Genomic DNA, 54507 nt, shown 5'->3' with positions numbered 1-54507 from the left:
CTTGAAGGAAAGAGTTGGCTTGCCTAATATCCTATAAATTGGGCACTCCAGATACTTTGTCCTCCTATGAGAAAATGGCATTGAAATCTCCATAAATTACCCAGGGCAAGTTCATCACACCTATGCATCCCCTGAGCTTCTCACAGAAAGCTTGCTTGCGAGATCTCACATTGGGCCCATAAACAGAAGTGCATCTCCAGCAATGGTTATCCTTTTTCGAACAAAAATCTACCGTCAGAATGAAATCACTCGCTTGAGCTAAACTCTCAAGGGTATGAAGGTGAATTGGTCAATATTATGCCTACCAATCTCACGCCAGGTTGCCAGAGAGATATCTTCAAGCTTAGATTCTTACAAACAACAAACATCCATGAAATGCAATTTAAAAGTCCTTAACCAAAAAGCGCTTTGCCGATCTATCTAGACCCCTAACATTCCAAGTGAATATATTCATTTAAAATCAAATTAGTCCTCACGGACCTCTAAAGAGGTCTCTGTCTAGCGGACTTCAGAAGAATTCTTCGTCTTCCCACTAATAAGGGTGACTTTCGATTTCTCTAACAAGCAAATATGCTTGACACAATCATTTACATGCGAATCAAAATTAGCAAAAGTAATACCACATGCATTATAATAGCTTAAGATTTGCGCATTCGACCAATCAGAAATGAGTAATGGCTTGGAAGACGTACCTTCGGACGTATCCCCCTGTGCCACTTTCTTTTTGGTCGACCTCGGTGGTTTCACCACAAAACCGGATCCTCATTCCACTTAGAGGATGGCTTCTTCGGCCTTTCACTTCGCTTTGCCAACTTTTGCTGCCCCAACTGCACCAAGGAACTATCCTCCTATAGACCCAGCATAAAGACCTTGAGATTCCTCTCAAACTCAGCCACTGAGTCATCGAAATCAAAATCATCATCGGGTGAATCACCATCTTTCCCTTCCTCTTATCCTCCATTCTTCCCTGGACTTGCTTTGATGTCCAGAGACCTTTGGGCATTATTCGGAAGTAGAGCCCAAACTCCTGCTATAAACTTCCAAGTAAATCCCACAAGCGGGACAATATCAAGTCTAACACTAGCATCACAAAAGTTCACATTAATAGAATCAACAACCAAAGGCCCCTCTAAACTTCCCAATTTGGCAGGTTAGAGAGCCCATCCTCTAGATTATCATCTAAACTAGTAGGCCCAACCTCTAAAATAGCATCAATCAAAGGCCCAACATCTTTAACATTCTTCTTTTCAAGACCTGACCCAACCTCTAAAGTGAAGTCAACTAGTTTTTTGGCCGTAAACTGGCCCACTTCACATAGAATCAAAGGATATGCAAAATCATCAAACTCGCTTGAAGCCAACCCATTTAAATTAGTTAGACTTGCACCCAGTATTGGTCTAGCTTCAAAAGCAACCAGATCCTCAATGTCAACACCACTCACATGTGTCTTCCCCCAATTAATGCCTTCTCCTAATGCGAACCAACCATCGACATGCCATTCTCGGACCTACTAACCTCAACCAACAAAACCTCGCATCTGTTCCTTTTTTTTTGGGTTTGCGCAGAACAAACCCTCCAACATTCGACGCTGCTACACCTCGAGCAATCTACCCGAGAACCCATATCACCCCTTAGACCATTGGTCCATCCCCGAGAGCTTGTGTAAACATCACACCCTCTTCTCAATGGTTCTTTGCCGCTGTGGGAGCAAAGCTCTACCACCTTCAGCGTTGAAACCTTGCCAACTTGGGAGCCAAACTCAACCACATTACTACGCGCATCAGAAGATAAACCTTGACCATCATGGGAGTGATGCTCAACCACAGCCGGAGCCTCTCCTGAAGGTTTTCCCTTGCCGCACTTTTCATTCGATCCTCGGCAAAGAGTAGATCTCCTTTCCACCTGAACACCATTATCGCACCTCACCAGCGATGCCCGTAGCCTTCTATCACTCTCGCGGGATTCAAGGTCCCCAGAGCCCAACACATTAGCGTTGGCTAAATTTGTTGTTACATGATCTTTTCCTTTCTCCTCACTGGAAACTTCATGCGTAAAATGGCGAACATGATCACCCATCCACTCCCCCTCTGCCTTGAAGTATGGTAGCATGTAGCACCCCAACTCCCACAAGAATGTAGGAAAACCCCCCAATCCACAGTAAGCAACACGTTGTACATCCTCATCCCTAAGCTGATGTTGAGTTTGATTGGCAACGAGGCACCTAGCTGGTGTCGCACTAGTGCATTGATAAACTTTTTATGTGGGATGGGCGCCTGTGATAATGAGATTAACTCCCCCATAAGTTTAATCACCTCCACGATGACGCTCTAGCACCACTTGTGTAATGAAAGATTTCATATCAAAATCCACTATCCCGCCCCCGTCACTTTGTCGTCCGCTCCCAGTTCAGCCGTCCAAGGAGCTGTCTTCAATATGCACTCCCTATCCTTGGTCGAGATCTTCATTGTATCCATCTTACAAACCTCTTTAACCTCTGCTATGCTTGCCAGCGGCACTAGAAAAGTGTAGTCATTCACCGATGTGATGGAGTTGGCAATCGAATAGTTAACAATAGAGGAAATAACCTCAAGCATGCTTTTCTCATTCACGAAGCCGGATATGACTGGCATCACCGTCACCTTCACTAACTCCACTCGAATATTTAAAATCTCTGAAGATAGCGAAAGTGACAATGGAGCTCGACCGGTAGGAACCTTCCTCTGCATAACCGGCGCTAACCCTGGTTCAATCCTCTCCACTTGCACTTGATGATTGGCACTGGATTTTTCAAGATGGTTCATCCTTTTAGAGCGAACTTGCAATCATTGCTGATGAGGACTTTGGCGAGGCTGAACAGGACATCTCGTCGCCACATGACCGACACAAGAACATCTCAGACAAACTACTTGTTTTCGTAAGAGCTAAGGACTTCAAAAGGCTAATTTAATACTGTCTTAGACAAGAGTTTAGAAAGAGCTTCGGATTTCTTTTGATTCAAACCCTTGTTCCGCTCTCGCTCCTTTTCCTCCATAAAATTTAACTATCAAAATAAGGTTTCAACCCTTCCTTTCATTTCCTTTACTTTCCCTCCCCTTCCCTTCCTTTATTTTCCTTTCTACTTTTGGATCTATAAAGACTATGTTAACGAGATAGAGTAAAAAAAACTTTATTTTTTAAAACTTTTGAGTGTATTAGCATATAAAAATAATTTGAGAGATATATAAATAAATATTATTTTTATAAAAAAATATAAGTGATTACATATTTTTGGCTCCTATATAAATAGTTAAGGCGTAAATAAGTTCACATTTTATCAACGACTAAGTAGTCTATTGGTAGCTTAGTCTTCACATCTTTCACACGTGGTGAAAATTCCAAACATGAGTTAGGGCGCATTTTTGGGAGTGTGAGTAAATTGTTGTGTGTAGGTGGTCTATGTGTGCGTGGGTCCTACCCTCACTTCTTATGCTAAGGCTTACATTTAGCAGTTAACCACTTATCTTAGCCAAAAAAAAAAACATTCACATTATTAAAAAAAAATATTCATGCAAAAAAACCCTCCGAAATAGAAGTCAGATGGAACCAAAACAAATATTTACTTATAATATTCATGAAAAAAATCTCCGAAATAAAAATAGGTTGCCCATTTATTCAATTATAATATTTACAGGGGTATAATTGAAAAAGAGCTTATTATATTTATATTTCTTTAAAAAAAAAAAAAAGGATAAATAACTCTTTCCCATCTCATCGGCCTCGTCCGGGGTTCGTCATTTTCTCTGAATGGAGTTTATCGTCTAGGGTTTCTATTTCTCTCTTTTTGGATCTCAATCTCGATCTACATCCAAAGCTTCAATCTTCTCTAGCTGTATAGTTCTTCAATCGAGATGTTGGGGCGGAGGTCCTACAAGACGAAGCCATGCATACTCTTCCAGAGGGGCCGGTGTCATCGCCAGAACTGCACCTTTGCCCATGGAGAGGCTGAGCTCCGCCGCGCCCCTGGCCCTCCCTTCAATGGTGAGCTTCATGAAGACCACTGTGGTTCTTTAAGTTTTTTCTTCCGATTTCTTGAGTTTATAATCTCTTTCTGCTTTGGATGTTGTGCTTGATGGTTTGGAGCTTTTGTTCTTCCGGGGAAATGTGTCTTTTTTATGGCTTTCTGAACTTCGTTTGAGGTTTTTGTGAAGTATATTTGTAGCAAATGCTTGATTAATCACCAGTACATCTTGGACCTTGTTTAATGTTAATTGTTGTTTGAAGCTTGGAATCTTAGCAGTTTAAAGTTGAATTAATTTGGTCTTGTATTTGTTAACTCTACTTTCCAGGATACTATCTCTCATGGCACTTTCTGTAGCTAAATTTTGATTTCGTGTTTTGCATTGTCTTTGCAATTGAAGGATTATGCTCTCTTTTTTAATGGTTCCCATGGAGTTTATGACGTGATGGTTCTCTCATATTTAATTAAGTTGTTCAAATGTCAAAGTGTTTCTCGTAACGGAATTACGTACACACTTTCTTCTACATAGTTAAAAATGTGTTATTCAATTGCTATTTAGGGAAAATAAATGTTGTGCTAGAAAAATAGGCAAATATATATTGTAGATATTTAGTTGAAGTGGCCAACTTTGAACTTGGAAATTATTTAGGAGAGGAAAGGTCTTTTGCTGCCATAGATTTTATCATGCTAATCGAAACTCTTGATGTGCCATTGCCATTGGTTTGCAAAGTTTGACAATTCAACTTTATTAAATTTATTGCAAGTCTTTTATTTATCATTTCACAAATTGGATCAGCTGTTCCTACTCTTTTTTTTTCATTTACAATACTTCATAAAACACCGTATGTTCAAATCCTCCTTTCTTGTAATTAATATCATTTGAACAACCATTATCTGCAGATGTGACTTCCTTCCTTTTTTCTGATTAAATTCTGGTATGCTGAAGTTTCCTTCTGAAAATTTGTCGCACAATTCCTCATTCATGTGATGACTTTCTTATAGATGAAATCATCAAAGTTCATATTTGCAGCAACATGATTAATATATGCGTGGTATCCCTGTGCACTCCATCAACGGGAAGTTGTTTATGTGTTAAATTTCTCAATTATTCTGCACTTGAAGTATACCATGCTGGTGTTTCGTAACTTGTCTTATCGGTCTTTCACATGACCTAGTTATGGAAATTATTCCTTTTTCATGAGGCTTTGTGGAACTGCAGACATTAGGTTTGCTTCCTCATCATGTGCTTTTCATATGATAATCTCTGAATTATTAGCTGGTCATGAGCACTCAAATGTCAACTGTAGTATTATGTCTGTCAAGTTGAATGTGGTGCAGACAACATCTTCTATATCTTCCATGGGCCTTATTATTGATTGTGACCAAGGGCTTTCAAAGATGGAAAATTATTCATGGTTTTTCTGGAAGAATCTTTATGGCAGATCAGGATGGGTTCAGTGAATTGTAGGTTCCTCAGTATTTCAATGCTTATTGAGGATAAATCTGTGAAGCTTTTGGTATACTTTTTCATCTGCTCCAGAGGCATCATAGTCCATCGTCTCTAATATCCACTCTTTTGATGTTCCATGGATGCTCTCAATGACATATGATTATGGGTAATTCTTTTATATTATTTCCACATGCACACTTGTGTGCTCTTTTGATATTGGCAAGGAGGCTCTACTTGTGATTATAGACTTTCTCGTATAACTCTGGGTAAGGGTGAGTTGGTAAGTTTAATGTGTTTTGCAGACTTGATGGTGCTTTGGATGAAACAGAGAAGAAGATGCTTTTAACTCCTGTTTGAAATGTTCTTTTTTCTGATTTGAAGGTAGACGAGACTATAAAGGTGGTGACTTGAGAGATAAACTTGACCGAAGGCATTCTCCCCAGGGAAGATATTCTCCTGGGAGAGATAGAAGAGGGCATCATCTATTGCATAGTAAGAAACCACTCCTACATGATCGGGGTAAGCATTATTTTTTATCAATATGTATTCCTTTTCCTTCATTCAGTAACTCTAGAATTAATCTCACTTTCCTCTTTAATTTCTCATGTATTTCTGAACTTTATGGATTTTCATGTGATCTTAGTGATGACATATGTAATGTACAATTTGCAGGTCTAAGCCTTTCAAGGTCTCCTGCCAGAAGGAGGTGAGTTCTGATTCCGCATGCCAGATTACATTTTCTGCAGCATTGCACTATGATTTTACTCTTTTTTTTTTTAATGATTTTTCTTATTTCTGCCTTATCGTGTAGCGTCAATTCATTTATTATCTTCATTCAATTGTATTACAAATGATTACTTTATTTCAATTGATTTAGATGATTATAAACCAAAATTGCCCTCAATTTCTTATAAGAATGCCAGTTACCTTGTAATAATCACTATTCATGTTATGTTGTCCATGTAATGGTTGACTTGCCTTTTCTCTTTTAGCTGCAAGTTAACCTCATTTGATCGTTTCACTGTATGCTCATATTACTATTTAAATCTTGTGTGTGTGGACACTTATGTTTCTTCGGGGTGCATATCTCATTGGTGCTCCCCAAAGTTTCCTATTAAGTTCTTTTTCCCGCAATCTTTAAACACTGACTGAGGTTAATTTACTTTACTGTTTACTGTCAATATTTACCAAAACTAACCTCTTCTTCTGTTAACTTCTGTGAAATCCAAATTAGTTCTTAGAAGATTTCAAGCTTTGCCAAATGCATCATTTGAAGGGAAGCACATGCTATGCTGTCCCAAATTTTTTTTTTTTTTTAAATGCAAAGGAGAAATTTTCCAATGTGTTATGCCTAAATCATGGAGGTCAAACAGGTTTTCATTGCTTTGTATCCACCGTTATGTGGAAGCATTGCCTCTGTTGAAGTTCCACATGTGAGGAGTTTGGCTATAGTTCTTGGTTGGAAACACTTCAAATATTCCATCTCATATTATTTCTTACCATAGTCAACTATCTTTTTTAAGTTTGGTTATAATGGAATAAGTTGTTTTGTTTGATGCGGGTGTAGGATGAGGCAACATTCTGATGGACAAAGTGATCATTCTGAAAGCTTCAAGAGATCCATTGGTGATGATGAACAAATGAAAGAAGATGCGAATTCTTCATATGACAAGAATGATGTCCTTGAAGATGAGGTATGAATTGTGAAATACGTAGGTTTTATACTCAATAAAACTTGACAACTTTTATACATGCTTCTGTTCTGGCCAGCTTATGCACTCTTATGCTTGCAGTTGAGGCAGATTGAGGACGCTATTGAAAAGCTTGATGAAGACAAAACTCATCTAGAGGTTAATATTTCATTTAGTCCAGGTTTTACTCATGTAATAGTACATCTTAATCAGCATGTTATTGCCGGTCTTCTCTTGTGTGTGTAGTCCATGTTTATTAGATTGATTTCCTTCATTTATTTAAATTTATTCATTGAATGCTACCATCACTTTGCAACTTTTGTTGCTTTTTTTTTCGTGATTAATTGTTCGTTACATGCTTTAGTTGTCTTACATGTGTATATATACCAAAACTCATTCTGCCATTAATGACTATTCAAGTGTATATGCAAATCATATACAGAAATAAATAATTTGTTGGTTTTTTTCTGGCACCATCTTCTTTCATTAATATTGGGATGTCTTGGCTTCTTGTAATACATAATGGACTGATGAGGTCTTGAGGTTGCACTGGATGTAGGCAAATAGTTAATAGACATAATTGTCTAGGTTGTTGTTGTTTGGGTTAAGAGTGGTGTGTGCTTATTGTAATTCATCTGAGTGCTCTCTATATAGGTAAATCTAGTATGATAAGGTGATATGTTTCTTGCTATGGTAATTCATATTGTATACACACTTAGGCACATTAATGATTTTTTGTATGTGATTCCAATCTATAGCACGTAATTATGGATCAAAATTCCTACTTTCTGTCATTTTCCCTTTTATTAATTAATTTATTTATTTATTTTTAACTGTGCTTTAGTTATCAGAAGCTTTATGCAAATGGTGATCTAACTCAAACCATCCTTAAATAGTTGGTTTAAGTTTGGTTAGTTGCATTTGCAATACTTGTTATGCCTTCAGAAACTATTTGTGCTAGCAGCCTTTCTCTGCTTATTCACAGCTGATTTTGGAAAATCTCAATCTACTCCTGTCTGTCCATTCACTGACAAATAATATTTTGTCATATCTGTTCCAGAGAGTGTTGGAAGATAAGGGTGATGAAGCAGACAAACTTATGAGAAGAATCGAGGATCTTGAGAGACAATTGAATAAAGAAGAGGAAAATTGTAAAAGGTTCCTGTTTTTCTTTATAAATCAAGCTTCATTTCATGCCCAGCTTAAAATGTCAGATTGTTTCTTGAGTTCTTGATTAACTTCATAGTTTACACTATGGTTTTCAGTTCTTATGTGAGGATTTTCTTTGTAGGATTACATCAAAGATTAAAAAGTTCACCAAAGTTTATGGACGATACTTGAAGATACAGGAGGAGTTGAAAAGGCAGGACTTTGTTTGATCTTTATTTGATCTTGAAAATGCTTCCTTGTTTTCTTCTCTTCAAATGGTTGACCTTGGCATTGACTCTCAAGTCCTTGTCTATTTTACTCTTGACATACAGGGCAGAAGTTCGTTTCCAAAGATTTGGTGATCAGGTTGGGTTAGATGTTTCAAAGCCTAGTGTCACTGAAGATTCTAGTTTAAATATTGGAAGTGATGGGGAGGCAAACCGTGACAATAATATAAACTCCAAGAATGTTGAGCTGCCAAACCATGCTTCCACATCGAAGAAGAGATCTCGTCTCCATCCTCCATATGGTGATGAAGCAAAACTAGGTAACCTGCCTGAATAGGTCAAGATTTCCTGGTGTGTTGATGCAATCTGGAACTACATGTTGATCTCTTTGAACTGGCCTCACATGTTTGGTTAAGCTGATTACAACTGTTCTTGCATGCTCAAGTGACCAAGCTGAAAGTTAACCCATTTTTGCCTTATGTTAGTACTAAATGGTTCTTTCTTGAGAAAAATGCCACAATTGGTTCAATTGAATGAAACTGTGAAATATGCAGGTTTTTTTTTTCTTTCAATTTGTTGGTTGAGGGGCATAGACATCGGAATGTTACAATTTTGGCAGTGTCCCACTCAGGCAAGTAAGATGCCTACAAGAGAGCATAGCTAAAGAGATTGGGTGAATTGTGCCAAAGATATTCTTGCCTCTGCTTGGGACCTGACCCACAACTTTGTGCCTCCAATATAATGCAGAGACTGATGACCTCATAAGTTGTAGGGCTTCTTTAGGAAAAGTTTTACCCAAGAAGGCCGCTATAACTCCAAAACCATGCATTTATATTCATTCTTATCCTGTAACTTAAATCAAATTCATTGTTGTAACTGTTCTAATTATACTTAATTTAGCATATGCTGATATATTCAAAATTAGGTCCTCAGGTATTTTTGTTTTAGCTTCAGTAATCCTTTCATGGCTTTGCTTGTGAATTTCTACCTTTAGTTTCAAAATTATGATTTCTTTATTTGTCAAATGTATCTTGTCTTTGTACTTTCAACTTCAATCTTGTGTCTGATTAAGGTTTACAATGTTATGGGAAAAGTTATTAAAGGCTTGCTTGAGGCGTGTGCACCTCAGGTGCAAGGTGCCTTAGGCTCTAGCCTAGATGCCTTGGAGCCTTGAAAGCAGGCGACATTAAAGAATTATCCCCAGTAAAGAGCTGGATAAGTATGAGACATTAGATGATTATCAAATTAAATTTCAACCCTTAAAATAAAAGGGTTTTTTAGGTTACTTGCTCAGTGTCCACTGTCTAGTGTTTTAGCCTTTAGATGATTTGCATGGCTGTGCTCTCATTTCTCTCTCTACATATTTTGTCTAAGTTTGAACTTTAAACTTTGATTTTCTTTATTTTGTGAAATTTTAGTACGTATTATTTTAAATTTTTTTTGTGCCTTGCTTTTGTAAGGGCATGCTTATGCCTTGCACCTTGCGCCCAGGTGATTTGACCCTGTAGTGCTTTGATACGCCTTTCGCTTTTAGTAACTATGTGCTGATATGTACATGGTATCTTTAATCTTGTGCCTTCCTTGAATTACAGGGCTCCGTACTTTGTCTTAGTCATGTTTTTACAACTTAATGCCTGATGGTGCTGGGATCTTGTACTATTCTGTTGCAGGGAGTTCCCGAAAGAGAGAGAGGTTTTCAACTGGGGCTTCAAGGTCAGAAAAACATGCTATAACAGAAGGAACCGGCCTACATTCAGAACATAATAGCAAGGAAACAGATTTGGTGAAAGGTAAAGTAACCACAAAAGTCATCTACAATTCCGTGACCGATGACAGTAAGCAAAATCGAGGGAAAAACAGCCCTAGCATTTATTCTCTTGATAAGGTATGGTGATCTCTTTATCTTCTTCATTTATTTGCCCTAGTGAGTTGAAATTCTTGTTGAAATCACATACTTGTTTCAACTAGCAGCGGAAGGGTTCTGATGTTATGCATACAATGCCACCAACTAGTATGGCTGCTCATGCAGTGGATGAACTCACTGAGGCCATTGAAATTGAGGGTAGACCTGAGGCCCTGGAAGCTAATGCAGTTAAACAAAGTGGAATTTTGGATAACAAACTCACGGCATCGTATATTCCTCCAATACCTCTTTTTACTAAAAACGCTTACAAACAGGTAACAAAGTCAATCCTCTCTTCAACATAATATGTTCCTTTCTATTGCCCACATTCCTAGTGGTTAGTCTGCAAACTCTGTTCTCTTTGATTTTGTGATATTTGGTTATCATTCTTGTTCAGATTTATCTGGAAGAAGTACCGATAATAGTCATCATCTTTCCTGTGCCATCTCAGCTTTGTCCGGTTTTTGAGTTTATTTGCATATCACTATAAATTATCATCCAACTTTTCTGTAATAAAATCAATTAGTTGGGCTTGAGAAAAAGGACTTCATTTAGGTCAGATGCAGGCACATGTCCTAAAATCCAATTTCTCAGCCTTCAACGGTTAACTTAAAGAAATTTTGAGTCTATTTTGCTCTAAAATTAGGTTTTTTTTATCATCAATTATGTTCTGTTACATTAATTTGGTTTTCATCACTTTGCATGATCTTTTCAGTTTGAAGGTGATGACGAAGAAGTTGATGTTGAAAAGGTTGACTCTGGAATGGTCGACGAAAATATCAACAGTGATGTTGAAATCTGAGCAAACTCCAAGTGACCTCTCGTCTGACAAATTTCAGAATACCATCAGTTTGTGAATTTTGCTAAATGTGGAAGGGACTGGTCCGAGTATTTGTACTAACATGCTCTTTTCTAAATTGCCATTTGTTTCAATCCCTTTCTGTTTTTTTTTTCTTAGTTAGTCTTTCAGTCCCCAAATGTACAGGCCTTTTGTCTGATCCCATGGTTTTAGTGATTTGATAACATTAACAGTAGGACCGGTCTGCTAATGTCTTTTGTTTTTTCTGGTAGTAGTGCACCTTTATTAGATATGAGCCTACTTAAAATCAATGTTGTCAAACCCGGACCGGCCCGGCCGGTTCGACCGGAAAAACCGGGAATCGGCCATGAGGCCGGTCCGGCTACCTCCTTTGACTCGGTGTTGATATAACCCGGCCAAAAACCGGTGACCCGGCCGGTCAACCCGGAAATTGGTTAACCCGGCCGGATCTACGGGGTTAAAAAAATAAAATTAAAAAAAAAAATGCTATGATGAGAAAAGTGAGAAAGAGTGTTGGCGAGTGACGGCGAGCATGAGAAGAAATGAGGGAACTGGAGAAGACGAAGGAGAATGGAGATGAGAAGAAATGAAGAGAGTGATTTTTTTTCGTTTTGTGAGTCCCGAGAGAGAGAGAGAGAAGGGGGGGTATTTTCATTTCTTTGGTGAGTCCCGAGAGAGGAGCGGTGAGAGTTTTTTTTTTTAATATATTTTATTTTATTTCAAATATTGTATATAAATCTAAAACTTATATTAAATTTAATTGTATTTTAAATATTTTTAAAATAAAAAAAAAATATGTAAAATAAAAATTTTAAATATTATGTTTAATTAATTGTGTTTTTTAATTATTAAAATATAAGTTATATTTTTTATATTATTAATTATTATAATATATATTTTTAATATTTTATTATTGATCCCGGTTTAATCCCGGTTCAACCCGGTCGAACCCATCAACCCCTGACCCTTGGACTTGGCCGGGTCGATACCCGGGCCGGGTCTGGCTACCTTGCTTAAAATGGTTCAAGTTATATATGATTTGGGAAAAGTTTTTAACTGGGTGGTTGACTGGCAAATAAGCTGCATTTTGTAACTGCAGTTTTTTCTCTTTTATTTGGCCATATTTATTTATTTAAATCAATAATTAACTTTAATATTTTATAATAGTAATTTATATTTATTTCAAAATTTAAAAAAATTAATTTCAGCTTTTTGTAATAATTAAATCAGGCTAATTCATATAGAAGTTTCGCTTCTAAGAAGTTTTCATAAAAGCATTCTGTAGACCCACCACCTTCTTATACACAATTAATCACTTTTATAATTTCATAATCCCTAAAAACTACCATTTAGCTTATAATCTATTTGATGCAACTACAAATGCCTTGTTATGTGCTTTGAATAGAAAACCAAACCGGACATCACAAACTATATCAAGACCTTGATATGATGTTATATAAACCCAGCAGTCAGATCTGATCAACTTCATACAATCCTAACAAGTTCCAGTTTGATAGTTTTAATTTATTTATCAAATAAATTAAAGGGCCGTTTGGTTCGCGGTAATGTGAAAACATTACTGCCTGTTATGTGATCATCTTTTCAGATTACCATGTTTGGATTGGTCAAGGTGATAATATTGATAGTAATATGTGATTACCAATATTGAAAGATTACAAAAAAAAACTTGATAATCCCATTACCACTAAAATATGTGGCTATGTTGGATTACCAAATGGGTGGTAATATGAAATATTTATTGGACAAATATACCCTTTATTTAAAACTAATAATTTTCAAACTTTATTCGTTAAATAAAAAAATTAAATTTAAATAACATTATTTTGGGAATATGTTTAACTTCAAAAAAATTATTTATTTTTATTCAAAATTTTATTTATTTTAAATTTAAACTTGCACAAAAATGAGTAGACACAGATATTTTGGAAAATTTAGAACATTACCAAGTTGATTACTATATAATATGAATTTCCAACCAAACATAGTTATCATAAATTACCACCACATTCCTGGGCATATAACATTCCCGATCTCATTATCACGGTAATCTCATTACGCGGTAATATATCATTACCACAAACCAAACAACTCCTAAAGTAACAACCCATGGTCCCAAAACAATCAAAGAACCATAAATTCATTCCTTGATTAGAAGATATAAGTCAAAATTACAACTTGCACATATGAATTAAGGTCTTGACCAAAGTTAATATATAACATTTACATGGGACACTGATTGCACAACCTGACCTCCCATTTCTTCTGTCCAAATGATACATACTGGTATAGAAAGAGGATACAAAATTTTAAGGGCGAGCACAACCCAAACTTATTGCTGTAGGTATACATACACTCATCAAGAAAAATAAATATTTACAAAAAAGAATTGGACACAAATCAGAAGACTACTAAATGTTCCTCAACATTAAGCTTGACGAAACAAAAAGCCTGATTTAAACAAGAGATCTCAATCGAGTCAATAATGTTTGCATGCTTTCAAGCTTCTGATTTAGTTGTTTAATTTCGGCCAGTTTTGAGTTGTCAATTTGGCTTAATTCTGAAATAAGCACAGAGCATTTGGCCTGGGATTCTGAAATTTCGGCTTCTAAGGACTCAAGAGTTGATTCCAAGCTTTGTTTAGGGCTCTCACCGATGGCATTTGAAGGAGTGAAGCTGACACTCCCAATGCTACTACGTCTACTAAGCTTGCCTGGCGAAAAAACTCTATCTAAACTCCCACTACCTGCAAAGTAAATTTTTCACAATAAAACCTGGATAAATATTGCCTAGTGTATCTGATATATGTTTTGAGTTGATATAAAAGATCTGCATTATTTAGAAAAAAACACAGATTACAAAGCAATATTTTGATGCATTCACATGGAATTATAGCAGCAGTAGAGCCTGATATTTGAGCCATGAGAAGCCCATCAAACTGATGATCATAATTATATGAAGTATATAAGATTTTACCAAGATTACTGAGTTGATCTAGAGTGGCCAGGCCAATAGATTCCTCAAGCTTCAGCAAACGCAAAAAACCTGCAGTAATCCTACCCATGGAATCAACTTCAGACTTGCAAAGAAGAACAAGGTGCTCCAATTCCTCTTTTGTCACAACTGCCTCGATCTGCATATCAAACCCATTTGAGGAAACACAAATCTTGCACCTCATTAAAGGACAAAAGATGTTCAGTGAAATTTATCTTACTGGCTTCCTGACTATGAACCTTATGTTCTCTATGACCCAACTGGTCTCTTCGTGGTTTTCTTCATCAGATATAACTAGGCATGCTTCAACATCTACGCCTTCACCACCAGTAGTTTCCACACCCATTGCATGTTTATTAGCATGATAATTTTCTTTCATGTCTGCTTTTTGAGTACCGTTCTTAGAACAAGGTTTTAATGCCTGCAGACCCTCAATGCCTATCTGGAAGAGTATCGACAAAAGAACAAGCAGAAGTCAGAACTGATTTATTACAAATACTATATGAATCTTCTCTGGCTGTTCATCAGAGTGAACAGTACTAGTTAAAATAACATACTCTCAGCAGAATAGGAAACAGTTCTCCAAGCATATTTGTTTGTATCCGAAGCAATTTTGCTTACAAAGCAAAGAGCACCAGAAAGAATCTATTGAGCATATATCAGAAACAATGCACTAGACTGCTATCAGATTACTATGAAGCACAACGGTTACTCAATGCTGAAAAGGGGAGTCAACTCAAAATACTAAGCCAGATGTTTCAGAAACTCCCACATAATAAATAGTCCCAATAAAAACTAAGGCAGCAAAAGAATAAAATAAAGAGCAGATTTTGGTTACACCAATTTAACACATAAACACTAACAAATGGTATGAACCAACTTTCATGACCCATGGTTTTATTTTATTCTAATTTCCTTAAGCAACTTTATCTAGATAGAAGCTGTTTTGACCTCCCAAGTCATGTAAATGAACCAACTTTTCAGTGATGGTTGCTTCTTTGATTCTTGACCAAGACAAGGTAGTATCCCCAGCAAAAGCTGATCTTGATACTATTTATCTAGAAACAAAATGGATGCAAGTCAACCCCAATTGAAACCCCAGCAGTGCATAAGAACTGAAAGAAGATAAAGAGCTTGGCTTGTACTTAGCCAGTAGAATACAATAAAAAAATTTAGACCTTATTGCTATTAGTATGGTATATGTTTTAGACTTTTATACTAGAATAAAGATCAGATCAAATTTTAGATCTATGCCAAGATCAGATCAAATTTTGATCTACACCTGTCCATAACTAATATCCTAAAACTTGCTTCCTTTACCTTTCTACCTTCAACCAATAATATGGAAGGCATACATGCCAGAATGATTACGGACATGGCATGTGACCAAGAATCAACATTGATGCTATCAATTTTAGGGGCTGGCTTGATCTTAGTTTTTCTATGGCAATGCACTGTTAAACATGAATTAGTATATCCTCAACCCACAACCACATGGTTATCAAGGGGCTGTCTTAGGCTTAGAATTTCAAAAGCTCAAATAAATCCATACATGGATTCCAAAAGAAAAACTATCTGCTTACAGGTAATATCAAATCATATATATTAACCCCAACTCAAGTGGAGCAAAATTTGAACAGTCAATGTCTTGTAGACATCTACTATATAATTATTGAAGTGGATTTGAATATGTTTTTGCAAACCTGAGCCCCTTACTACCTACGGTAATGTTTTTGTTGGAATCCTCTTATAGTACAAACTAGGATTTGCATGTGAGTCTGATTTTATCAAAATTCAAAGAAATAAAATCTCCCGCAGAGATGAGCAATAAAGGAAAACTACCATGCAGCATTCAAGAAGACCCACTTATCATTTAATTCTGCAAAACTTCAATCAGAAAGAACAAATAGAATCCCTGAAGACTAATGGTTTCTTATTAAGGTCTACTCCACAAAGGAATGGGGTTCCCATAATTAATGTTGCTCATAAATAGCAACGATTATAATTTAATTCTTCTGAAATTATTTAAGTTACTCAAATTTGCCCAATAAACTGATATGAACACTTGAATATTCAGCTAGACCCTTGATTTCCCCAAATACTATGACTAAAAGAATATAAATGACACCAAAACATTGGAAACTCACCATAATTGACTCTACAGGATACTTTCGTGTTTTGCACAACCTTCCTCCATTCATATTGGACATTTGGCTGTTCTTAGCTTTAACTTTCAAACTTTTAAATGTTGTATGCCAACACTTTTCTTCTCTACTGAAATCATTTCCATTGACGGGCAACAACCCATCTCTCATTTCCCCAGTACCTTCAAGAGCAAATAACCAATCTTTTAATTCAAAAGATACATCAACATCATCAGGCATCCCCAACTTTAACATCCCAGAACCTTCAAAGCTTCCATCTGAAAAGATAGAGAATATTAGTGTAAATTTACAAATGAAGAGAAAATAATAAAGCAGGATAAAAATAGGGACATCTCTTTAACAAATACACAGATTTTGTTTATTTTGAGTGAGAAATTATAGGTACAAAGAAACACTGCAACCAAACATTTTTAGGTCTGAATATTTTGCAAAATATATGACTTGGAACTATTCCAAGTAAGATCATGACACTGACTTTCTATGGTCAAACTGTCACATATCATATTCGTGTCTGCAGCTCCCTTGCTCTTCAATGTTCACTTATACTCCACCATCTTAAGAACTCTCACAATAAATTGTCTAGTTAAAATAAGGACAAGTGGACTTATTGTCCTTACCCTCCAATTATAAACTCCTGTCATTCAAACCTTGCAACAGTCCGATCCTTTATCAAGAGGAGATCATTCTGAACCCTCCTAGCTTAAATTTCAAAGCAATGCAGTCATCCAGACAGTCTTACTAATATTGGCCAATTCCTCCGCTGTCATAATATCATGTCATTATAACTTATATTGCCCTAAACTGCAAGAAATCCAAGAAAAAGAACCTCATGTATATTTTAACATGCTTATGGCACTGAACACTAGGTATCTGGATTTCTTTTATCTTCCACCAAAGCCAATTAATTTTAATTGAATTCAACAGAAGCTAAGCTTCTGTTACAACTGAACCTCAACACAATATTTGCGTCTTCTTAAGAAATTTTATCTTGTAGTAGACATGCTCACCATACAGTACTGGTGTCTGTCAACAGAGTTTGAACTCACATAATATCCAAGCTCTGACAGGACTTGTTCAGCTCAGTCATGCAAATCTTGCACTCAGTCATGAATACCTTAGCATTTACAATGCTCACTGAGTCTTGGTGGTCACTAAATCTAAAGTGCATATTAACCATGCACACACAAACACAACCCAAAAAAAAAAAAAATGGTGAAACCTAATTTCACAGTTTCAGCTGACTTGCGAGCTCCACTACCCTATCAAGAAGCTCTCTGGAACAAGCCAAATGGGGCAATCAAAGTTTTGATAATGCAAAAGAGTTTCCCTGATTCCTTAACCACAGTTCTTTGTTTACAATACTCCCACAACTCTCCACTACTTAGCAAATGTGAAAGTAAATTGAGAATTTCTACATCTTGTAAGACCTTCAGGCAGCATCATAATTGTCTGTTCCTAATAGTGTTTTTAGCTTTTATGGATTAGAGAAAATATTCAAGTCTTTCATCTTTGTTGCACATGCTTAGCTAAAGATGACACTATTGAGTTCATGTCATGCTGTGAGCATAAAGCAAGCAATCTTAGCCATTGAAGAACAGCAATCCGATCAATTTTAGCAAAATTAAATTTTGAAAGTTACAAACAGACGGCTTTTTGAGACTAAGAAAAGAAAATAATCTCCTGTAATTTTAATCACTATTGCCAGTAAGTGTGTGATTATTTTCCTTATGAAGAGCCAAAACTGTTTAACAAACAAAATAAATTTGGTTATGAGGCATAATTCATATTCAAAAGGCCTAGCATGTGTACCAGAATATAGCGGAATTGAGTTAAAAATAAATACAAGTGAAAGATATAGAGTTCATACTATCTTCTGTTTCAGCTTCCATGAGTGATGACGTTCTAAAAAGCTTTGCAAGTGGTCCAGAAGATAATTTTTTTAAGCCTTTGGAAAGTCCATCTCCAGGACCACCATCTGGCCCAAGTATGCCAAATTGATGAAGCAAAGACTCCGTGTAATTCATTCCACCACCAAGGCGTACCCCGGCAATCTTTGCAGAGATATTTAAACTATGGCACTCCACATCCTGCACATTGTATGGCATCACATGCACCGTGGTTATATCAAGAAATGGATCTGGCCCCAGCTTGTTCTTCCTTGGGTTATCAATCCAAAAGATGGCTCTCATTTGAGGATGCCCATTTTCAGCAGCCGCCAGATTCTGCACACCAAATGCATCTGTGCCATTTATATGAAAAGACAACCTCTCACCATCTACACAGTCAATGTGAACATATTCCCAGCGTAAAGTGGTTGAAACTGCAAAAGCACCACCCAAGGTACGGTGTGAAACTTTTAGAAAGAGATCACCTCCGGCAAAATGAACTAGTGGCACCTCTTGACCAATCGTTGAAGAAGACTCCAAAAATCTAAGATGTAGCTTATTTACAGACAAACTTACTGCTGTATCACTGGGAATCTTTTTCATTAACTTCTGACCTATGGACTCCTTGATTTTATGTCTGTTAGTTTTACTTTTGCCAGCTTTTCTTATTTTTTCAGTAACTCTACCAAAGTAGTCATAGATATCCAGAACAAAGAAAAGCTGCTCGACCGAAGCATTAGAAGAAAACTGCTGGCAAGCAACACCAATCCGGACAATACCTTCTGGAGGGGGCACATCTAACAAAGGATTTCCATCAGCAGTGACCATAGCTGCCTCAAAGCAGATCTCTTGCAGTTCAATACATCGCCACAATCCCGCAGACCAGTCCATTGAGGATTTTTGCATTTCTAAACCAGAGGAAGTTTCAAGTGAAAGACTAAGATGTGAAGCTTGAGTGGTCCATTTCCTCTGACTGGCATCAATGGGTTGATATTCCCATAGACTAAAACAAGCAGGATCTTTCTCAAGATTTAGTAATTTGCATTTAATTGATGGGGATTGTGCAAAATAGAGATCCTCAACATGAAGTCTTGCTCCATAAAATTGAGATGATGAATAGTTGTTTCCGCTCCCCACAAGATCAGCATTTTTCCCAGCATCAATAGGAACAAAGAGATCAAACTCTTTTAGATTGAATATGAATGAGTTGACTGAGAAGTCAGGTAAAACAGCACCAGGGTTGACCACAATTCCATCAGCTAAGAATGAGGAGATCCTGAAACAAGATTCCTCCTGAAGACTAATCTGAACAAAAGAGAATGATTAAAGAAATATATATTAAGGTAGAAAATGATACAGGTAAAATCGCTGGTCAATGGAACTATGATGGAAGTTTATGAGAAGTACCATAAGGGGTTGGCAGTCAATGACTGTCTGTGAAGCAAAAGATGGAGGAGCAGGTGAAGGTTTTATTTGAAGAGAGTGGAGGCAAATCAAAGGAACACCCATGTTAAGTTGCCATAGTTCCTCTCCTAGAGGATAGATTGGAGGACAAAAATTCTCACCTGCAGCAAATGTGATGGAAAGGATCAGGATTGAATAAAATCAAGACCTTGAAAAGCAAAATGCAAAGATTATGGAACCATAAAGGTCAGCAAAGATTATGGAAAGAACCAAATTCTGGGACTTGCAAAGATTCCACAGGAACAGCTTGCATTGATGGCTGTATTAAGGTGCATGGAGGATGTGAAAATGTGTCCCTGCATAAAAGCAAAATGGTTAAAAATGTTCACTGAAAATTGTATATAAGCAGAATATTATATCATAACAAACATGATAAAGAAGAAAAAAAAAAAGGCCACATAGGCAAGCATTTTACACATCATATATTTTCGCACTTCAAAATGGTTTCATATGCTCAGACTTAATAAAACCTAATAGTAACTTCAGAAGCTTGAGACTAACTCATCGTCAATGACAATTTTTTGGACCCATATGCAATCTGATTATAAAAATTGTATTAAGAATAATTTGATTAAACCCTATCCACGGCCAACCTCACAGATTAAGGTTCATTCATCTTTATCCCATACCTTCTGCTCCATATGGGAAGTGTTTTCACATGTTTCAATATCATACTATAAAAATCAAGGGGAATTTTACCTCAGAAAGAGCCCACCAACCATGATGCGGGACAAGTTCTTTGCATCTTCTCCATCAGAGGCACTTGACTATAAAATACAAAAATTAAGACAACAATGAAATAAAAAATGACACCGCAAAAGAAGCATAACATATTTAAAACATGACTTGAAAATGGAAAGAAAGAACACACAATGATGGGATAAATATCTACAACAAAATTTCATGTCAAGAATGATGGGAACTCATTGACATAAAAAATTTAGGGCACGCTTGGTTGCCTCTAACTTGTTCAAATTCTGCATTTCATTCGTCATCTACGTTGTGATTAGGAACATATTTAATTCTCCCCTTTGATTTATAAAATCACCAAATATCCAAAATTTTCATTATGAATTCCTTTTCTACTAGATAATAAGTTAGAATTTGAAAATCTCAATTTTGATATATACACCCCCTAGAAAACTCATATCACCTAACTATATTATAAAGAATAATTATGTCTGTTCACATACAACTCATCATATCCTACCATTATCTAGTCCACTTCAAACATACAATAGGATAACAAAATGCTATCCGATGGCTTATCTAGTGCGCATCAAACAAAGGATATAAACTTATGATGCCCATATCCTTTCCTACTCCTATCCAATCATTATATCCTATATGTTCTTAACCTATGTTGTTCACCAAACATGCCCTTAAAATATAAACTTATCATTCTAAATAAAAATGTAGTATAAACTTAACTAATGTTTTATCCACTATTTAAAGATGATAAATAATTAATTCGACTTAAGAGCATAAATTTAAGAATCACAAATTTTAGGAGCCTGTGCCATATGAGAATTTTTCAAAACCAAATTTCCAAATCCTTTGAATCAAACATGTGCAAATCTACCCAACCAAACATAGATTGATGCTATTACGAATTTTGAAATCCCCTGTAACTTCAATTACATGTACCTTCAAACACAAATTGTCCCTAAATATCTCCATCCAAATGCCACCTTAATATGGTGAAAATTATCATGAGGATAATGCTCAAACTAAGAAAGTTCTATAACCATCAGAGGTGGTGACAGAAATATGTCGTCCTTTCAATAACAGTAGACTGATAACAGGAGGAAAATGCAAACTAAACAACCACAAGTTTGCACACTAAAGAGAAGAAATTACCCGAGAAAAGAAAAGTGATTGCATCAAAAGTTCAAGCCGGAAATCTGGAAATGAGATTTAAATAATTAGTGAAAGCGCCGCAGCAAAAAAAACCTGTATTGAAGAAGTCTATATTCACAAATAATGATTAGTAAGGAATCTTGAAAGAAAACTAGTTTTCCACAGGCAAACCTACCAGCATCTTTGATGCAGAAAAAAATGTGGTCTATAATAATAGAAACAACAGAACGTCCCGCGGCTTCTGTGGAGCACTGAACAGAAGAGTAAACTAGATGAAGAACACAACCTAGAGGAAGAGTATAAGAACCCGACATTTTCTACATTTAAAAATGAAAGAAAGTAATACAAAGATGTCATAAAAGTGGTGAGACCTTTGGATCAACATCTCCCCTGTTTAGGCAAACATACAGTCCTGTCAAGAACCGAAGAAGAGCACGCAAACCTGGCCATAAATTTAAAAATTAAATCAAGTAGATACACAGTGAAACATGACAAATTATAGTATTCAAGAGTTGCAACAACCATTACCTGGCTCACTTAAAGCAGGGCAGACAGCCTCTGTCACATGTAATCGAACCTCAAGTCCTAGTGGAGCATTATATTCTGTCCTTTGCACTGTGATCTGGAAAAGAGAAAATTGATATGTTCAAAATCAAAACCACGGTAGTTAGTGAAATCGAAAATGGGGATTATGATAAGATCTTACATAAGCTTGTCCAGATATTCCCTCCAGAAATCTTTCACCCCCAAAAAAGAGTCGTTTTGCACCATCATCATCATGCTTGGTCCTTCCATTGTTTGAGAAGCCCAAGCAAGCATCTGTGAACATATCAGGATGAGGTAACAGATCAACTGATAATGAACCCCATTCAAGTTTCTGCATCAAAGAGAGAAGCAACATTATTCTCTAAATTGCATAGCTTATAATCTAAGAAAGAATTTATCGCTGAAAACAAGCCACAGAACCAGTTATCTTGTACAAGAATAAAGACCTTAAAGACATAGATGAACTTTTTATTATTGGAGAAGTCCCTTGCTTCTTTGAGGTTGACAACCTGTTAATACAAAATCGATTTAATTAACTGACATCAGAACATGAACAAATTACAGGGAGACATTCTACTATGCACAACACCAAGTAATACCTGCCAGCTCTCATTAGTAGTGTATAATAACAGATTTCGCATTGTAATTGATGCTAAAGGTGGCGCCCTGCACAGAAGATTCAGAGAACAAATGTGCACATTAACTTTTAAAAGTTCAAAACAAATCTAACCTTATACCACTAAAATTTGATCAAGAAAGGTTTGAATGTAAGTAGTAAGTTAAAAACATTCAAAGAAATAAAAAGCATGTAGAAGAAATAGAAGTTATCAGTGTTCAAGCTACAATGACCATGACCATGGCCGCATCGGCTTTTTAAAAAGGAGTAATATACACATATCTGGTTTATGAATTTAATTTCCTCAAATCAGTCTTTATTTGTGTAGCTTATTTTCTTAACATCTGGCAATTTAGCTGTTGTTAGCTACTAAGTTGTCATTACGCATGTCAGTCCATATGGACCGGACAAGGGCAAGATCGTTATATATAAAATAATAATAATAAATAATCTTTCAGATTTTATTAACCAAACAAAATCCTTTGCTTTGATGTATAGTTTTTCTTTCTCTGATAAAATCCAAAAAGAAAATTATTTTTTCCAGGTTTATCTTTACCCAGTCCACAACCTGCAATGCCAGCTCAGAAGTTATGACAATTTGACAGAAAAATGAACAAAAGATTCAGATTGCAATAAATCTGAAAGAACATTGTTGAATTCACAAAATAAAAACTTCAAGAGCTAGTACAAAACTGAGGGCAAAATACAAAAGGTTCAAAAGTCAAAAGGTAATGTTTCCCACTTTTTAGTATTTCTTGTCATCTTAAAACCATGTCTTGGCAATTTTTTGCACTCAATGTAAAAATTAGTCCATCAGATGAACTAATTACATCCACATCTTGCAGAACGAAGGTACAATTTTCTATAATAATATACTCGGGTAAAGTTGGCACTTACCAATAGGGCATTCAATACAAAACAAAAAAGCAAAACTCTACGACTTAAAATGGATGCAAGATAGGACAAGAGACAATACCAAATAGCACCTCCCTGACGCCCAGCACCTCCCCTTGTTTCAAGCATAAGATTGACAATGCCAACTTCTATAGTCATTCCATCTGCAATCTAAGGAAATTTCTCCTCATCAGTTTTTATGGATTAATGGATAGCCAAATCTATATGCTATTACAGGAAGTTGATGGCTTAGGTTTAAATTGCGGTTGCTTTTTAGCGACCAAACAATACATCCATTCAAAGATTATGCAGTATTTAGAGTACAAATAGCAATTCCCTCTCAAGGTAAGAGAGGTGTAACTCCTTTGTGTATACATATATAGGTGTTCATATGCATATGCACACTAAATCAGCCTTTGTCAAGCACTTGTCAATAATCTATAAATAGGAACTTCAGGGTAGCAAAACAAAAGCAGAAAAAGTAAGAGAATTCCCAATGCTTTCAAGTTGTATTACTTCTTTTCCTATTCTCATCTTCTAATCTAACACCTTCATTTTGCACTTTCAACAATTTGGCAGGTTCTATTAATAAAATGTATTATATAGAAAACTCCAGTTAGGCATTAGGCATTCTATCATTTAGATAAATTCTCAAGTAGTCAATCACAGACAAGCAAGGAGATTGCTATCAGAGTGAAAATTTCCTAGAAACATCATGTATTGTTTTCCTTGATCACTTCTTTCCCCATACTGTTGAATTCTACCACAATAAGCTTATCCATTTTCCTTAAGGACTAAGTGCAGCCACGTACAGAAAACAAAAAGGGATTAAACCAAGCCGGAACATGAGTCTCTACCTTATCGGCAAATCCATATCCGCTCCCCTTCGATGAACTCGTTGAGGATTGGGCACTATAAAGTACAAGCAAACAAGAATCAATAGCCAGGCAACACAGTCACAACACCTTCGACATGACAGAACCCTCAATCACCTGCTCGAGCTCCTAGAATTCTCAGAATCCACATTCTCCTCGAGAACGAGATCAAGCTTATCAATTTGCACCACAATTGGCTCCACTTGCACGTAAGATACTGAAGGCAGCTGACAAGAAACCATCCCAAATTAAATCAAAGAACCAATTAACCTCAACATCACAAAACCAAAATTTCAGACATCAAATACCGTGATCTCCAGCTTCCCAACCCTCGCAGTAGCGACATTCAAAGCCGGCGGCAATCCAAGACTCGCGTGCAAAACATCCCCATTAATATCTGAAACAAGAATTCAGCACAAAAACTCCATCAAATCCAAATCCCCGTACCCAAACTCCAACAATTCGACAACAAATTCAAAGAGAACAACAGACCTAAATTTGAAAGCTGGGCGGTGCGGCCCTGGAGCTTGAACTGGTCGCGAGAGAAGGATTTTAGCCAATACTTGAGCGTATACTCCAGTGCCCTAGCGATGATCGACTCCATGAAAACCCAGGGGAGGGGGGCTGAAGATCTGGAGAAGGAGAGAGGAATTCAGATCTCGGGGGCGAGAAGAGAGGAGGAGGAGGAAAAAGGCCGCTGTTTTGGATGAAAAGGGGGGCAATGCTTTTCCACCGGGAATCTGAAGCTGCGTGTCGGATCACACGTGCCAAAGGAAAGGAAGAAAGCGCCGTCGGTGCACGTGCCAGAGAGGGTGGATTGGATGCAGTGGTGGCTTTTGATTTTTTTTTTTAAATAAAAAATATTTATTTTTTTTATTTTTTTAATTAAATAATTTTTATTATAAAAAACATAAATTAACACCCACTTGTTAGGCCAGTGAACCAGTGGTTGTTACAATATAGTAATATTACAATGGCACTGTAATATTGCTCCAAATCCAAATCCTGTTTACTAAATTTTGATGACTTCCAGTGAAAAATGATATATTTCTTCCTTTCAGAGTAGAGGTCTTTTAAATCGCCTATGATGCGCCCAGCAAATCATTAAACCATCATAATTGATATATCTTCATTCATATCACTTTCGTTAATATATATATATATATATATATGAGTAATGCTATATCAAGCGAACCAGTCACACGAACCAGCCACACAACTGATGTGGCTGGTGGTGACGTGGCTGGTTCTCTCTCCTCATTATTATTATTTTTAATTTAAAAAGAATAAGAACGACTTTAGTTATCTCTATCACGTGGCTCTCTCTTTCTCTCTCCTGTCTTGTTCTCTCTCCTCATTATTGATGGTTTCACACTCAATCGTTTCCATTTCCCTCCTTTGTCTTCTTCCTGTGTTCTGTCTTGGGTTTCAATTTCCCTCTGTGCTTTTCAATCCTTCATTTTCTCAAGTAGTGGTATGCTGGTTTGATAGTAAGATGAACAAGAGTTTCCTTCGATTATCTGGTTACTAAGCATGTACATAATGACTCACTGATGGTTTTAAGCTAAGGCATTGACTGAATCTATTGATTGATGGCAAGGCTTATAAATTGGTATTTTGTTTGATTTTATTGCATATCTGGAACTGTGACACTGTCTTAATGCTCAAAGTTTACAGGCAGACAAAAGATACAGAACTTCAGCACAGCAAATATCGTTAGTCTGAATGCCATGAAATCATCTGAAATTTCTCCTTGTACACCCAATCTTGTATTTTCTTGTAATAATATCAATACAAAGGCCATCCCCTTAATTTATTTTTTTTTAAATACATGTAAATATATGAATGTTGAACAAACCCATGCAAAGGAGCAGTAGCAGCAACATCACATCTTGGAGAAGTTGGGCTTGCGTTTTTGGAGCTTGGAGAGCACAGCTTCCTCCAGTTCCTGCGACCTCAACATCCCGACATTCCACGTGGCCACGTAGTCTAACCCATTCTCAACCGCCATGTCTTTGCTCTTCATTATCACCGCCTTCGTCCCCATCAACGTCAGTGCCGGCTTCGCAGCTAGCTCTGAACACCACCACCCACAAATCTCTTTCATCTTCTCTATTTTTTTTCTATTAAAAATTGAAAATTTAAGAATTCAAATCATGATGCACGTAAATGACAAGATTACCCTTGGCCAATGCCCTCATCCATCTTTGTCGGGTCGGCGAAAACCCTGGAAACGAGCCACATCGCCTTTGCCTCGCCGGTGGAAACCTTTCGCCCCGTGAGCGCGAGATCCATGGCGTTGCCGAAGCCGACGATCTTGGGAAGCCGCTGCAGTGTTCCGAGATCCGCAACCAGTCCCACATCCACCTCTTTGACCGCAAAGTGAGCTGGTGATGTGGTAGCTGGGAACCGAGAGAAGGGAGAACGAGACAGGAGAAAGAGAGAGAGACTGGGAACCGAGAGGGGAGTGCCCGCTTTGATCGGGGGCACAGCAGAGAAGGAAGGGGCGACGCGGTCAGGATCGGTGGTGTAGGATAGTCGCCGGTGGAGCAGGAGAGTCGTCGGTGGAGCTGGTGATATGGTAGCTGGGAACCGAGAGGGGAGAACGAGGCAGGAGAGAGAAAGAGAGAGCCACGTGATAGAGATAACTAAAGTCGTTCTTATTCTTTTTAAATTAAAAATAATAATAATGAGGAGAGAGAACCAGCCACGTCACCACCAGCCACATCAGTTGTGTGGCTGGTTCGCTTGATATATATAAATTGATGTGAATCCTTCAATCCATGACTAATACCTGAATATTCATTTTACTCTCTGAATTTTTTTAAAAGAAATATCTTTGATCTTTCAGTTTTTTATTTTCTTTGAAAAGATTGTTCTTTTACCATATAACTCATTTATTTCAATATTCAATAAGCTAAATTACACTATTGTCATCAAATAAACTTGTTTAGAAATATTATGAAATTTTGTAATCTACACATTAAAAAAGTAATAACTCTTTCCCTTAACAAGTAAAAGATTGAAGCTGATAAAAAAATCAACTCTCACATTAAAAAAAAAAAGATTTATTAACCTTTCATCATAAAAAAAAATATGTTGATCATAATGTAAAACTTTATTTATTAATAAAATGAAAAATATTCACAAAAATATTGTATTTTGTAGCATACACGCATAATAAGTACTTCAAAGACAATACTTTTAAATAACAAATATGTGAGCTATACATAAGCAAGCAATTATAGCATTTGTAGGGGTATATTTGAAATAATGAAAATTTCATAGGCTGTAAGACAAAATGAGTGGTAACAAGAAACAAAAGGTCAAAATTCAAATGATGCCTGTTATAACATTCATGCTTGTTTGATTAGACATGCAAAGATTGCCAAACAAGAGAGAAGCAAAAAGGCCCACCATTTTCTGTGTCAGATCTATTCTGTCAACAGTGTTTCCAGAAAATGAAATTTGATTGCAACACAATGAAAATTCAGCAATGAATGATTTCCTAATTTCATATAAAGTAATCCTGAATTTTTAGTTGGCATCATAACATCAATGAACTTCAATTCATTCATAAATTTCCAACTGAAAAGAAAAAAAATCAAAATAAATAACTGAGAACAAGATTAGCACTTTGTTGTAGGGCAGGGACATGATCATGAAGAAATAGAATGTGTTTAATGTCATAATATTGACAACAAAGGACAAGACCAAATGGGAAGGATCATGAGGATGTCTGAAGGCTAGTCCTATTTTTAATCAGAGGAGCATGCTCCTCAAGTAAACATTTATATTTTAATTTAAAGAATCAAAATATTTTAATAACTCACAGAAAGCAGATCTCCATTCAAGGAGAGAATAAAAAGCTAGGGTTCCTCTTCTGAGCATTTGGGGCACCTGCATTTGAACCCATAATCAGCTAATTGTGCTTGTCTTTCTTCGTATGGTAGGTCTTCATCGATATATGAAATAGTCACCTGAACATGGTTTTCCGACATAATTTATCTTTGGGTTCAAATAGAATGAGCAAAATCAGATAAAGAAAGTCATGGCATTTGATTATCAGCTCAAATTTGATTAAGATGGTGTATCATATGATTTTATGTCTTACCTCCTCGCCCAAAGAGATCGGTCTGCATGCAAGTATAACAGCTTGGCCATCTCTATCCTGTTATAGCAGTAACAATTGTGTGAGATGATGATGATGATTAATTAATGACTAATTAAAAAAAGGATGCCACAAAGCCCCAAGACTCCCACCAATTCAGGGTTTGGAAGCTCGATCAAGCGAAGCAAATCTTAAACATCACAACCTTTCCAAATATATACAAATGGTTTCTCGAAAAATTTCCTAACAATTGATGAATTTACACTCCTTGGCTGATTATTTGCTTGCAACTCCATCCATGTTCATTCTTCATCAAGTCATTGCCAAAAATGCATTCATTACCTTTACTTTGAAGTAGAAAATAGTCTACTGATTCTTCACCTGTTTTTGTAATTTATCTATGTTGATATTTACAGTCTTCTAAATCACAATCCCATAACATACCCTATTGTCAAAGGTTTGAAGTTTTCATTCATATTAGAGTCTGAAGGCCTTCATCAACAGCATCCAGCAATAACTTCATACTGAACTCCAGTTCCAATAGCCATACTCTATTATTTGTCCCTGATTTACTTAAAATGTGCTGGCATACCAAGGTACTGGTGGAGATGAATTCCTTTCTCCCTTGTTTACAATAAGTGGACTCTTGTTTTGCAATTGTTTTGCTATCCAAACCAAACCAATGTATGCAACATAAAACCAAGTTTCTAGTAACTAAATGTCCATTCAACTCTATGATGAACTTTATTTGTTTAGATGTAGTCAGGTGGTCAGAATTCAATAAACGCCACATCCATCTCCAGCCTCCCACCTTTACACTTTTATCAGATTCAATAGCATATTCCTTCTCAATTGGCAAAGTAGGTGGTCTTTATCTATCAATATAAGCCATTTAGAGAACCCTATATTTTGGCACTTAAGGAAATCTGACTAGCAACACCCATGCAAGCATTTGTTAGTTTAAACCCTTATTAATATCCTGAAATGAAGTTATCTTCATTCACTATAATAACATATGATAAAAATGCCAAACAGAGGGAAAAGATAATATTCAGGTTTATCTCTTAGTTAAACTTAAAGACAATTTGCATGCATGTGTCAATATCTTACCTCATCTCTTTTAAACGCTTTGGCGCTCGGTGCACATGAATGGTTCATACAACTCTGGAGAGGAAAGAAAGCAGTACCTGAGACATTGAGCTTAAACTATCACCTGCTCAATCCATATTACAGGTAAAGCAAATGTACTTGGTAATCTAAAGATGTAGATTTATTTAAGGGCAATAGTTCCAAATATTATTTGAAATGTGCATTGTACCTTGGCAGCAAACTGAGTATTCATCACCAAGAGAATCTAGAAAGGGCCGAGTATGTATCTCCGCTTCTTCCTGAAGCTCATAAAATCTTTTATAATCAATGCATGTTAATCAAAGTATAGGTTTTGAGTTAAAGGTCAAAATTTAGACCTTTTCAGGAGATGGAAATTCATCAATGTATATGAAGTAGTCTTCAACTGGTGATGCGACAACCAAATCACTGCAAATAGCAATAAATTGACCAGATCATTTTCATCCAAACAAAGTAAGAGAAAGAAGACAAATGCAATGCCACATGTTTCAAGATAGATGCTACTCACAGGTTATTTAACTCAAACATGCCTATAATATGTCCATAAACCTCAAGTGAGAATACTTGGCACAGTCAAGGAGACATCACAGCTTGTCTTATGAAGTAAAACAATTAAAAACTTGCAATTACTATAAATTTAAATAAGAAAGGATACAGGGTGCACATTCATTGTCAAAGATTGCATCCTTAAGAAGCTGCAATGACTACAATGGAACCAAATGTCATGAAGATGAGTTCATGGTATAGGTACCTATTAGCTACCGAAGCAAGTTCAAGGTATAGAAACATATGCAACCATCAGCTGTACTAACAGGAATTGCCAAATGGAGCTTGCTAAAAAAAGGCAAGCAATGAAAAGAAGTATCTATTTGCTTTCTAGAAGAAAGACACAAACAACAAACTAGTAGTTGTTACTCTTTCTTCATAGGTGTCTCCCATTGTGACCAAAGATCCACATTCTAAACTTGAACACACAACTTTATTGAAGAAAATAAAACAGAAACCTATTAACTTTTGACCAAATGATTTTTGCATTAGTTTCAAGAATAACCTAATGTATGAGGTTTTTTACAACAATTAAGATATGATCTATGTCATAAACATAGTTGAGGTGCAATGATAGTCAAGTGGCAAGAGTCCAGAACAGACAACAACTAGAAACATAGGTTGAGTTAAATTGGCAGTGGAAACTCTCCATTAACAGAGAGCCTAAGGGCCTGGTGAAAAGAAGTGGAGTGAAATATTAGTTGGAAGCTGCAAAGCTAGAAATAGATAATTTAGTAGCACAAATAAGAGTCAAAATTCAAAATGCTTACAGTAAATGCCAGGTCCCTTATTTGCGCTCTGAATGATGCCTCATTACATGGGTCAACATCATCTGGCAAAGCTATGCAGTCCCACCACCTATAAAAGTATCATATATGAATTTTCAGTCTGAATAACCGAAAGGTCCATCTGTATAAAATGATTTTCCAGGGTTATTTCCCGAATAAATATCCAACATGACTCATGAGGATCTCTTCCATCTTTCTTGTACTGATGGAAGCCAACCCAATTTAATTGTTTTGGGGTTTTTATATTGTTAGAAACAAAAAGGAATGTTATTCTGTCACGACATGAACAAACAGCTGAAACAGACAAAAGAAGTCTGCCGTGGAACCATTAGGACAAAACTCAATCAATTTGGAAAATGAGGTTTATTTATCAGTTCTCCACACAATAGGAGAAAACAGAATGAACAAAGGCAATAGAATATGTTTATTGATTGGTATAAGGTTATTTCTAGGCAAACCATGGGAACCATAACTGAACAATTGGATCACTTATAAAAGAGAACTTCCCACCATGCACCTCCCAACTCCCCAAAACCAACCACCACAATAGCACAAAAAGTGGATAACTTGCCAATAATTTAAAGAGTTTATCCTATCAAACTTAATACAAAGACCCAGATGGATCTGGAACACTTTGTAAAAAGACAAAAATTGCATTTTGGTTTGGTCTTTCATCATTTTTGAGCTGTCATTTAGAACTTTGAATTAGCTCCAAAATCAGTAAATTAATCTCCTGTGCCATATAGTAGAACATAGAATTCAATGTTAACAAATAGGAGTCATGAATTTGCACATCCAAAACTACCACCCAACATTTCCTCAACATGAGCAAGATGGTTTTGGACCCAGTAGTCTCCCCAGGATATGATGTAAAATCTAGTATTTGCAACAATTTTTGCAAGAGTAAAATGTTATTGGAGTAAACCGGATAGTCCTTTGAAAACCAAAAAAAAAAAAAAAAACAAACAAACAAAATAGAACAGTAAATCCACCTTTTCTTAAAACCCATTGATATTGGTTTCCAAGCCTCCAAGAGCATCAAAAACCTGGAGTCATCAGTTTCACCTAACTTATTATGTAGCTTACAGTCTTCAAAATGAAGTTGTTTCAGCTTTCTGTACTTCAAGATGGTAAAAGAAATCATCTACAAAGTAGGAAAACATATAAAATGTTAGAAACACAACTTAACGACTGACACCTATACCAATAAATGGATGAACTTCTAGACAGAAAAGTGTGTACCATACACAATGATAACCCATGGTATTAAAAGCTTCCAAATGGTATATATATGCACTTTTTATAGTCCAAGAAAGTCTTGCAAAATGAATTTAACGTTTTCTGTATCAAGGAGTACTCTTCAAACATACCTTGGCTGCTAGGATGAAGATATCATTTGTTCCTGATATGGTAACAGAAATATTTTCAGTACAAAACAATAATATAATAAGCATAGCTCTAAGCTGAGGATAATAATTGAAGAATAAAGACACATGACAACAAGTAGTGAATTGCATATTTTTTAGGACTTACCATTAGCATGTTCCAAAAATTTTACCATCGCCGCCGGTGAGGATGCTGAGCTCTGCCCAGTGCATAGCAGAGAATGAACAGACTCCCAATCAGAGTCAGCACATAATTTGCTAAGAAAAGATGGCAAACAAACAGTTAGAAATATTAAACAGGTTTGCAGCAATAGTCACCGAGCAGTACTTAGGAGAATAGTCATCTAAAGATGCTTTCTGCTTTCAGATCTCCATCTACTACACGCATTTATACCAATTACAGTTAACAAATGTGTTCCAGTGAGGGAAATGCACCGCAAAAATGGTAAAGAGGTATACTTTGTGAAGCAATTACCGCATGTTACCTGCAATAGTGTTCTTCTTCACATCCACCAGGACACTTAATAACAGGAGGCAACCCAAAATTCTTTGTGTAAGGTAAAGAAAGATCACCATTAATTAATGATTTTAGCATCTCTTCAGAAAGAGTGTGAGTCTTCAAATTTGATGAACTTGAACCCAGATCATTGTAGTTCTCCATGATGTCATTCTCTTCATCCTCCGAAAATTCAGCGCACCCTTCTTCTGAAGCACAAGAAAAGGCCTTGTAGGTACAATCTCTTTTACTAGATAAACCACAACTTTGCAAATATAGCTTCCTGCCAATCTGAAGCTCTATAGAACCAATAAAGCGAAAGCATTTGCTGCATACAAGACAGTCAACCTACAGCATCACAAAGTGGAAGAAGCACGTAAATCACCAGCTTCATGAAACATAAGTAAAAGATAGGAAATTAGTATTTCAAATATAAAAAGAAAATGATGATAATTTGACAAGAATGACCTTATTAGAACTATGTTGTGCTGCAACAAGCATTTGATCCTTCAAAATTAGTTCACCTTCTTTGAATTCCTTATTTGCATATACACCTGCAATTTCAAGTTATGTGGTGCATAATGTCACGGGCTTGTTATTTTGTTCAAGGTTCTATGTGACCCTTTAAGATGCACTACCAAAATGAAATACTCAGAATGAGAAGCACATCATGTCATATGCAAACAAACATGTCACGAAGTTAAATCTTGTAAGCTGATAAGTTGGACTAAATGCAAGATAGTTGATGCGAGCTTCCCTTGTAACAAACTTACAGTGATAGATAACTAAAATATGCAAATATTGCCTTTCTTCCTTTGCCCGAATTGTCCTAACTTCCTCTAATGATCTTATCAATACAAACTCGCCATTATTTCTTTGTTGTTTGGTGACAATTAACTAGGTAGTTTTTTAAAACTATTAAAACTAGGTATTTTCACTTTTACTCTTTCTCCATAAGTAGGCTATTTATTTCACATTTAAATTAAAGCAATATTCTTTCACATATTTGACAGCTTAATCACTTCATGTTAATGACAGCTAGCTAGAGGATGCAGTCGTCCTGTGATTTTATTAAGATCAGCTCAGTTAGATGTTTGTTCTTTTTGTTATCCCTTCAAAGATAAGAAAAGCACTCAACTAATTGCATTCTATCAGGTATCAGCAGTTAGCTCACACTCTTTGAGCATTTTTTTACTGTATAAGTTTTTTTTCTTACTGTTTATGTAAAAATAATAAGGAAATGTTGAAAATTATCTTATAGAATACAGTTTTACAAAAATCCGTTTGGAATGCAACAGTTAGGACTGTTACCAAACTTAGCATGAGCAAGCCAGGCCTGGTCGATCTCAGCTAGATCAACTTTAGCCAAGCTCAGGCCAGGATCAAGTAACCCAATACAAGCTCTGCTTGAGCCCAAATTAGTTTTTCTAGGGTTCAAAAAATATATAAAATGCTATTCTCATTTGAGATTTGATTCTAGGATTACTCCAATATCAACTTAAACTTTCAAAGAAAGCCTCTAACTACCACAGCCAGCTTAATTTTACAACATAAAAAAAAAAGGGATGCAGTACATGCAATTAGGAATGTGCATTCAGTTCAGTTATTCAATTAACCAAACTGAACCAAATTCTTTTTTAAATTCAGTTTGGCTTTCAAAAGGGTTTTTGGTTATTTACTATTTAGGTTCAATTTTTAGTTATCAGATTTTGAAACTTCCATCAATCTAAACTAAATTCTGTATAATATTAACATAATATCATATCATATCATATTATATTATATGTAAATAAATCATAAAATACAAAAAAAGAATAAATTAAATTTGAAATTTAGACTGTTGGGTTTGGTTTCATTTTATCAAAAAGAAACAAATGGTTACTTCAGTTTTTATAAAATTCAGTTCCATTTTCATTTTAAAAAACCAGTTAATTCAATTATTTGATAATTCAGTTTTCAGTTCCCCAATTAATTGAATGCACAACCTTACACATAGTGCTTTTATTGAGTGTAAGAGACATCAATCAAACTATTACAAGCCATGTTCATCAACCAACCCATACTCAAAGCTCACTTCAAATTTAATATTGAGCTGAAAATTCTAGCTCAAACTCAATTAGGTTACTTAATAATTGAGCTAACCACAAGTATCACACCGGACAAACTTGAGCAACTCACAAGATGCTCAATATTTACCAGTCACCAACCCTAGGGAAAGTAGATTTCATAATTTCAAGAACATCTAAACACACAACTAACATCTTGGATGAAAAAAATGTCATATCTAAAAAAAAAAAACCTTCCTTTATGTGTACTGATAGGTCAGACAGCTAGTAGAAGCGATTATACATGCTTTATCATGTAACCTAAGAAGATAACAGAGTGAAATTGATATATTCCAGGATATTAAGTAAAAGGTTATTCTGAAACATAATAATAGTTAAAAATAAAATAAAATAAAGCAAACTTTTACATCGTATGTGTTTTCAGCTCCTAAAAACTTCACATAAAAAGGTCATGATTATGATTTATTATTAATATGTTTTGTTTCCTACATATTACTTTTACGCTCAAAAGAAACCATTCTATTATTAGTGTAGAAAAGTCTGAGGTCAGGTGCGCAACAACGAATGCGAGCGTGTTTTAATTTGTGGCATTATGTAGGAAATCTCTTTTCCATAGGTATTTCAGTTGATATACAAGAATATTTCCTAGAGACAGTATATAACGATTCCAAATCTCTAAAATTAAATCAATATCAGAGAATTGACAACAGCATTACTGACAATGCATTTATACTGACAAAAAAAACAGAGTTCATGAAGAAACCACCTTTCCCAACTTCTTTGTCATATTTCAATTTTAAACCATGGCATTCTCTCAGCCTGATAAGTTCATCATGGAAATCCTGTAACAGGAAATAAATGACCAAAACTTAGTTAAGATAAGGATTTGTCCAGGTTCCACTCGAACCATCTAAATTTTATGAATCAATTTCCCTTGTAATGTTTGAGGGATATATTAATTGCAGTACTTCAGTAATATAAGAAATACAACAAACCACAGAGTGCATATAAACAAAATCAACTGAATATGCATTTATCTTCACCATATCCATTGTTTATATTGTTTTCCAATGACAAAATGCTTTAACTAGTGATATTCATTTTTTATAGATTGTAGTAAGAGCGTGGCAAGCGACACTTTCATTAATGAGAGACCTGAGTTCTGCGTCAGTAGGAACTTATTTAACTAGCATTCAGGCCATAAATGAAAAACAGTAATATAATGATATGCAGAAGAGATGTTCAAATGGACAATTTAGACCAATAAACTAGATGGATCATGCAATCAGGTTGTTGAATTTAATTACAATAGATTCCAGAACCATTCCTGGACCCCAGATATTGTACGTTAAAAATTCATTATATCTGATGAGCTAGTCTCAAATTCAAACCAACAGTGAATTATATGAAAATCTTCATTAAAGGAAACAAACTTCTGATACCTGAGGCAAAAGCACTCATATGCCATACCCAAAACCTACATAAACCCATTTCTTTCCACCAGTGGCTTCCTGTTGTAGTTTGTGCAACATAAACATTGTAATCTCATTTTATACTGTTTCTAGATCCTGTTGAATCATGTAGAGTGAAGTGCGCAAGCAACCTGTGTTTGGACAAAGGATGAGGTACTTGGATTGCATAACAACTTTGAAATTCAATCCAAGTAACGGAATGAATAGAGAAAATACAAGGATGATGGCAAAAAAAGTCTGCTGAATTGAAATTCAGCAGGCAATCTCCTAGATAATATTCTTGAAATTTTTATACTAGATCAGATTTTAGTCTTGCCAAGACTTGGTTTGTATGTGTATGCTTGCACAATGCCATCCAAGAAGTAAGAAGCAATCACATAATCCCATCACCATCAACCTCTACCGAATCAAAATTAAATCCCAAGAATAAGATTTCCCACAATAGCCTGCAGGTGGTTGAATACACATAATCAGGGTATGAAAGAATAAGATTTCCCTCATTTGTTTGCCCTTTTTTTGCTCTAGTATTTCTCAAGCCAAACACACACAAAAGGAATGAGAAAGCAAACAAAGCTCAAAATCAGATTCAGCTGTTCAAAACCTAGCTCACAAATAGCAACTTTCCACAGAAAAACCTTCTCCAATTCCACAAAATTTATGCTCCATCAACCAAAACCTTCAATTGCTAATCTCATTATAAGCTACCATGCATGATGCATCCAATCTTTTTTACTCACATTGTGATGAATTGAATACCTAAGAAAACATCAAGAACCGTGGAGATTGAAGTGAAACTTACCTGAATGGATTGTGAAGAGGGAGAAGCCAGAAGCGCAGCGATCTGAGACGAAAGCTCTCTGTCCAAAGGGCAAGGACTGCTGCTGCTATCCATTGCGAGCGAGCGAGCGAGCGAGCGAGAGAGAGAGAGAGAGAGAGAGAAGAGAGAGAAAGTAGGGTTTTAAAAGGGTTTATTTGGGGCTTTCTTGCGGCTGAACAAGAATGTTGCAGGCGGAGCTCATTTGTAAGAAATAGTTATTTTCTTATACTTTCTATTTGGTTTTAAAATGGGATAAATTAATAATAATCATTGATGTCATCCAAACACACCCAAAGCTTTGAAAAATTATTTAATTATTAATCATTGATTACACATTCCTTCCCTCTTGTTTGGATATTTTTTTGGACATGTAATCATTGAAGGCTAGGGGTATTCATTACCTTCCCCAAAGGTATAAGTCATTCCCCCCATATTGGGGGAATACCCATTAATGAGATTGGAAATTACATTTTTGTCCATTTCAAAATAAAATATTATTTGTATATCCCAACTTAAAACCTAACCATCTTTAATTAACTTAAATAATTAACTCAATAGACTTAATTAATTAAACTTAATTAATTCAGTTAATAAAATAATTAATTAACTTAATTAATAAATAATAAATTTTGTTAACTTCATTAATTAATTAATTAACTTAATTAATTCAATTAAGAAAACAATTGATTAACTTAATTATTTAAATAATTAATTAAGTTAATGAACTTAATTAATTCAATTAATAAAATAATTGATTAACTTAATTAATAAAATTAATTAATTAAGTTAATCAATTCAGTTAATAAAATAATTGATTAATTTAATTAATAAAATAATTAATTGTATTAACTTAATTAACTTAATTAATTCAATTAATAAAATAATTGATTAACTTAATTAATAAAATCATTAATTAACATAATTAATTAAGTTAAAAAATAATTAATTAACTTAATTTAACATAATTAATTATGTTAATAAAATAATTAATTGTATTAATTTAATTAACTTAATTAATTCAGTTAATAAAATAATTGATTAACTTAATCAATAAAATCATTAATTAACATAATTAATTAAGTTAAAAAATAATTAATTAACTTAATTAATTATTATAATTAATTAATAAATAAAATTAATTAAGTTAATAAAATAATTAATTATCTTAAATAAATAAATAAATAACCTAATTAATTAAGTTAATAAAATAATTAATTATCTTAAATAAATAATTAATTAATCAATTAACCTAATTAATTAAGTTAATAATTCTTAATTGTCATTAAACATATATACATAATTGTTTTTTTTAAGAAGGGTATAAAAGTAATTGTCTCATATATCCTTTACTTACTTTTTACATTCCCAATGCATAACCTCTCTAACCAAACACGGTTTTTCATTCATATCCCTCCCATTACCCCGCATTCCCTATTCCTCTTCATTACCCCCATTCCTGATCTCTATTCCTATTCAGTCGATCCAAAACGACCCCAAGGGGTCGTTTGGATCTGGGAACTGAGAATGGAAAGAGGGAATGAAAAAGAGAATAGTGTGAATGAGAATAGGAGGAAAGAGGAGGATAATGATAAAAGTATTTGGTTGGAAGAATGAAAATTAGGAATAGAAAAAAAATAAGATAGAGAAATATAGTATAATTATACATATGCCCTTTTACATAAAAAGATGACATTTTATAAAACAATAGTTTAAATTTAATAGTAAATAATTATTATAATTATCATTAAATATTTCTAATGTATTTATAACTTAAAATAAATTTGTTATTTTAAATATAAATAATTAGCATGATTTATTATTATCAAGTATTTATAATATATTTACTTATTTATTTTAATTAATTAAAATGAAATATTACAACTAATTAATATAACGTAACACATGTTTGTTATATTAATTAATAAATAAATAACGTTTTTATTGTTATTTAATATTTTTAATATGTTATTTATGCCTTTTAATTGTAATTAACTATTTCAACTAATTAGTATAATTTAACAATTGTTTATTTATTAAATAAATAAATAAATAAATAATATCATTTATTATTATAAAGGAAGGGTATAAAAATCATTTCATTACTAAGGAGTCCAAAACCCCCCAATTTTGGGTGGATTGGAAATGCCCCACATGTTTGCATCTCATTCTCATGCCAACTCACTATTCACTTTTTTCTTTATTGCCAAACATGGGTTTAAGCATCATGGGTGCATGTCATTCCCACTCCCAAGGCATGAATCCATAAGCCAAACTCCCCCTTAATACTTACATGGCAACACTAGCATGGTGCAGTAGTAAAGTACTTTATGGTGCTTTCTCTACTACAAAAGTATTTTATTACTATTTATTAGGAGTATAGAATATTGTTTATTTATTATTTCCTATATATAGTGTAAAACACTACAAAAGTACTATTTTATCACTATTTATGGGGACTATATAATACTATTCATTCATTGTGTTAGTGCAACCGCACTATTTAATTGGCATGATTTGACACCAAGGCAAAATAACGTGGCAACCATGGTGACAAGGCATAATTGATGACGTGGAAAGCATTGTGACATGGCAAGAAGACTTGGCATGCAAGGCAAAACATCTTGAAGATCTTGGTGGAGTTATCTTTAGTATGTCTATAACTTGGAGGAAAAATATCGTGAATATCTTGGTGGAGTTATTCTTGGTAACATGTTACAACTTGAAGACAAGATCATATCAAGACCATATTTAGGTGATTTGATTGAAGACTAAATATGGATGAAGCTTAATTGAAGAAATATCTATTGAAGATATGATTTGAAGAATCCTTGATGAAGATTGATTGAAGTCTTAAGGGCAAGATTTGGGGACCAAACTTGGGTGAATTGAAGATCAAGGTTGGAGAATCTTTGAAGACCAAACTTGGAAGGTTGAAGACTAAGTTTGGCAAGTTCCATGAAGATGCACAAGGACGTGCGCCCCTTGCGAGGGGATTGCGTGATGAGGAACTAAGGAGGTAGGCTAGTTGCCGGCAGTCGGGATTGGGAGATTTGGCTGCATCGACTCGGACTAAGAATGACCAGGAGGTTGATGGGTCTTGAGGTCGTCCGCAACGTAACCAGAGCTCAGTCAAGTTAGCAGTCAGGGCCATGTTGCAACTTATGTTATAACAGGAATTGCAACAACTAATTTTGGAAGTTTTTTTAAATTAGTAGCCGCGGAGATTCTAAAAGAGGTATGTGCTATATTTGGGACGTTGAGGCGTCTATATAAGCTACCTTGCTCATAGATTGTAAGTGTGACCAGAGCTAGAGAGAGTGGGTGCACAAGACAATCTAAAGAGGCTAGTAATCTTTGTTTGTGAGGGTTGAGTGATAAGTGTTTGTACTCATGTATTTTCACCTCTTTTAGTGGATTGTTTATCTCTGGGCTTGGCCCCCAGATGTAGGCGAGTGGACGCCGAACTAGGTTACCAATGTCGTGTGTCTTCTTCTTGTTTGGTTTGTGTATGTTTGTATGAATGTTTGAATGTTTCCTAAAACCCACAAACCACACCGGTGGAACTAACACATTGTTTATTGAATCTAGTGTGGTTGTCTATTTTTTTGACACCCCTTGAGAGGGGGGGGGGTTGGGTTCTTGCCAATTGCCATGTGGGGGACTATATAAAATACTATTCATTCATTGTTTATTGAATCTAGTATGGTTGTCTATTCCTTTGACACCTCTTAAAGGCTTGCTTAGATGGAGTGAGAGGTGGGTTCATAAAGTAATGGAAATGAAGGGAAGGGAAGGGTTGAATACATACTTTGCTTGTTGGGGAGGGGAAACAAAGTACGGGTTGTCACTATTTTTGTGTTTGGTTTGGAAGTAAAGAAAAGTAAGGTTATGTCTTATTATTACCAAAATGCCCAAATATTGCTCCAATTCAAACACAAAAAGCATAAGCATTTGGATTTTTTTAATTATGTTTTTGCACAACTAATCAAAATTTTTGGTTTGGATCTTTGTTATTCCAACATAAAATTTTATCAAAATTTAAAAAAAAATCGACAAATGTAATAAAATTACTATAGCACCCAAATACATAATAAAATTTCTGTAGCACCAAAAAACTCCACAAATGAGTATAACAAATTTCATAAAACCACCAAAATACATAATATTTCATCTAAATAAATCACACATAATACACATAGTTTTCTCAAATTAAACAACATATGCATTGCTCCAACATTGTAACATAAAATTGTTCATCAAAATAAACCACAACGTTGTTCCATTGCATGACACATTGCTTCAACATCTAAATAAACCATAACACATTGCTCTCAAATTAAGCAGCATACACATTGCTCCAACATCTAAATAAACCATAACACATTGCTCTCAAATTAAGCAACATATACATTGCTCCAACATCTAAATAAACCATCCACATTGTTTCCTTGCATGAAATCAAATCACATTGTTCATCAAAATAAAGTCAAGTCAATATTGATTTGGCAAGATAGATCAAAATACAAAATGTTCTTCAAAATCATTCAATGTTGAACCACCATTTATGACAATCATCCACCAATCCCTACAAAAATAGGAAGAATGAAATTATGATTTTAGTAACTATATCTTACATTAATACACCAAAAATTATTTCATGTTGGTATGTAATACTAACCTTCCATTTTAATTTTGTGGTTCATGATCATGACCCATTGACCTCAACAATAAACTCTTTTGATGGTGACTCGGGCATTTAATCAAAGCTTCCAACAATGGCACATCTTTTGCAAGTAATAGATAAGCATTGGTTAGAATTGATTGTGAGAGTCCTAAATCGGAAAGCATGCTCCATACATCATAATCTTTGTATGGATATGGGTTTGATAAACATTCCCTTATAATATTTGTGCTCGAATGAGATGCTTCAACTATCGTGGTGGTTGATTGAACAACAGAAGCGGCGACTAATTCAACGGCTACTCCCAATTTGCTAAGATTCTCATTAATATCGGAAGCTTTGACTTTCTTAGACTTAAAAGAACTTTGACCTTGAAAGCACGATTGTTGATTTGTAGGCATCGGTGAGGCTTCATCTTCAATCACATTGGGTTGCACATCCACATTTTCATTTTCATCCAAATTTTCCAAATTCGCCATATTTTGTGTAACCATAAAGTCAATTTCATCAATTGTATCTTGCTCATTTTGTGTAGGTATCGATGAGGCTTGATTCTGCGCTCTTTTCCGTCTCATTTTCGATGCAGTTTCAACTTGTTTCCTAGTTGCTCTATCCTTTCCATATAGTTGAACGAGCTTCTCATAATTTCAAACACTTTTGATCATCCACTCATCGGCCTCTAGTTTGCTCTGTATATATAAAACAATATTAGGAACATAACATCCATGAATATAATTTTGTATCTCACGAACTTAAAAAATTAGAAAAAAAATTTAACCTCAGTTAGGTGCTGCCATACTTCAGGTTTTGCATCCCAAGTTTTTGTAGTTGGATACCAAGCGAATCCACTCATTCCATTCTTGAATATGTCATAACATTGAGTAATTTTTTTTATATATTTTTCATGCGGTTTTGTGCTTTTTCCTTGTCAATTAGCTTATCTAAAAATTTATTCTTCAATTCAATCACTATATTCTCTAATGAATGTGTTGTAAATGTTCCTTCTACTCTATTCCACACTATATGTTGATGCAAGTAAGCCTCGATCAAAGCATCATCCATAGTAGCATTCCATACCAATGTGGTATTTCCATCATGAGTTGCTTTTCTCTTTGACATATTTTAGTAACTACATGAACAACACAAAAAAAAATGAGTACTTGAAAACATCATTACATAAAATTAGTACTTAAAAAATGAACTACATCATTAATAAGCACAAATAAATCACTAACAAGTGTTTGGAACCAAGCAAAATTAGTACTTCAAAAGTGTACTACATGCGAAATTGTTCATTACATAAAATGGTTGATCATATAACAAGTACATCACATCATTACATAAATTGTTCCCACGAATACATATTACAAAAAACCGTACATCACATAATAGTATAAGACACTTAATATATGTCACTCAACATAATTAACCCACATATTGGCCGCTATAGCATCCCTAATAATCTCTCCTTCAGTGGATTCTTCATTATTTTCCACAAGATGATGATTTTCTTCATGTAGTTCACGCTCGAGTTCATTATCAACTTGTGCAAGTATTACATCATCTGGGTCTACACCCATTAGGTAATTATGCAAAATAAAACAAGCAAAAATAATCTCCTTCTGTGTTTCTAACCCATAATGGGGCTCTGTCGAGCTTCCTATTATAGGGAAACGTTTTTTGACGACACCAAATGCTCGTTCAATAGCATTCCTTAAAGATGCATGGTGGAGATTGAACAATTCACGTGCATTTTGTGGTGGATTCCTTGAATATTCCTTCAAGTGATATCTCCCCCCTATATATGGTGTAATAAGCCCATTCCTCAACATAAACCCAGCATCAACAAGGTAATATTTACCTATTGCATAAAATAAATTTCGCTATTATTTTGTGTGTATATATGTTTATGAAATGTTATATAGTATTACAATGTATTAACAATTACCTTCCGGGATTATAAAAGGAGCGGCCATAGTTAATACATTTTTCATAATTCGTGAATCAAACGTTGTGCCTTCCCACCCAGGTAACACATAAGTAAATTTTAAATCAAATGTGTATGAGGCAAATACGTTTTGTGTTGGATATTCTTTTCTTCCACGATACCTAGGAGCGTCGACACTAGAAACTTTTACACGGATATGTGTTCCATCAATGGCACAAACACAATCCTGCCAATAAATTTTTTTATCCACTTCAAACATACACATTGTTGTAATAAATTTATAAATTTGTAATTTGCAATTTAATGAACGCATTATTACCTTGAAATATAGATAGAATCTATTGGTGTTGAATATTTCAGAAGGGATGCGTGAGCCATCTAGTTGTATTAGATATTTATCCTCTAATTCCATGATATCTTGTAAGACATTATGGAAATGCCGAAAGATCGTTTCACGAGAACATCAGAAGAAAAAAGCTAGCTCAAGGTGGGAGACATTGTGTCCTAATAAGTATAGTGTATTGGCAACTTTCTCATCGACTGATACACATAAAGTTGGCCTAAGACCACCCTCTTTGACTAACATATCAAATAATCCAAAAAAAGCTGTAGGGTTCATTCTTATCATGTTGTAACATAAGTCGCTTGAAAGCAAATGTGGCATTAACTCATTTATTGCTTAGTCTCCGTGAAGCATAACTTCACGGGTGATTTGACTGGACATATGTTCAAGATCATTGATTTAGCACATGATCCAACTAATCACAGTGATAACTACCTGAGCTGCTGCTAAGTGATGCAATCGTTGCAGTTTTTAAAAGTAATTTTCCAATAAAAATTTAACTAATAGAATTTTTGCCAACCGTTCTCTTTCATCTGCCATCTATACATAAATTGTTCAATATTTTCAAAAACATAAGAAAATATGCTATCTATTAAATTAAACATGTTCTTAAAGATTTAAACAAAAATAACACATTCTCCAAAGATAATTAACAAGAAAGTATAGTCATTAACATATACCAGGTAAAACTTCTCATATATTACATGCTTGAGTCAAATATTAATCATAATCACATATAATTTATCTATTACAAAATCTAAAATGATATCGAACAAAAACTTGCCAAAAAAATAATAATAATTAAGAGAATCAAACCTGAAGTAATTAACTCTCAAGCTCTTGATGCTTGAAGATCAACTGTAATTTCAATGAGAATCCTAAAAGCAAGCAAAAGTGCATAAATTTGAATAAAAAAACCAAACTTTATCATATATTATATCCAACAAATAAATGCATTCTCATTGAATAAAAAAAACCAAACTTTATCATGTATTATATCCAACAAATAAATGCATTCCCATTCAATAAAAAAAAACCAAACTTTATCATACATGGTCATTATATCCAACAAATAAATGCATTCCCATTCAATAAAAAAACCAAACTTCATTTCCTCCAGGATGTTCTAGCCCTTGCTTCCATCTTTGTGCTATGTACTCTTTCTATATTGCATAATAAATGTAAATTATCCATTTGTCTATCCAACATTTATTATATTAATCATGTTCCATTATGGCATCTAAAACTAGTTCATTGTAGTTCATGTTAGCCAATCATCCAGATGTTGTTCCATTATCTTGCTTCTAAAAAAAATATAGCATGTTGTCGATGTTTATTTAATTAATGTATTTAAGTTCTGCTTAACGCCAATTAACATAAACTGGTCAAATTAATTATCTCAAAATCTACACAACCAAATACATGAAAAAGAAGAAGAAAAACTATATTATTTGCAACAAATAGAGATCTTATTTAATAAACACCAATCATTTGAAGTACTGAATCCAAGCATTCAAACTCAAACCTTCATACAAACAAGTTGACTGCTATGCAAACAAAAGCTCAATGCCCAAAATGAGAGGCTGAGAAAATCACCTCTTGTTGCGAATGGTGAGGTTGGCGGCTGAGAAAGATCGGCAGCTGAGCAATGGAAGCTTATATAATAGTGGCTCAAACCTAATAAAAAGGGCAAAGTTTGTAATTATAGAAACCTTAGAAGGGTAAAATCATCCAAAAAATAGTTAACCCTCCCCAACCCATCATTTTGGTGGGTTGATGAATGGAGGGAAATGGGAGGTTTTCAACCCTTCTAAACCCTCCCCCCAAGCATGGCTTCAAAGAACCCTTACTTTATGAACCCTTTCAAACTCTCCCACTCAAGCACATCCTAAATTTTGTGAAGGGGGGGGGGACTCTCACTTTATTTTATCCATGATTTCCATATCAACACTTATTCAAATTTGTAACCCTTCATCGTCATCATCATCATCTTCTACCATAACATCTTCTTGCTCCTCTTCCTCTGTATTAGCTTCTTCATCATCTTTTGCCTCCTCTACCTCCTCTTCATCTATAAGAACTTTTCCTTTTCTTTTCCTATCAAGTTTTAAGTTTCTTGGTCCTATATAAAATACATTATACATTATATAAAAATATTAGAATTCCATATTTTAAATAATGAATGCTTATGCATTTAGAGAGTGAGTTATTTACCTCATTTTCTTTTGTTATTCAATCCAAGCCCTCAATCATCTTCGAAACATTCATTCATATCCATCCATGAATTGTCTTGGGGTAAACAAGCTTCCTCTACTTTGGTGATCCACTCATCATCCGACTCCATATCACTCAAACAAATTGGATCATATGTCTTACCTTTTTTTCTCCCTTTTTTCTTGTCTTAATTCAAGTTGAATTTTGTACTTAACAAACACAAGAGCATTTAATTTTTGTTGCTCCAAACGGTTTCTCTTTTTGAAATGCACATGCTCAAATGTACTCCAATTTTTTTCACATCTTGTGGCGCAACATGTAAGGCTTAGAACCCGAATGGCAAGATTTTGAAGCTCTTTGCATTCTTCCCCATAACTTTCCCACCATAAAGCTAGATTACAATTCATCTAAAATAGGTAGTTAGATTTTTTTTTTGGCAGAACTAAAACTAAAAAAAAAATTTCACAATTCATCTACAAAATTAAAACATATTACCAGGTTGCTTCTTTTCTCTTGTTAAAATAGCCATGCTCATGCCAAATAATCACTCTGCTTTCTTAAATTTTTCTAATTGTTGATCAATTTTGATTCTAGTTGCAAGATCGTGATACATTTTCTCTATTGTCTTGTACAATCCCATTTTCACTTCCATGTCCGCATTGAAAGAATCACTATATTGGAATCTATAAAATTATAAAATTCAATGCAATGCAAGTAAAAATTGGCCAAAATTGAAAATGAAAATTAACAAAAATATTTTGTAAATTTACTTGGGATTGAGAAAATAGCCTGCGGCATGAAGTGGCCTATGGAGTTGCAAATCTCATCTTGTGTCAATAATATGCCAAATGCGTTCATATCATGCCTTTTGACAATTGAAATTTTGAGCAATTTGTTCTTTTGCTCTATCCATGGCTTCATATACTTAACCCATTGCGGGTTTTGCATCACCATCCACAAGTCTTAAAACTTTAATGAGAGGACTTGCCCACTTCAAACAATACTTAATAGATTTCCAAAACTTGCCATCCAATAACAAGATCGCCTCTACTTTCTTGCCTCCATCTTAGAAGAATAAGAACATCTAGACCACTCTTCTGATGCAACATTGCCCTAAGAGCAAGTTTAGAGTCATCAATACTTTTTAAAGTGAGAAATGATGTAACAAATCTTGTAACCCTCAGCTTCTTCACTTCTTTCTTCTTGGAGTACTTTCTAAACATGTTAAGAACCCAAACATGTTGATAGATGTAAACACACACTTCCTTTGTTTTTCATAGCATCTCTAAAAATTGGCGATCACCCATGTCATGCAAAATCAGATTAATGCAATGTGCAGCACAAGTAGACCAAAATAATTTTGTCATATTCTGCATTGATAAATCACCAGCAGCCATATAAGCTGAAGCACTATTGGTCACCACATGGACAACATTTTCCTCCCCAATTTCCTCCACAATTGAATCAAGCAACTCAAACAACTTCTGAGCATCTTTTACTACATCTGAGGTATCAATAGATTTAAGGAAAACAGTTCCACTCGAGCTATTAACCAAAACATTAGTGAGAGATCTATTTTTCCAATCATTCCATCCATCGGACATCAAAGTACATCCTGTCGTTTTCTACTCCTTTTTATAATTCTCCTTCATTGAGTTCACACTATCAACTTCTTTTTTCAAAAATGAAACTCTAGCTTCATGATAGGGAGGAAGTTTTAACCCTCTCCCATAATCACTAACCATCTCCGTCATTGAAGAAAATAGTGGAATTTTTACCAAGTAAAGGGCAAAGCATGTCTATACAAAAATCTGCAAATGCTTTGGACAACCAGTTCACTTTTTTTAACCATTGAATTTATAGTTTATTGCTTGACTCCCTTCTCTTTGATGATAAAGGCATTCATAGCTTTTTTTCCTTTTCCTCCTACACATTGAACATCTTCTCCCACTTGTTCTTGAAAGCATTCATTCCCATCTAAAATTTTTTGGTTTTCCATTTCATTTAAAATCTTGGTAAAATTTTCTTTCACATTATCATGAGTGCCGGCTAAGTGATGTTTCATTTGAATTATCCCTCCCCACTTTTCAAGTCTACAATAATTACATTTCATATGCATTCTATTGTCGCGAATTCGAGAGCAATGTTCCCAAGTCGGATCAATTTTCTTAGTTTAAGATCCTTTTTTAAACGTGGAAGACATTTTCAAGTATTAAGCAAACCTATATATATTTAAAAAAAACACATTAGTTATTTCAAAAATAGTTCAGATTTAAAAAATAATGAAATAATCACATAAATATTAAATTATGTTAAAGATTAGTTTTTTAATTAAAAAAGATTTCTTCTATAACAAGATTTTTAAGATAACAAATTAATTTGATATTAGAATTTTAAAAGAAAACAATTTATTTTAATTAATGTTTGAATTTGTTTTTTGATAACAAATTTAAAGATTAATTAAATAAAAACTAATTTAAAGAAATTTTAAAATAACAAAATGGTTGACTATATATATTAATAAATAATTAAAAATAAAGAAGAATGGCAAGAAAGATGAATAGATGATGAAAAATACCTTCTGTTGAGGATGTTGGAATAAAACCACAAAATTTCTCCATGTCCTCTCTCTTTCTTCTATGCTTCTTCCTCTTTTTAAATTTTGGTATCTGGATCGTCGGTGTGGTACCTTGTCTTGATTTTTGACCTCGTGTCTTTTTAGATTCTTGTGCATGCATTAAGGGTATAATGGTCATTTTGCACTAGTGACATCCTTACATGATTGCACTATAGGCTGTGTGTGAGAACCAGTCGAAAACCAGGGGGCAAAACGGTCTTTTGGACTCTTTCTTTCTATTTTCCATTATTAAGGGCATTTTGGTCATTTCCCCTTTTGTTTTAAAAAAAATTGAAATTGAATGAGAGGATAAAAGCAACTTGGCCCTTATCTTTTATCTCATCCCTTTCTTTTCTTCTTTGCTTTCCTTCGGCCGATCACCTTGTTTTGAAAAAAAAATTCGTCGACTAGCTTTTTCGGCGAATCGACGTTCCTACTCTCTTCCTCTCATTCTCTTGAGCTTGGTAAGACTTTGATCCAAGGTTTTTTCATTGTATTTTCCTCGTATTTCATCGCTTTTGAAATCTTTGAAACCCTAAACATAAACCTTGATTTGAGTTGTTTTTGGGGTTAAATCGATGCCCTCGATCTTGTAATTCATTTGTGTGTATGTTTGTGAAGAAATTTCATGATTTGGTGTTGTAAATCAGCAAGAAATCACTGTTTTAGGGCCGGTTTTACTGTAGCAAGTTCGGGTTACCGTAACACTTTCTTGGTATTGTAGCACTTAAAATTTTTGGTCTTTTCTTGTGCTTCTTTGGTCCAAATTGAAGCCCAGGACATTAGAAATTCATTGGTAACCTAAAAATCAAGTTTTGAGTCAACCCTAGGATCAATTTAGGGTTGTTTGATAGAATTCAAACTTAGGTTTCTTGTTTGGCTTTTATATTAATTTTTGTTATGTTTTGTTGTGCTTTGGCAAGGAGGTGAAGCGTTGGCTTGAGGCAAGGATCGAGTAGAGGATTAGCGTTGGGGGAGTGGTATCATCAAAGTTGTAAGTGGGATTAATTATGCATAATTCTCCTAGTAAGGGTTGGGAGGGTGAGTCATGAGATAGTGAAGTGTTCACTTTTCCCTCCAATGAGTGCTTCCTATCTCCGTATTCCCTAAGTGTTATGCAACAATATTTGGTGTGAGGCGTGAGATTGAGAGATTTCTCCGCTGAGACGTCGTAGAAAGTTAGGGATCTTTCGCCTAGAAGTAGGGTTAGATCTATCTTTAGGAATCGGTTGCACTCCTAGGTATCCCTAGAATTTATTGCGGTCATATGTGGTGTAAGGTGTTGAGATTGAGCGATTTCTCTGCCGAAACCTCGTAAAGGACTAGTATTGGTTGCCTAGAGGCAGAGACCGATTGTTCTTGGATTACTTTGATTCATCTAACTCAGTTTAGAAACATTTAGTAAGTCTTGCGTTTCTTGTTAGATCCTATGGGGAGCATTGCCCGGGTAACTCATCTTTATTGATTGAGATCTCCCTTGTTTTCTACTTTCCCTTTTCTTTCTTATTCATATTCTTGCAATTAAGTTCATTTCATCACAATTCTTGATTTCGACTAGAACTGAAAAGTGGTTACTACTAAAATTTTTCTTTTCTGTGGATTCGACTACCCAACTCATCGGGTATTTTATTACTTTGACACTCGTGCACTTGTGGAACACGCATGCAATTTGGTGTGTCAACCACAAAAATGTAGCCCTTGTGGCAAAGAAATCAAAGACAATGTATTGAAGCAGTCAATGTTGTGCAATATTCACTTCGAGCTTGATTTCCTTGCTTTATCAAAATGGAATGAATATTTTGATTTTGATTTATCAAGTCTTGACATTTGTTATAAGCTTGATTATGGGCACTATTAAGACCACCGATATAAGTTTTCAATCTATCCTTCTCATTCCAATTTGTAAAACCTTCAATGACAAATGAGTCTGCACTTTCTTGCTTTATGATATCTAGTTTAAAAGATAACAATATAAACAGAATGCAGCATATTTAGCTATGCTATACTCTAACCAACTACTATACTCATCAAACCAACTCAGATTAAACCAACACATATTCATCTGGATACGTGCTTGGCAAGGTCCCTTCTGTAAGTATGCTCTTCATACTTTATCTTGATCGTTAAGATGATAAATTGAAATTAGAGGATGAAGTCATGGATCCGCAGGTAGATTTTTAAAATCAACTTCAACATGAGCTTTCTTTGAACATTGTTGAGTTATTTGAGGTTCATCATTATTTTCAGGAGTTGAACTTGAATCTCTAGACAATGATTTCCTTTTGAAGTATTTTCCTATTCACTAACATTAGAAAAAAATAACAAAAGTTTAAAAATAATCAATGTGATGGTTCAACTCATTAGTCTATTAGTAAACTATGAAAATGACATACAATTGGCCTACTTAATTAATTATGCATACACCAATAAAATTGACAGTATTAATTACTTATTTGAAAACAAAGGTCTAATAGACCTAGGGTTTGTAACACTATTACCTTCTTTTCTATAGATAAATCATGCATTCCTCGGTTCTTCCTTACTTTAATGATGATCAAGAAAAAGTAACTTTCATGACTATCAAATCAAAGCCTTCCAATGAACTCTATCAGCAGATAAATTTGGACACAAAAATATTACAGTAAAAATAAGTAAAGAGTTCAAAAAAGATTCAACATTCACTCCTGGAAATGCATGTGTTCATCCATTATAGGTCCATAGTCCATAGCCATAAGATTATAGAGAAATAGGAATTATAGGATGGAATCATCACTACTACATAACTGCACTTACGCAGTAGTTATAAAATTGTTACAATAGGCTTTTATTGTAGCTGTTTTGTAGCGATTTCATATTGCTGCAGATAATTTTCTGTGTAAGTATTACATTTGACTTAATCCGTTGCAACAACTAGTGCATATTAGGATAGATATGCAGCAGTTATATAATCGAAGCAAATGTTAAAAAAAAATAGTGATTTATAACCACTGCATATGCATTGTAATGCAGCAGTTTTTAATAACCACTGCGTGTGGGTTATGATATGCAGCAGTTTTTTATAACTGTTGCATATGTGTTATGATATGTAGTGGTTTTTTTTAATTTATTTATCAATTTGTAGAAATAAAAAAAAATACTAATCACCTTCTTATGACATTTGCTATGATCTTTTTTAATTAAAAAAATTTAAAATCTCAAATAAATGCTTATGAAGAATATATTTAAACAAGTTTACTATTTTAAAATATGCATAACTTAAAAAATATAATAGTTTATTTTCCCACACCCTCATGATAGACAGGAAAATATCTCAGTTTTTCCTCTTAAAAAGCTATATTAAGTGGCATCCTGATCGGGATAATGAGCGGTATGGTGTACTCGTGAGATGATGGCTTCTTATCTGTATTTGCTGTCGAGCAGGTCCAAGCCCATTCGGGGTCAAATTCTGGTTATGTGCTCCACGTCACACAGATTTTATTATTATTATTATTACACTTCTAATGAAATGCTGTATGAAAATACAAATAGCATATTCACAAGGCAAGTCAAAAATTCCAAACTGAAACCTTTTTGCTTACTAAATAGTGCACAAAGCTCTGCTTCAATTTATGAAATAATTAAGAGATCTCCAATTCACCCTCAAAGGCTAAAAATTGCACATTCTTCTTCAATTCTGCATTGCTCGCTTACACCATGTGAAGAGCACTGAACATAACAAATAATGGCTAAGCCTAATAGATTCAACTCTTCACCAATTTATACAAAAATGTTTTTAGTTATCTCCTCATGGATGACAAAACCCTAGCGAGTTCTTTAGTTTTGCTTCAAAGCTTTTCAACCTACCATTAGAGTTACATATTGGCCAAGATACTGTGATTGAGAACAATGTCTAAACATTTTCCTTTGAAAACCAAAACAAGCTCTTTATCATTGAAAGACAATTGCTGACACAGAACTGGAGTGAAAACAAAGCAATTACCATTGATCGGATGAAATGCAGCTACCTTGTCGAGGCCAACTGGACCAAGCGATGATTTGACGATATTGGCAACCGCTTGACAGGCCACCACTGAAATCAATGAGACACAATCACTAAGGATCCAGCGAGAAGCAAGGACTACGAAAGCAAGCTAAGGAAGAGAAGAACACAAGTACCATTTTGGGTACGAATGTCCTGCCCATACTGGCGCTCACCCTTGATATCAGGGTTCTGAGAAAAGATCACCATCGTTTATGTGTGATGTACATAGTTTTACATGTGAAACTTACTTTTTGGTGTTTGTTTTGATGTACAACTAACTTTTGCGTGTGAAACAACTTACCACTTGACACGACCAATTTGTGTGTGTGTACCACAAGTGCATGGGTGTCGAAGTAATAAAATACTCGGTAAATTGGGTAGTCGAACCCACAGGGAACAGAAGTATTAGTAGTAACTACTTCTCAGTTATCTAGTTGGAATTAAGATTTTAATGAAGTGAATTTAATTGTAAGAATAAGAATAACGCAAGCAAACAAAGGGAAAGTAGAAAATAAGGGAGATCTCAATCATTAAAGATGAGGTACCCGGGCAATGCTCCCCCTAGGATCCAAAGATGAAGTACAAAACTTACTAAATGTTCCTAAACAGAGTTCGATGAGTGGAAGTAATCCAAGAACAATTGGTCCATGGCTCCAGGCCACCGATACTAGTCCCCTACAAGGTCCCGGTGGAGAAATCGCTCAATCTCAACAACTCACACCCCATATGACCGCAATAGACTCTAGGGATACCTAGGAGTGCAACCGATTTCTAAAGATAGATCTAACCCTACTTTTAGGCAAAAGATCCTAACCCCCTACAAGGTCCCCGCAGAGAAATCTCTCAATCTCACGCCTCACACCAAATTTGATTGCATAACGCTTAGGGAATACGGAGATAGGAAGCACTCATCAGAAGGGAAAGGGGACACTCCACTATCCCATAAGTCGCTAGGGAATACGGAGGTGGCTCCTGTGCTGTAGGGGGTGCCTCTGTGTCTATCTGCTCCTGTTATGGCTGAGGAGCATGCTATGAACCCTCGGCTATCTCTGGTGGAAGCAAAAATAGATCATGAACGCAATTGTTGAGGAAACTCTTGGACCAAATAAGGATCAAGGCACAAGTTGTGTTTATAGACATGTGAGTGTGTGCCAACCTCCAAAATGCTTAAAAGTGAAACAAAAAATAAATAAATAGCTTCTTTTGTGTGTGGGTGATGAGTGTAAATTATGAGTGCAATTAGTTAAAACCTACTTTAGGTACGTTACTTATAATTATGGTTATGGTGTCTTCATAGTTATATCCTACAATAGTTAGGT

At 35.0% G+C, this 54507-nt stretch overlaps 4 protein-coding genes across 7 annotated transcripts; 1 reads left to right on the top strand and 3 right to left on the bottom strand.

Annotated features, from left to right (window-relative positions):
- Nucleotides 1-3750: 3750 nt before the first annotated feature.
- LOC120249465 (zinc finger CCCH domain-containing protein 13) lies at nucleotides 3751-11504 on the top strand. 2 transcript variants are annotated; one of them, XM_039257979.1, is made up of 11 exons: nucleotides 3751-4017; nucleotides 5829-5966; nucleotides 6120-6153; nucleotides 7015-7141; nucleotides 7241-7297; nucleotides 8199-8296; nucleotides 8430-8501; nucleotides 8620-8834; nucleotides 10185-10399; nucleotides 10486-10692; nucleotides 11133-11504. In XM_039257979.1, the coding sequence occupies exons 1-11, from the start codon at nucleotides 3888-3890 to the stop codon at nucleotides 11217-11219; spliced, it is 1380 nt and encodes a 459-aa protein (XP_039113913.1). In that variant the 5' UTR covers nucleotides 3751-3887; the 3' UTR covers nucleotides 11220-11504. The 2 variants fall into 2 exon arrangements, with proteins under 2 accessions (XP_039113913.1, XP_039113912.1); XM_039257978.1 differs by having other exon boundaries at nucleotides 10483-10692.
- Nucleotides 11505-13378: 1874 nt separating this feature from the next.
- Nucleotides 13379-25304, bottom strand: LOC120283844. 2 transcript variants are annotated; one of them, XM_039290607.1, is made up of 20 exons: nucleotides 25048-25304; nucleotides 24864-24952; nucleotides 24673-24782; nucleotides 24538-24592; nucleotides 23763-23851; nucleotides 22770-22836; nucleotides 22617-22679; nucleotides 22331-22501; nucleotides 22153-22246; nucleotides 21996-22066; nucleotides 21800-21875; nucleotides 21625-21668; nucleotides 20464-20531; nucleotides 19975-20060; nucleotides 19708-19865; nucleotides 18282-19605; nucleotides 16397-16671; nucleotides 14470-14691; nucleotides 14232-14388; nucleotides 13379-14001 (listed from the first exon to the last, which is right to left on the bottom strand). In XM_039290607.1, exons 1-20 carry the CDS (start codon nucleotides 25157-25159, stop codon nucleotides 13712-13714), a joined length of 3621 nt encoding a protein of 1206 aa, XP_039146541.1. In that variant the 5' UTR covers nucleotides 25160-25304; the 3' UTR covers nucleotides 13379-13711. The 2 variants fall into 2 exon arrangements, with proteins under 2 accessions (XP_039146541.1, XP_039146543.1); XM_039290609.1 differs by lacking the exon at nucleotides 25048-25304 and having other exon boundaries at nucleotides 24673-24772.
- An 860-nt stretch (nucleotides 25305-26164) lies between these two features.
- On the bottom strand, nucleotides 26165-28405 carry LOC120283991. Its single transcript, XM_039290817.1, has 3 exons — nucleotides 28389-28405; nucleotides 26738-27220; nucleotides 26165-26631 (listed from the first exon to the last, which is right to left on the bottom strand). Exons 1-3 carry the CDS (start codon nucleotides 28403-28405, stop codon nucleotides 26556-26558), a joined length of 576 nt encoding a protein of 191 aa, XP_039146751.1. The 3' UTR covers nucleotides 26165-26555.
- LOC120250140 (histone-lysine N-methyltransferase ATXR2) lies at nucleotides 28218-37560 on the bottom strand. 2 transcript variants are annotated; one of them, XM_039258924.1, is made up of 16 exons: nucleotides 37347-37433; nucleotides 36518-36678; nucleotides 35842-35917; nucleotides 33478-33563; nucleotides 32999-33357; nucleotides 32662-32771; nucleotides 32499-32530; nucleotides 32121-32272; nucleotides 31111-31198; nucleotides 30450-30498; nucleotides 30303-30357; nucleotides 30133-30202; nucleotides 29985-30054; nucleotides 29777-29853; nucleotides 28670-28726; nucleotides 28218-28535 (listed from the first exon to the last, which is right to left on the bottom strand). In XM_039258924.1, exons 4-16 carry the CDS (start codon nucleotides 33508-33510, stop codon nucleotides 28425-28427), a joined length of 1263 nt encoding a protein of 420 aa, XP_039114858.1. In that variant the 5' UTR covers nucleotides 33511-33563; nucleotides 35842-35917; nucleotides 36518-36678; nucleotides 37347-37433; the 3' UTR covers nucleotides 28218-28424. The 2 variants fall into 2 exon arrangements, with proteins under 2 accessions (XP_039114858.1, XP_039114857.1); XM_039258923.1 differs by lacking the exon at nucleotides 36518-36678 and having other exon boundaries at nucleotides 37347-37560.
- Nucleotides 37561-54507: the final 16947 nt, after the last annotated feature.

The sequence above is a fragment of the Dioscorea cayenensis genome, chromosome 19, assembly GCF_009730915.1.
Source record: "Dioscorea cayenensis subsp. rotundata cultivar TDr96_F1 chromosome 19, TDr96_F1_v2_PseudoChromosome.rev07_lg8_w22 25.fasta, whole genome shotgun sequence".
NCBI classification, from domain to species: Eukaryota; Viridiplantae; Streptophyta; class Magnoliopsida; order Dioscoreales; family Dioscoreaceae; genus Dioscorea; species Dioscorea cayenensis.
The sequence above is the reverse complement of the archived record's forward strand: the minus strand, read 5'-3'. Positions and strand labels throughout refer to the sequence as shown.

Coding starts and splice junctions, on each gene's coding strand:
- LOC120249465 (XM_039257978.1), top strand. CDS start 3,888: ATGTTGGGGCGGAGGTCCTACAAGACGAAGCCATGCATACTCTTCCAG. Junction 8,297..8,429: donor GAAGAGGAAAATTGTAAAAG/GTTCCTGTTTTT, acceptor TTTTCTTTGTAG/GATTACATCAAAGATTAAAA. Junction 8,502..8,619: donor ATACAGGAGGAGTTGAAAAG/GCAGGACTTTGT, acceptor CTTGACATACAG/GGCAGAAGTTCGTTTCCAAA.
- LOC120250140 (XM_039258923.1), bottom strand. CDS start 37,439: ATGGATAGCAGCAGCAGTCCTTGCCCTTTGGACAGAGAGCTTTCGTCT. Junction 30,203..30,302: donor ATGTTTGAGTTAAATAACCT/GTGAGTAGCATC, acceptor TGCTATTTGCAG/TGATTTGGTTGTCGCATCAC. Junction 28,536..28,669: donor CGATCTCTTTGGGCGAGGAG/GTAAGACATAAA, acceptor AACCATGTTCAG/GTGACTATTTCATATATCGA.
- LOC120283844 (XM_039290607.1), bottom strand. CDS start 25,159: ATGGAGTCGATCATCGCTAGGGCACTGGAGTATACGCTCAAGTATTGG. Junction 14,692..16,396: donor ATCCTGTAGAGTCAATTATG/GTGAGTTTCCAA, acceptor ATACTCTTCCAG/ATAGGCATTGAGGGTCTGCA. Junction 14,389..14,469: donor GGTTCATAGTCAGGAAGCCA/GTAAGATAAATT, acceptor TTTGATATGCAG/ATCGAGGCAGTTGTGACAAA.
- LOC120283991 (XM_039290817.1), bottom strand. Junction 26,632..26,737: donor GATGAGGGCATTGGCCAAGG/GTAATCTTGTCA, acceptor GGTGGTGTTCAG/AGCTAGCTGCGAAGCCGGCA.